The 68894-nt window shown below is 34.2% G+C and overlaps 9 protein-coding genes and 1 non-coding gene across 25 annotated transcripts; 4 read left to right on the top strand and 6 right to left on the bottom strand.

Moving 5' to 3' along the window:
- The first annotated feature begins 6389 nt into the window (after positions 1 to 6389).
- LOC146902851 (expansin-A9-like) lies at positions 6390 to 8826 on the top strand. Its single transcript, XM_085733981.1, has 3 exons — positions 6390 to 6683; positions 7117 to 7435; positions 8207 to 8826. Exons 1-3 carry the CDS (start codon positions 6455 to 6457, stop codon positions 8511 to 8513), a joined length of 855 nt encoding a protein of 284 aa, XP_085590107.1. The 5' UTR covers positions 6390 to 6454; the 3' UTR covers positions 8514 to 8826.
- Positions 8827 to 8987: 161 nt separating this feature from the next.
- Positions 8988 to 17413, bottom strand: LOC146902850 (transducin family protein / WD-40 repeat family protein). Of its 2 annotated transcripts, none has more exons than XM_085733979.1 (13): positions 17164 to 17413; positions 16862 to 17077; positions 15108 to 16226; positions 14541 to 14663; positions 13651 to 13832; positions 13308 to 13539; positions 12874 to 13083; positions 12176 to 12304; positions 10705 to 10773; positions 10233 to 10561; positions 9602 to 10076; positions 9143 to 9523; positions 8988 to 9091 (listed from the first exon to the last, which is right to left on the bottom strand). In XM_085733979.1, the coding sequence occupies exons 1-10, from the start codon at positions 17395 to 17397 to the stop codon at positions 10376 to 10378; spliced, it is 2700 nt and encodes an 899-aa protein (XP_085590105.1). In that variant the 5' UTR covers positions 17398 to 17413; the 3' UTR covers positions 8988 to 9091; positions 9143 to 9523; positions 9602 to 10076; positions 10233 to 10375. The 2 variants fall into 2 exon arrangements, with proteins under 2 accessions (XP_085590105.1, XP_085590104.1); XM_085733978.1 differs by having other exon boundaries at positions 9602 to 9652; positions 10439 to 10561.
- A 5276-nt stretch (positions 17414 to 22689) lies between these two features.
- LOC146902849 (protein FATTY ACID EXPORT 2, chloroplastic-like) lies at positions 22690 to 25562 on the bottom strand. The gene is made up of 3 exons (XM_085733977.1): positions 25094 to 25562; positions 23814 to 23948; positions 22690 to 22999 (listed from the first exon to the last, which is right to left on the bottom strand). Exons 1-3 carry the CDS (start codon positions 25506 to 25508, stop codon positions 22860 to 22862), a joined length of 690 nt encoding a protein of 229 aa, XP_085590103.1. The 5' UTR covers positions 25509 to 25562; the 3' UTR covers positions 22690 to 22859.
- Positions 25563 to 26861: 1299 nt separating this feature from the next.
- LOC146902848 (uncharacterized) lies at positions 26862 to 30162 on the top strand. The gene is made up of 8 exons (XM_085737175.1): positions 26862 to 26923; positions 26966 to 27846; positions 27968 to 28232; positions 28413 to 28612; positions 28826 to 29293; positions 29414 to 29662; positions 29785 to 29840; positions 30067 to 30162. The coding sequence occupies exons 1-8, from the start codon at positions 26862 to 26864 to the stop codon at positions 30160 to 30162; spliced, it is 2277 nt and encodes a 758-aa protein (XP_085593301.1).
- Positions 30163 to 35246: 5084 nt separating this feature from the next.
- On the bottom strand, positions 35247 to 45902 carry CHX19 (cation/H+ exchanger 19). Of its 15 annotated transcripts, none has more exons than XM_085733968.1 (10): positions 45714 to 45790; positions 44988 to 45039; positions 44248 to 44609; positions 44035 to 44108; positions 43871 to 43946; positions 42145 to 42195; positions 41458 to 41508; positions 38749 to 38976; positions 37201 to 38202; positions 35247 to 36799 (listed from the first exon to the last, which is right to left on the bottom strand). In XM_085733968.1, exons 3-10 carry the CDS (start codon positions 44590 to 44592, stop codon positions 35558 to 35560), a joined length of 3069 nt encoding a protein of 1022 aa, XP_085590094.1. In that variant the 5' UTR covers positions 44593 to 44609; positions 44988 to 45039; positions 45714 to 45790; the 3' UTR covers positions 35247 to 35557. The 15 variants fall into 15 exon arrangements, 14 of the variants coding, with proteins under 14 accessions (XP_085590094.1, XP_085590091.1, XP_085590090.1 ...); XM_085733965.1 differs by having other exon boundaries at positions 44035 to 44150; positions 45714 to 45788; XM_085733964.1 differs by lacking the exon at positions 45714 to 45790 and adding an exon at positions 45115 to 45354 and having other exon boundaries at positions 44035 to 44150.
- Positions 45903 to 47485: 1583 nt separating this feature from the next.
- Positions 47486 to 48324, top strand: LOC146902846 (self-incompatibility protein S1-like). The gene has a single exon (XM_085733961.1). It carries the CDS (start codon positions 47860 to 47862, stop codon positions 48268 to 48270), a length of 411 nt encoding a protein of 136 aa, XP_085590087.1. The 5' UTR covers positions 47486 to 47859; the 3' UTR covers positions 48271 to 48324.
- Positions 48325 to 55788: 7464 nt separating this feature from the next.
- Positions 55789 to 57219, bottom strand: RBL14 (RHOMBOID-like protein 14). The gene has a single exon (XM_085733960.1). The coding sequence runs from the start codon at positions 57011 to 57013 to the stop codon at positions 55979 to 55981; it is 1035 nt and encodes a 344-aa protein (XP_085590086.1). The 5' UTR covers positions 57014 to 57219; the 3' UTR covers positions 55789 to 55978.
- Positions 57220 to 60242: 3023 nt separating this feature from the next.
- LOC146902844 (uncharacterized) lies at positions 60243 to 60629 on the bottom strand. The gene has a single exon (XM_085737174.1). The coding sequence runs from the start codon at positions 60627 to 60629 to the stop codon at positions 60243 to 60245; it is 387 nt and encodes a 128-aa protein (XP_085593300.1).
- A 3006-nt stretch (positions 60630 to 63635) lies between these two features.
- On the bottom strand, positions 63636 to 67754 carry LOC146902842 (cyprosin-like). The gene is made up of 15 exons (XM_085733959.1): positions 67706 to 67754; positions 66579 to 66959; positions 66430 to 66490; positions 66223 to 66317; positions 65903 to 66015; positions 65556 to 65724; positions 65424 to 65463; positions 65193 to 65257; positions 64999 to 65112; positions 64843 to 64907; positions 64585 to 64741; positions 64357 to 64476; positions 64151 to 64239; positions 63877 to 64054; positions 63636 to 63829 (listed from the first exon to the last, which is right to left on the bottom strand). Exons 2-14 carry the CDS (start codon positions 66897 to 66899, stop codon positions 63970 to 63972), a joined length of 1494 nt encoding a protein of 497 aa, XP_085590085.1. The 5' UTR covers positions 66900 to 66959; positions 67706 to 67754; the 3' UTR covers positions 63636 to 63829; positions 63877 to 63969.
- TRNAG-GCC (transfer RNA glycine (anticodon GCC)) lies at positions 63732 to 63802 on the top strand. Its single transcript has one exon. It is a non-coding gene; the product is annotated as a tRNA-Gly (tRNA).
- Positions 67755 to 68894: the final 1140 nt, after the last annotated feature.

The raw sequence follows: 68894 nt of genomic DNA, 5'->3' as shown, positions 1-68894 counted from the left end.
TACCAAAAAGTTAGATTCGGGAAAAAAAAACGCAACAACATATAAAGAATTTACTAAGCACATATTTTGTTAACTCAGCATAACACTTAAGTGTTTATCTATGGTTAAATTCCACCAAAGATCAAAGGATAAGGAGTTTAATATCTTAGAGATTGATTAAAAAATATTGCATGAAAGTGAACACCACCCAAAAAAATAAATTTGATATAAAAATTAAATAATTGGCATCCCAAAACTAACGAAACCGTTTATCGTAATGTTGAGAGTTCTAAGGGTGTCTACAGTAGGTTGGACTATCACATTAGGCTAAGTGAAACCACACAATTGTGATTGACATCACATCATTATCCAAAACCTTAAGGCATTAGGTGTATTGGCCATCTTACTTATTCTCAACGTCTACTTTGGCATCCAATAATGTGGAACTTTAAGTCACAATTTACACATGAACATATATCTCTAAAGTGTGAGACTCAATGCATCTGTAATTTGTTGATAGTCAAATAAGGTTAGGCGAAGGCACAACATGGTTAAAAAAAAATGGATTAATGGTGTTTTTGCGGAGGGAAGTTTGTGTTCCCATCTTTCATGAAACAAGAGAAATAAATTTAGCAACAATAAAATTAAATTAGAATATGAAAAGAAATTTGAACATGAAAGAAATGATAAGGGAAAAAAATAGTGTGTGTTTTGTCCATGGAAGTATCGGAAATATAGCGAGTTACCGACAATTTTATGGGTCAGTTAAAAAGTGTTGGAAATTTAAGAGTAAATATTTCACCAAAAAATAGACTCGGTTAAAAAAACGCCACATCTTTATAAAATGTTTAATAATCATGTACTTTTTCAATTCAGCATAACATATTTGTATTTTTCCATTCGCATGTTCGTTCACCCAAAGACCAAATATGGAGGTATTTGATATAATATTGATTGGATAAAAAAAATTGTATGAAAGCAAATGACATCCAAAAACTTATACTTGATATAAAAAGTTAAACAAATGAAATTCAAAAACTAAAAAAAAAAAAATTAATGTTTAGAGTTCTGAGGGAGTCTACAATGGGTTGGACCATCACATTTGACTATGAGAAACTCCACAAGTGATATTGACAACACATCTTCGCGTAAAATCTTAAGACATTAGGTATATTGTTCTTCTCGCTTATACGTTACTCAATGTATATTATTGCACACAAGTTTAACTCACTATAATGTTTAGAGTTCTGAGGGAGTCTACAATGGGTTGGACCATCACATTTGACTATGAGAAACTCCACAAGTGAGATTGACATCACATCTTTGCGTAAAATCTTAAGACATTAGGTATATTGTTCTTCTTGCTTATATGTTACTCAATGTATATTATTGCACATAAGTTTAACTCACATATGAAACATAAACATCTCTCCCTTAAGTGTGAGACTATTATGTATGTGATCTGGTGAGATATCACATAAGGTCAGAGACACGACATGGTAAAAAAAAGTGGGTTGGCGGCAGTTTCATAGAGGGGTGTTTGTTTCTTTCTTTCATGAGAAGAGATAAAGTAAATTATAAAAAAAAAAAAAGAAGATTAAAAATGAATTTGAACTTGATAGAAATGAAAAGAGAAAAAAAAATAAGGAGTGTGCGTTTTATTCGTGAGAGCATAGGAAACATAATGAATTACTGGGCAATTATGCTACCAAAATATTATATTTATTGAAAATATGTACATCTATTTAAAATGTCTAACGAATATGTATTTTGTCAACTCATCATACATATACATTTTTCCATTGCAAGTTCCCATGAAATACCATAAGTGAAGGAATTTGAAATGACAAAGGTTATTTTTTTCTGTGCATGAAATCTAATCACATTCAAAAACTAAAATTTAAGATGAAAAATTAAACAAATGACACTCAAAAAATAATGAAACAAATCATCACATTAGGCTAGGATCCTACAATGGATTGTATTATCACATTAAGCTAAGATCAATCACAGAAGTGAGATTCACATCCTATCTTCTTTCAAAGTCTTAAGGCATTATGTATATGAGTCATTTCACTTATATGTTTCTCACATCTACTCTTGCATACAATACGGAATTTTAACTCACACTTGAGACATTAACATCTCTCCATTAAGTGTTAGGATCTTTGTGTCTGTAGTCCACCACCAAGAACAACTCTCGCTCCCCCACAACGCCGAACACGGATGTGATACCACCGTTGGGCTTTCTGTGGGAGCCTACGTTGATGTAGATCGACAATTTGGATAAAGAGAAACCACACAAGTGATAATGATACAACCAAAACTCCATCTAAAATTTTAAGTAACACCTGATACATCACAATATTCCCTCCATCAAATATAACGACATTCTAGCCCGTGCTTGGCACGGGTGTCCATGCTAGTAAGTCATATACGAGCTTTTTTTAGTGTAGCTGGATATTTTATTTACTTATCATAATTAAACAAGATACATTCCTCTGTTCTTGATAACTAAGTTCCTTCCTAACATTTTTCAAATAAAATTCCTTACATTTCGCATCGATCTTGGCATGTATCAATATTTCGTACTCAATCTTCAAAATTGTTAACTTTTTAAAAGGTTTAATTACACTTTTACCCCTCAAAATTTTCAATTGTGCAATTTTAACTCTCAATTTTACCCAATTTCTGATTCCTTAGCTCTCCACTACAAGTTTGCGTTGAGTTGGTAGTTTTAGTGATGTGTCATCCGATCACTTGGCCACATTGAATTTCATATTTTAAAAAATATTAAAAACTAATAAAGTCAAATCAAATTGTGACCGAACATATTAACACACCTTACTTGAGACCCTCATGAACAATGTTTGGTTCAGAAGAAGTTCGTGTATTTCTTCAAAGTTGCAACAATTTCAAGCTACTGAGCCAAATCCATGCTAGAAAAATTCGTTTTGTTCAAATTACAAATCATAAAGCTAAGTCAAATTTCTTCTTCATATGGTAAAATGCTTTATGCTACTTTGGTATTTGATCAACTCAATGTCCCAAATACAAGGGTATTTTTTGTTTGTTTAAGGATATGCTATACCGTGGATTTTAACCTGATAAATTTACATGCCATTTTGTTATAAATGATTGTATTTTTTTTTTTTAAGAAGATAAATTAACCATCTTAAATTGGCTAATCTTAATCCGAGTGGGTTTATACAAATGTTCTCGTATGTGCACAGCACATGTGCATGATCAATACTTAGATTCAAGATTGTTAAAATCGTGAGTTAACTTGTGAAATTGTATGATTCAATGGGGCAAAAATTTTAGGTTGATCCGGCTATAAATTCAAAAATGAAAACCGAGTTTATTTGATTGAACTTGCAGTGAACTCGGTAAAATCGATTAAACCCGAATGAATTTTTTTTAATAAAATATTGATTTTTATTATACTAGTTTTCATATTCGATTTATTTTCTTCTCTATTAAGTATTAACAACATTATGTTCCCGTTAGTTTTTGATTTATAATTAAGTTGAAATTTTGAATTATTGATGATATTTGTTAGGGTTAATACGTTTTTACCCCTGTAATATAAGCGAGTTCCGGTTTTCCCCCCTGTAAAAAAGATTCTTTTGATTCCAACCTTGTAATATAAAGATTCCGTCGAAACCCCCCTGGTCGAATATTGGACCCCCCAGCTGATGACGTGGCGTGACGTGGCGCGCTGAGTCACCCATTTCTGCTGACGTGGCGTGCTGACTGTATAATTAATTTTATTTTTTATTTTTTTATAGGGTACACGTGGCATTTGTCATTTGTTTATGTCTTTATCCCCCTGTAATTTAGGCGAGTTCCAGTTTTCCCCCTGTAAAAATTTTAAAAATAAAAAATAAAATATGGAAAATTTTAAAAAATAATTATTTTTAAAAAAAATGCTGGAAAATTAATAAAAATTGAAAAAAAATACTGAAAAAATTTTAACAAAATTAAAAATCTGGAAAAAAAATTTCGCATGACATGTGTGTATATACATACCACATCATTAAATCATTTTAATAATAAAAATAAAAAACTGAAAATCTTTTAAAAATAACAAAAAATCAGATTATTTTTTTAAAAAAATAAAAGATTGATTTTTTTTTTTTAAATTTTAAAAATAACAAAAAATCAGATTATTTTTTTCGAAAAATAAAATAAAAAAGCAGAAAAGACATTTAGATTTTTTTTCGAAATTTAAAAAATTGGAAAAAAGTTCGAATTTTTTTTGAAATTTAGAAGATATTTAAAAATACTGGAATTTAATTTTCAAAATAAAAAAAGTTTAGATTTTTTTGCGAAATAAAAAAACTGGAAAATATTTAAAATTTTAAAAATCTGGATCAATAACTGGAATCTATTTGATAAAACATAAACCGTTGGATTTTAGACGTCTACTGTAAGTAATAGTGCACTATAACTACCCGATATTTTTTCCCTTTCTTCATCTTATTCTCTTATCACCTTCATCATCTTCATCAATATTAATAAAAAAATACCCAGAAAAAATCATAACCCTGAAAAATTTCGTCAATATTCAGGATGTATGTTAATGGGGGGTTGCCTTAGGAAAACATGTTTTTTTGCAATAATAAATAAATTACTGAAGAATAAAATTGGTTTTGAAATATGATTAGAGAAATGATTAGGTCTTTCGTATCATCTATTCATCACTTATTAGTAATCTGCACCTAAATCATATGATTGTTAATCGGTTTACGACAATTAAAAAAACAGCTCAGATCAATCCCTTAACTCAAAGCCCTTTTCTCTAATTATAATTCCCTAAAACCAATTATATTGGGTAAGAATCATAAAAGCATTACGTACAATTTATACTGAATAAACTATAATAACTTTCATGGTCATGAGCTAGAACAAAATCATTTATGACCCAATCATAAAGGAATTAGTTAGACATCATCAAAGGAATAAACAACATAAAAGAGAAAATAAACCGGAAGACTGAACAATTTTTTTATTTTTTTTATTTTCAATTTTTATTAATTTTCCAGAATTTTTTTTAAAAAATAATTATTTTTTTAAATTTTCCAGATTTTATTTTATTTTTTTAAAATTTTTACAGGGGGAAAACTGAAACTCGCCTAAATTACAGGGGGGTAAAGACATAAACAAATGACAAATGCCACATGTACCCTATAAAAAAATAAAAAATAAAATTAATTATACAGTCAGCACGCCACGTCAGCAGAAAAGGGTGACTCAACGCGCCACGTCACGCCACGTCATCAGCTGGGGGGTCCAATATTCGACTAGGGGGGTTTTCGACGGAATCTTTATATTACAAGGTTGGAATCGAAAGAATCTTTTTTACAAGGGGGAAAACCGGAACTCGCCTATATTACAGGGGTAAAAACGTATTAACCCTATTTGTTATATACAAGTATCTACATTATTTCAATACAAGGTAAAATGCAACAGTTAAATTTATGAGTCAATTTTACACAGGCAAAATGAGTTTTCTTAAACTCTAAATTTTGCAATCTTAGATAAGTTCATAAAATGAGGGAAGGCGAAAAAATGTGCAGGTTTATTTTGGAGCCACGGCTATTGCTTGGGATTTTGGTGCCTTAAGAAATTGGCAAATTGCTTGTAAGTATGTATCAATGTGTTGGTTTTCCAACAACGATCTCCATTGTAGGACATGGTGAAATATAGTATATAAAAAGATGTGCTCAAATTGATAGTAAAATTGAATAGGCGATGAATGAATTTAATAAAAAAAAATTGTAGTTCCTTTAAAAAAATGTTTGTAGTTCGTCATACAAATTTCATTTTTTGTCTCTAAATTATTTTGTTAATTTAATTTTTATTATTTTTTATAGAAAATTTAATTTTTATTTGATAGCTAAACATATTATTACTTGTAAAAAAAAAAACTACACATATATTATTAATTTCTTCAAAATAAAAGGTGGAAAGATTGTATGTTTATGATGCTGGTGATGAATGTCTTAATGGAATGAATTCATCAACAAAAAAGTATAGTTTTGTTTTCAATTGTTTGAGCTGAGATTGGAAATATATTTCTAGCCATCAATGTGTTAGTTATATTTTAACTATGTATTCTAAAAAAAACAATGGATTAATCAATACCTATGAAAAGAAAGTTGTTTGATGACTTTGTTAAACATATTCCATTTATAGGGAAGGTTGGTGACGAACAATAGAAATCATGAACCTCTTAATTAATTATAGCCAATGTTATCAATGGATGGCTCTCTTAATTAATTACCATTTTGCTTAACTAGCTGCGAGAAAAATGCTCGATCTTCCTAATGTAATATCCTAAACTTAAAACATAACCTCTTAAACAACCAAGTAAAATCTTGCACCATAAAACTCACCAAAATCAATAAGCTAGGAGGAAATCTAGAAAAAAGAAGCACCAAAACACAAAAATATTTTGAAATCTCTTATCATGACATTCCCTTCGAGAACTTTTGTGACTTCATTATTGCTCTTTCTTGTTGCTTTTTCACTTCATAATGTCCATGCAAGCATCAACTCCTCATGGAAAAATGCAGCTCACAATAATATTGGCCCTAAAAATCTGATTAGTACCCCAAAACATAACCGCCACATGCTTTTAGCTGGTCCATGGAAGAAAGCCCATGCCACTTTCTATGAGGGAGGCTCAGGAACATTTGGTATGAACATTTACTAATGCTGATCAATGTGCATTATTAAATTAATCCATTATATAGAAAAAATAATTAGTAACAAAATTCATGACTCGAAAAAAATAATAAAATTAGATAACTCTGTTAAGGTCGAAGAACGTTAATATTTCAACTATAAGATTAACCCAATAACTAATTTCACCGAGGAAAGATCTTGGAGGATTTTACAAAATATGCTTTAGCATGTTATACAATTTTTTTCATATAAATTATCGGCATATCCCCACAATCTTGAGTTGTTCAAAACCTATAAATCGGTGTCAAAATGATCTCTTCACCAATGCATTTTCCATGGTCAAAATTGAACTCAAGATCCTTGACTAAGTTGGAAGAAACTTGTATCATTCCAAATACTTCTTATGCAAACATGCATGGTTTACTTTATAAGTTAACATTGTAGGTGGAGCATGTGGATATGAGGATGTGGTTAAAGATGGTTATGGCCTAGACACAGCAGCAGTGAGCACAGTTTTGTTCAACAAAGGTCTAGCATGTGGTGCATGTTATGAAATCAGATGTGTGGATTCTCCTCAAGGGTGTAAGCCAGGGCAAGCCTCTATTAAAGTCACGGCAACAGACCTTTGTCCTCCCAATTTTGCCCAATCAAGTGAGAATGGAGGATGGTGCAACCCACCACGTGAGCACTTTGATTTAGCCAAACCTGCTTATCTTAAAATTGCTGAATACAAAGCTGGAATTATACCAGTCCAATATCGCAGGTAACATACATAAATGTTCGTACATATCTTAATTTTTTCTCTTAAAACCGTGCTTAGTTGAGTATATAATGTAGACTGACATGAAAGGTCAGGATGACATATATAGAATAGTTATCATTACATTCTTTTGGACTTGGATGATCTATTATTAACCTTGCCATATGAAGTGGTAAATAATCGAGTGGAAGAGTTGATAATTTCTACACCAAAATAGAACTTAACAAAAATTAAGGTATTATATTGATGGAATAAATATGACCGGTATTCTATTTCATTCTATTTTAGTTTTAAGTACTAAAATTTTGATCAAAAGAAGCTTAAATACTAAAATTAGTCTAGTTTCATCACTAAACTTCTTTTTTTTTTTTTTAGAGAATCACTAAACTTAATTAATAACGAAATTAGAGATGGATTTCATATTGTCTTTAATTTTCATTGGTTTTTTTAGACTATTTTCTATGAATCGTATAGAATGTTCTAAGAGAAATTTTAGAAACTAACATTACAAAGTGGTATCACAATATAATTTAATCCATGTAGCCGACCACACTTAATGGGATAAGGCTTGGTTGTTGTTGATGTTGCTGAATGCGTTTAAAAAAATTGTAAATTGACAATGTATACAATTTAATTTTTTCTATTTCTTTATTCTAGTACTTTCATGGTATCATTATGTTCCATTATACTTTACCTACTCTCTTTTATCAATCAAAATTACAAGTAAAAGGAAATCAAAAGTACTTAATGTCTTTTTCTCGTGTGTGTATTCAGGGTACCATGCAAGAGGCAGGGAGGTATTCATTTCACGATCACAGGGAATCCTTACTTCAACCTAATTAAAGTGTCTAATGTTGGAGGAGCAGGTGATGTGGTAAAAGTGCAAGTGAAGGGTGAAGACAAGCTGACATGGACAGACTTGAAGAGAAATTGGGGTGAGAAATGGGAGACTGGTGCCATGTTAACTGGAGAGACATTGACCTTCAAGGTGACGACAAGTGATGGCAGATGCATCACCTCTGAACGTATTGCCCCCAAAGGCTGGCAGTTCGGTCAGACCTTTGTAGGCAAAAACGCATAAATTAATTACCTTAATTCAAGCTAACCACATCATCGTCTAATTATTATTACTATCATAATTGTCCATTTAAGTGTATAAATGTAATCATGGTATGATTCTTACATGGGAGATGCATGACAACTATTGGAAGAAGTTTGTCATGATAAAAAGAGATTGATTGGTTTAACAAAAACTACTTTGAGTAATGTTATTAATACATCGTTTTATTTTTCAGTGAGACATGTAGAGTAGAGATATAATGTATGAACATGTTTGTACATTTAATTAATTAGATCAATCAATGGAATAATATCAGGAAAATGGGGTTCACGTCCTTTTTTTCTTTTCTGGGCTTCTTAATGTTTATTAGTTTTTTTAAAAATTATCAGAATACATTTGTTATAGCCATATCGATTATCAGTAAATTATTTAACAACATTCATCAGACAGAGAGAGCTGTAGGGACAGAGGTGTAATTGAAACAATTAGGGAAAATTTTTACTCACCAACAGGGTATTAGCCCTGACAAGAAAACCGTATTGGATTAAATTAAAATATAAATTTTAATGTTTACACATACAACAACTCAAGTCCCTGACCTTTTCTGAGAAATTTTAATGTTTACACATACAACAACTCAAGTCCCTGACCTTTTCTGAGCCACCAGCATCAGTAATAATTTAATACTTCGAAAACCTTGCTTCTCAAAAATGAAGATATCAACTTTACGAGGATGCCTTTTTGGGGATCAAAGCTCTATTATCATTCTCTTTCACTAAAGGTGTGTGACAGCTTTGCTCTGAATCTGCAATGATTCATCATGATATATATATATTCCAGTGAGGTTAATTTTGCTCATTGATTGAAATACCCATATCACTGACAGATTACTTTGTCTTCTTTTTCTTCTTCCGCAAAAACTCTCCAGTATCTGACCTATCTTGTAAACGTTTGGATTGTTGAGAACGTATCTCCAGCAGTTTTGATCTTGCATCCCGGAAAAGAGCATCTGATCTTGAAGCCATCAGTTGCTGAAAGATCATTTCAAAACCGAATTAGCTTTTCTATCAATGGTGAGCAAGAGATATTTAGATTCTTTTTATACAAACCTGGATATGATCCATGGCTGCAAGGTTAAAACCAAAGATATCTTTCCAACCCTGATACAAGGTTCAAACAAGAATTTTGTCAAGGACACATTCCATAAGAGTACAACAACAACCAAGCTTTATCCCACTAAGTGGGGTTGGTTACATGGATCAAATTACTTCATAATGTTCTATCATAAACCATTTTTGGATCCAATTCATTAACCTCTAAATCTTTCCTAATAGTTTCTCTTATAGTTTTTCTAGATCTTCTCTACCTCTTTTGATCTGACAAACCTCCATTTGATCTACTATTCGTACTACAACATCTACATGTCTTCTCTGTATAGGCCCCAACACTCTCTCTACCTGTTTTCTACACAAGAGGTTGTTTCCATGACTTGATTCCTTTCAGTCACGTGACAACAACTTTACCGTTGCGCCAAGGCTCCCCCTTGGTTAAATATATTGTTAGTCCCTATAATAAAATTGGGACCTTCCAAGTTTAGTCCCTATTTTAGAAAAAAAGGTATTTTAGTCTTCCTCGTATCTATTTCTTATGCATTTCCTAATGTTGTAGGAAATGGATATGTAGAGAACAAAAAAAAATTAAATAGGGACTAAACATGAAAGGCCCCAATTTTGTAGGGACAAAAAATATATGTAACCCTAAAAAAAAAGGTTCAAACTGGTACTTAGCCACCTCTTTTAATGGGTGATTCCTACTTTCAATAGTTTTCACATCAAATTGTTCGAGTGACTGACTGGTTCTATTAACTGAACCAGCCGGTCCAATCAAGTTATCAAAACATTGACATTGAATACCAAAGATGACCTTGACCTCGTTTGCATATTTACCTTGACTCTCTCATAGAAAATGTCACTGAAGTCGGTTAAGACAGGTCTGGCAGCTGGTGTGGAAAGCAACTGATTGTAATGTGTCTGCAACAGCAGTGTGCCTATGCGGCAAACAAGCTCAACCTGCAGTTATCATGAATAGATTACTCAACTTGCAAAAAGTATTGCAAGACTTTAACCAAATCTTAAAAAATCGGCTATGATTATTATTATTACAAGAGAAATACACGGCAACATTTTGAAGAACAGTGAAGTTTCTAAATAACCTTATCAGAATATGAAGTCCATTCTTTCAAGTATGACAAAAGCTTCAAAGCATCTGAAAAAGGTAAAGCCTGCATAAATACATTAAACTTGATGTTAGCAGTCTAATAAATTTAAAAAAGAAAAGGAAAAACATAACTAAAATTAGGTCAGGAAATGCTTCTGCTTTCTAGTGGGTGGAACACTTCTTCAGGAAACAAGTACATCTAACATTTTCCTTATATTCTTCGATTATAAATTTAAGGCAAGAGTGTTAACAACAATGACACCTCCTAAACCTCTAACCATTGCACTAAGACCAGGTGCATTGATGCTCTTCTTGTAAACAATATAATATGAACAAACATTCTTTGGATAGATATCCAAGTTTTTTTATACAGAAAAGACACCCTAGTAACAGGGTTTAGAAAAGGGCCTGATCCATTGAGGGTGGATTTATTGTAGGTAGTCTTAGCATGCATTTACAAGCTAGGTTGTCAATCATGGATAGATGAAGGTAGCAGCCGATTCCAAAACGGGTTAGGAATAGCACATTCCCATCAATCCGGCCGCACCACTATACTGCGATGCACTTAGGAGCTTTGTGGAAGCTACCACCCACTCTGGGCTGTTCTTCCGTGAAAGCGGCGCAATCTGCCGCTATTGACATCCTAGTATTGCAAAATGCTTATTGCACACTACTCATACATGTGACCTATATCTGCCGCTATTGACATCCGAGTATTGCAAGATGCTTATTGCACACTACTCATACATGTGACCTATACCTAATCACAGATACTGCAAATTTAATCATTCTATCTAGACTCCCCTTTAACTTATGATCAATGTTGAAATAGTCTTGTGTTTAACTTGTATAAAAAATTATGAAAGCGTTAAATTAAATAAATTACCATAAATCACACATACACATACATATTCAATATTAACTGAAATGTATAACCAATTAAAAATAATAACTAATAAGAGATAAAATCAATATTAACTGAAATAATAAGAGATAAAATCAACATAGCTGAAATACACACACACATATTCAATATTAGAAAATGCTAACAATCAATATATACATTATACAACACTATGATGAAGATTAATTTGCTTTCTCGCCGACTCTATTATGTTAAATACCCTTGAGCACAATAATATTTACATCTATTAGGTTAATTTGGCTTTGAACAAGATCACAAGCAAAATAAGAGATGTAAAGATTATTGCGCTCCAGGATATTTAACATAATAGAGTTGGTGAGAAACCATATTAACCTTCATCATAGTCTTGTTTATAAGGAATAAAGGCACTAATAAATCCTAATAAAAATTAGGTAGGTTTCTGATCATCCAATGAAATTATTAAGAAAAGTTGCAAACAACATATGAAAAATAGACTGAGCCCAAAGAAATTAGTCCGACATGTGTTATATTTCTGCATAAGAATTGGGAACAATGAATAAAAATGTAAATCCAAACATACCAACAATGTTTGCTCCAAATCATTCGAGTGAACATCTTTAAATGCACTTAGAACATAATCAGAAGGTGATCGGCCATTCATAAGCGGATTTGCCTGGAAAACAGCATTTTTATTGATTTTCTCCTCCTCCTGAAATGTAAAATAAAAAAATTTACAGCAACAACATTAGACCTTACGAAACAAGATACAAGACGGTCTTCCTCAGCTCTTTTAGTTATCTAGCGCACCCAAATTGAATTGAAGAATTTTTTCTCTAATTATACATGTAATAATTTTACTGATATTTGGGATTTTGATAGATCTCAATGGGGTTCAATGTTTTGGGGTTCAGCAACAGCTAGTAGTTTGTCTGCGCTTTCAAGTTGAGATTTAATTTTAGAAATCAAAGTTGAGATTTATATCTTGATAGCAGTAGTTAATTAATAGGATTAATACAGAAAATTGTTCCAATTTCACAGGCTTCAAATTGCTTGATGGAACAATTTGTTTGGGGTTCAGAGCATATGGTTGGTGCATTCTAATTTATTTGGAGGTCAGCCAAATTGATATCCATGTTTTGCAAAGAATTACTAATGCAGTCTCTTAAGCAGATTATACAGGCATTGTGTATCTAACTATTCATGCATGTCCTGCAGATTTACTTATGAGACAATATATCAGTTTAGAAAACGGAAGTCCTGTAAGAGAGCGAGTATAACCTGATGTTCACTAATGCGCTTTTTCTCATTTTCTGCAATGTCTAATCTCTCAATAATTAAGTCTGTAGCGGTAAGGGTTTCCTCGGTTTTTTTCCCAGCTACGGCCACTGCTCCCTCCTCTGGTATTTCTTCCTTCAGTGCATAATTGCTTTCAAATGCATTGTCAAGATCAGCATCAAACATTTCCTCTAACCTTTTCTCCTTTTCTTCCTGCAATTAAAATGATTTATCGTATTCCAGTGAACTAAGTCTTTTACCAACAAACAATTCACATTAACAACTTTAAAAGCTATTTTCAATAAAAAAAACTTTCAAATTGTGATTCTTTAAGCAATGTCCTTAGGGTATTCATTCACATTTGCCATTGTAAGAGACAATGGCCCTATGTCCTGCATTGAAGAAGTGTCACTCCATAACCTAAAAGTTATGCATACCTCAATGAAAAACTGCTCTTCAGTACGATCCCAGCGGCGAATTGAGCGGTCATGAGATCCGGTGACAATAAAATCACCACGATTACTGACTGCAAGACACCAAATATCTGCATGATGTCCTTCAAGAGTTAACAGCTGCTCAAATTTATCAGCATCCCAATACTTTACTACCCGATCCTTTCCGACACTAAACACATAATGTGTCTTGGGAACAAATTGTACTGCCATAACACTGAAAAGTAAATTGCATAAGATAAGATACTTCAATTACAGCTTCATCCATACTCCTTGATGAATAAAAGAGATTAAAAAAAATAATTATCAGGGTAGAATTATGTAGCACCTGTCTTTATGCGCAAAAATGGATTTATGACAGTCACCAAAATCCAAACCCCAAATCTTTATATTTTTATCAGCAGAGCCAGTCACAATTAAATCTCCATCTGATGATATATCCATACACAGAACAGGTAGCTTGTGGCCATACAATGAAAGGAAGAATTTGAACGTGTCTACAAAGTGAATCTGAAAAATAAATAACTCATCAAAAATACTTGAAATAATGTAACAAAATAATGCAAGAGTATAAGAGGTGCCACCAAAACAAGATCAAAATTCAATTGGGAACATACAGATGGGCACCATACTTTGAAATTGGCATTTCCTATTAGATGTAGCGTAATGAGAAATAAATGAACCAATTTGGATAAACTTCTCAGGAAGCACTTACAGAGAACGGAATATTAAAAGAATTGTGTATCACTGGTTTTTTAAATAGCGATTTCTTGTATAAATCGAAATTAGCCTCCGCTTCTAACTTTTTTCAGAAAGGCCAATTTATCCATACACATACACATTTATAAAGAATTTTTATAAGAACTGTGAACTTATTTTAATTGAGCTCTATAAGCTAGAAGCTAAACCAAACTAGGCCATATTCAGTAAAGTTGTCAATTGATCGTGTACCAATTATTATAGTCCCCAAAAAACAATCTATGCAAGCTACACGAATTCAAAATCTAATTAATTTCTACCCAAGCTTCACTCAAATCTACAATATAGAAATAATGCTTGAGTTCCCACTTCCCAGATTGCCAACATATGGTAAAATATGTATGCATTGACAACATGCATTTTGAGGTTGAAAAGTGGCAATAAAAACAACAGTAAACAAAGTAAAACTCATTAAGAAAATTTTGGAAACCAAAGACAAGTAGTGTTAATAAATCTGACCTTAACAGTACTATCCAACAGAGCAACAGCGATATATTTGGCATCGGGACTAATTGCAACCACAAGAACATCATCATTCATTCTCATAGTCTTGACATTTGACACGGTGAGTTGCTTAGTAGCCTGAAACAGAACAATTAGTGTTACTAAAATAAATAAATAAATAAATAAATGTCAATTGATAGAGAATTTTCCACGTATTAAATAAGAATGACTAATAGAATATATAAATATAGTAGGAGAGAGTTGCATTAGGGGGATGGCGATAAAGTACCCCACACCCAAATCGTGAAGACTGAAGAGTTTTTATTTTTTTAATTTTTTATGTCCCAAGTGTTTAAAATTTCTATTTCATATTATTTATATACCACTTCTAGTTCTAGAGATCAAATATAAAACAGAAAAACTATGGCAAAGAAGTGTCCAGATGAAATACAATAAACAAAAGGTTTTCCATACGTTTACGTATGCTATCAATGTGCTGTATGTGAAGTGAAAAAAAGGTAAATCCTTGTATTTCCTTATAAAAAAAAACAAATATTTCTTGAAATAGGGAATATTACGCACTTGACCAGGTTTCTGCTTAATTTGGTACTCCCAAAACTTTACATCATGATCTTGACTTCCTGTGACAAAGCCATGTTTATCTGGCAAGGCAGCAATTGTCCGCACAGAGCCTCCATGAGCTTCAATTGCTTCAACACGGGTACTGCTTCCGATGTCAATAATTTCTAAGGTTCCCTCTTTGGTTCCAACAAGTCCATACTTGTTAGTGGGGAGAATTAAACTGCAGAGTCCATATCCAGAATCAATGGTCCTTAAGCAGGAACCAGTGCTTGGATTCCATATTTTTACTGCATTGTGACTGGTTGACAACAGAAAAGTGTTGTCCGAACTAAGTGTGACACTTCGAACATCAGAACGGTGTCCTTCAAGATCAATACCAAGTGTTTTTTTGGTTTCACCACTTTCAATGGAGTAGAACTCGATTAGATTATTGTTTAAGGACAATGCTAGAGTTGCTAGTGAATTCTTCGGAGTGGTTGGACAAAAAGAAATGGAGCATATCTTTTTGCTAGCTCTAATAGTATGCAACAGTTTAAAAACATCAGGTACGGTAACTGTTTTATTTGTTTCTATGGGTCCATCAGTCACAATAGAATTATCTCCTTTGTTCTCCGCATCTCCATTTTCAGTTCCCTCTGTAGCCTCTTTGCCATGCTTCTTCTCTTTTTTACGGTTAACCCTACGTTTGGCTTTACGCTTTGCTTCGGCGTCATCCAACACACGGAATATTTCTACCATCTTTCCTGCAACATGACAGGCTAGCAGATTCCCAGACTTGTTGAACTGGACCGTGGCAACTCTATCTTTGCTTTGCCGCTGAATCTCACCAAAATGCGTCAAAACATCCCATTTGTTTGAAACGGAAGAATCTCCACCATCCTTTACAGACTCCCCATCCACAGAATCTTGCTTGATTGAATAAAAACGGAGCTCCTTGTCTGCAGAACCCGTAACAAGAAACCTCTCACCAGGATCAACATCCAATGTCCAAATTTCACTATGATGCCCGCCTACAATTTGCATACAGTGCTGAGTATCAATATCCCATACTCTCAAAAATTTATCTTTGGATGAAGTAACTAGTTTTTTCCCAGAACCAACAAAAACAACATCAGTCACCTGCCACAAATGAACACAAACTCGTTTAGCAAAAACTTAATCCAAGCTCTGTTTGAATTGACTTATTTGATCTCACCTACTGGCATAAGCACTTGTGAGACTATTTGAAAGAGCTGATGGAAATAACTTATGATATAAGCTCTATAGAATAGCTTAGGAAACAACTTATACCTCATGTGGAAACTGTTCGAATTTATTTTACCTTTTGTTATTGAAATAACTTATAGCACATACGTAAACAATTATATGATAAGCCCTTACGCTATAAGCACTTATTTAAATTGTTCTATCCAAACGGGGCCTAAATTGAAAACTTAATTAAGGGCATGTTCAGATTTGGTTATTTCAGCTCATCCACTGACATAAGCACCCGCAGACTATTTGGTAGAGCTTATGAAAACAGCTTATAGTGTGTCTATAAGCTGTTTCTAGCTTGCTTCCACAGGCTCAGGACAGCTAATGAAAACAACGTATAGCTTAGGCAGTAAAAGTTTGACTTCATTTTATCTTTTTCTGTTGAAATAATTTATATATAACTAATGCACTTGTATTATAATCACTTGATTAAACTGTTAGTCCAAACGGGTCTAAATTGAAAACAATACATTTGAATTGAAGAAGAGTAAAAGAGGAACCTGATCGCGATGACCGCGAAGACGAAAGAGACCGGTCTCACCAACAACATCCCACAAAATAACATCGTTATCTTTGCTACCAGAAGCAAGTAACGAACCAAGCTTATTATAACGAAGAGCAGTTACAGCTCCTTTATGTCCATTCAAAGTAGTTTCACAAGTTCCCTTATCAGTGTCCCAAAGCCTTATACTGCCATCACCATAACCACCAGCAATCTACAACAACAACAACAAGAACTGTTAAACCGTTAAAGGAAATCGTAAATTCACTGCACAATAAAGAGAGATTCGACTGTGATTACCAATTGAGAAGGGGAAGATGCGATTGACGTGACGGCGAGAGAAGGACCACGACACGGAACGGAAGGAGTTAGGGTTTTGATGCAGATGCCCTGTCGCACGTGCCATACGCCGATTTTCTCGAGAGCTGGAGAGAGAAGGTGTTTGCCGGAGCTGTCGTATGAGATGTTGGAATCCACGGAGGCGATGACGCCGAACGAGGCCGACGGCTCGTATCGGAGGTAAGCTTTCACCATTGTTGCTGCCTCAGTTAGAGGTTTATGGCTTCAGGGCAGGGTTTATGTTTCTGAATTCGGCGCGTCTTTTTCCTTCTTTTCTTTTACTCTAACCTTCGTATCCTGATAATAGGTTGCTTTTTGCACACATTTTCTTTTATATACACCCCTCGTTTGTTTTTTCTTTTTGCAATAAATAAAAGTTTGTGGTTTGTTAAAAGAAATAAAAAAAAAAAAATATGTATTATAGTTTGTTTGGTTGAGTTTGGGTTTGCTTCATTTTATTTGAGAGAGTGTTTGCTTAATTTATCAACCCTACATTAATGTCCATTTACAAGAAAGATAGAGGAATATTAGTAAGACTAATTTTAATTAGTTGACCTTACTAAAAGGTCTTGGCAATCTTTCATTTTGTTTGGAGAGAAATTGTGAAGAGAGAGTTAGCAAAGAGAGAGATAGGAGAGAAATGCTCTATTTCTTCAGTTTGGTGGAGGAGAGAAGTCAAAGAGAGAGAAATATGAGAGATAAAATATCACCTTTTTTATTTCTCTGCTGGACAGCAAAGAAAATGGAGAGAGGGGTAAGTGTAACATATACTGATAATTACAGCTTTACCCTTGCTTTCATTTCTTACACATGCTTTAATTTATTTGACATGTCCCCAAACTTTCATTGCTCCACAGCTGAAGGGAATGTGATGATGATATTATAAAGCAATATCAAATTGCAAGTAGCTAGCTACAATGTGTTGATTATTCTATTTACTGTGTAATTCGCTAATTAATGGCGAGCAATTTCGAGGTTTCTTTGATTATTTTTTTTTATTGTTTTTTTATGAGAATTGCAAATTTTTATTACATCCACAATTTTTTTTAAGGAAATTATTATATTCACAATCGTTATTCAACAACGATAATAATAAATATACTTACTTTTTAAAAACTGACAATAAGAGGTTTAACGAAAAATAAATTAAATTTGACAATAAAACTTTAGTATAAATATATTTTTAAATAGGGGCTTATTTGTCAATTCAAAAAACAATTGTGTTTCTCTCTTCCCTATTTCTCTTCTTCTTCTCTTAAACCAAACAATACTTTAAATCTACTCTATTTCTCACTTCTTTCTCTCGTCTCAAACTCTCTCTCACTTATTTCTCTCTTCACAATTTCTCTTGTGAACCAAACACACCCTTAAGCAAACACGAATTCTAACTGCAGGTATATTGAATTTAGGTGGTTGTGGACCAAAGTAAATGAATCGATGATATATAAGAATTATATATAGTACAATAATTTTAGAAATAACATGTGATGAAATTGAAAGCCACATATGGTTTGTGTTGATTTCTGTCGTTATGTGTTCACTATCTTTGTTTTGTAGGTCTATGTTCTTTAAATGTTTATATATAGAGTATGTTGTACTCCCTCCGGTCCTATTTACAAGAAACAATTTACTTTTTAGATACATTAAATAATTTACAGTGGCGGAGCCAGGAAATTTATGGAGCCGGGGCAAAAAAAATTATCGCAAATTCACATGTGACATAATATATGAACAGTCATAAATTGAAATAAAAGAGGCGAGTTAAGAACATTAAAATATGGCTTTACACAGAAAAAATTATAAATTTTCGACAAACGACAAATTAATTATGAATTTTTAAAGTGACAAAAATTCAAAAAATAAAAATACGGAAATCTCGACCTATAAATCGAATTTTGAGTTCATTATTTGCAGAGACATCTATAAAAATACATAAAAAGGATCTGTAAGGTTTCATAGCATTTCGAAGTCGTTTAAATTTATTTTGATTTTTCAACCAAAACGTGCAAAATTGAAATTTTGTTCCGCGTAAGCATATACTCACAAGTCTGAAGGTGAGAAAAACACAAGAAGGGGGGGTTGAATTGTGGTTTTAAAAATTCTTCGTTTCTCTAAAAATTGAACACACAGATCAGAAGCTAAGTGAAACAGCTTCTGAGGTGATAAACAGAATCTGAACGCAGCGGAATAAAACAGAGAGAGAGAGAGAGAGAGAGAGAGAGAGAGAGAGAGAGAGAGAGAGAGAAGAAGAAGAAGAAGAAGAAAGACACAAAGCAATTATACTGGTTCCTTCCACAATCCGGAAGTAGTCCAGTCCCCCTTGCACTTTCAAGGAGATTTCACTAGAATGTAATATCTGATTACAATTGCTCAAGCACACAACAAGAGACTTCCTTTCCTCAAGCACACTTCACAAGAGTCTTCATATGCTCAAGAACACAATCAAGAGACTTCTATGCTCAAGCACAACTGCAAGAGACTTCTAAACAAACAAGATTACAAAGAATAATGTTTGAGAATGAACACTTGATATACAATCAGAGGTGCTCACAATACAATCAGATACAGACTCTAAGACTTAAGAATTTCTAAGACTAGAACTTTGAGAAACAGAAATTCTAAGTGAATACAGAACAATTTCAGCAGAGGTTTGACACTTGTAAAAATGTTGAGAGTCTTTCGTTCAGCATTACCAAAATTCTAAGTCTTCACTCCTTTATATAGAGGTGTGAAAGAGACATTGTTAAATTGCCAGCACATCAAAGAGTCGTTGTTGAAGCTTGATCTTTCACCAATGATCTTTTGCCTGATTTGGTTGTTGTCCTATGAAGAACCAATTTGAAATCCATTCTCATTGTGAAGGAACATCTTTGCAGGCATAACTGTTATTCTGGAGCAGTTTTCTTGTCTTGTAGCGTGGACACAAAACAGAGTAGTGGAGAAGGTGGTTGTACAGTTCGTACAAAGTACAATGTCAACGCTTTTTGAAGATAAGCTTCCAAATCCTTCAAATCTTCACCAAAGTGACCGTTGCAAGGTTCCATTAGCCTTCTGCAATGTTTTCGAATCCAATAGACAGCTTTTAAAGTGTTGATCCTTGAATCTTCAGCTTGTGGTGATAATCAGCTTCTGATGAGCTCCAGCTTCTGATGAAGTCGCTTCTGAACTATCCGCTTCTGATGACTATCAGCTTCTGATGACTAACAGCTTCTGATGACTTTCAGCTTCTGATGACGTCATCATTCTTCAGATGCACTTCGTCAGATGCTTTCAAGCTTCTTTTTCTTGATTCCTTAGCTCTCTTTTTGTTCTTTAGAACCTCTTTATATGATGTAAATTTTTAACTATGGTCTTGTACACTTGAACAAATATTAGCTAGTCCAATTTACAATTTTTAATACCTTGTTATCATCAAAACTCTTTAAGGTTCATTGTTAAACACATTTTGTTCCAACAAAGTCAAATCTAGTTACCTAATTTTGTAGGCATGACTAGAACATGATAAAAACCTTCACAATGAAATTTTGTAGTTTTTAAACGAGATACAAATTAATTATAAATTGTTTAAGAAATTCATAATTATGATGGAATAAAAATTCATAATTAATTTATCACTGGTCGAAGAAATTTAATTTTTTGTGTAAAGCTATATTTTAACGTGCTAAACATGTATGAAAAAAATTAGTGAAAAAATTCAACATGTAGGTCACATTTTTAGACTACTCGTATATTATAGGGTGGTCAAAAATAAGAAGAAATTCAAGTTACAATGTTAGAATATTTGTTTTGTATTTTACAGGGTCATTCTTCAGACATAATGTATATTACAAGGTCAATTTGAACAATTAACCCGTTAAAATAAGAGATATGAACCCGTCAATAGTGTGCTAAATAAAATTAGGAGGTAAATATCTTTTCCGAGCCTATTTGCGTGTGAGAATTTTCAGATTTTGCCCAAATTTTTCTTTTTGTAAGTGTGTCAATGGGCTTTTGGATTGGGTCTAATGCGCAAAAATTATCGATCGAGCCCGGGCGACCGCCCGGGGTCGCCGGGCGGTGAAACCGCCGCTGATAATTTATGTATTTGGTTTAGGTTCTTGACTAGATACATACATTATTCAATGTATCTAAAAAGTCAACTTTTTCTTGTAATTAGGACCGGAGAAAGTAGTAGTTATGTAGTTATATTGACTCCTTCAAAAAAAAATGTAGTTATATTGATTCTTTTATAGTAAGTTTTATTTGCACGTTATATATACGAAAAATGCTATTTTGCTTTCATTCCAATTTAAATGATGTGAATCATAAATTTATGCACTTACTAGCATATATTGTCAAATAAAATTCCTTCCTTAATTCCAATTTTTGGTACGATTTTATAAATAATATCTCGAAAACATTTACATGATAGGTTTATGTATATTGTATAACATCTTTAGTTTTTGCAAAAATGCTGAAAGCTCCCTTCTGTACATCTTCAAGGGAAAGATGAAAGTTAATAATCGGTTTATCGAAATGATCAAAATATGGAATGTTATGTTATTTAAAAATGAAAGTAAAGGTTTATGTTATTGGTATGCTTCCTTTGAATTTATATTTTTTAGTTTTTAGTTTTGTTTTTCAGTCAGGTTAAAAACCAAACTATAGACATTGATCTTCGGCAGGAAGAAAATGAAAAGTTAGTCAGTCAAACAATCAGGATAATGTCCGAGATCAGAAATGTACAAGTCAAAGTAGGTTTAGTATTTTTTGAGGAAGGTTTAGTAAACTCTATAGTTTTCACACATTTTTTCCAGTAAAACTCTATATAGGTTTTCCCACATTGTTGCGGATGAGAATGAGACACCGCATAATGGGAGTATATGTCATCAACAAATGCTAAACATTGAAAACTTCTTTAATCTTATTTCAATTTTTTCAACTCAGATGGAAGTGGTGTAACAAGTAGCCAGTACAGCATTTCAAGGGAACTTTTTAGTACCATACTTGCATTAAACATTTTGCAAGAGACTACACAGGAGTTTGAGGTGATTGCAAATTCCTATGTCAGTCCACATCCACTGAATTGACGGATACTTTAGGAAATTTCAAACACACACACACACGTGTTACATCAACAACTACGCAATGAAGTGAGAGAGACATGAATCACGAAAGGAAAAGGATAAATAAAAAAATTGAGTTCAACCAATTTTAAATCACAGTACACCCTCCGGTCACAAATATAAGCAAAAATTCATGTTTTAGATTCATTCAATAAATGTATATGTGGTTTTTATTGTAGATAACATACATTATTTATTGAATGAATCTAAAATATGAATTTTTGTTTATATTTGTGACCGGAGGGTGTATTTCCTTATGTTTACTCCTCTCAATCTGTTTCGCTGGGTTTCTGCATATATCGTTGAGAAAATAACAATTCCAAGTTCCAAAAGCATATGCATAGGTTCAAACACAACCGGGAATAAAAAAGAGCAACATGTGTGAACAGCAGCCAAACAAAAGTTCACATTTACCATCCTTATTTTGCAACAAATGACTACCTTTATGACAAACATAAACCATGGGTCTACAGCACAAACCCCAAATTTCATAACAAGAGGGGATTGTATTCAGCAAAGTTTACAGGATATCTCACATCCGTTATTTACATTCTAGTGTGAACTACGCATAATTCCATGCAAGTAACCACCGGTCATTATGAACGACACAAGTGACACAACACCTGCCGGAAAGACCTTCCCTGATTTCTTGAAACGAGAACCCATCACCACAAGAAGTGCAGCAGATATGCCTATACATCAGGAAAAATGATCAAACATTAACACATGAGAGAAGGAAATGATTTCACATGAAACTTAACTGTAAATATCAATTCTAGTTGCTCACAAGGTTATGACTTGTCAAATTTGCAGAAGAGTAAACTCAAACTCAACACCGTAAACTCATAAAGAGTTTGCGTAGTTCCAAAATAATATTCCAAAATAAATTCAGGAAGCGAGCTAGAAAAATTCCACACTGGACTTCAGTGCTAAAATTATCGTCGTTATCAAATATGGTTTAGAACAGTCCTAAACTTCAAAGCAAAGAAACTCATTTGAGAAGCTACAATTACTAACCAAAGAGCACAATTGTGTACCAATGGAATGATGCATCATTGTCTCTTCCATAACCAGTTGAACAATTTGCAACATAATTCGTTTGATGCCTTTGGTAAATGGTAGGTTCTAAAAAACCTTAAAGTATGGATAAAAAACTAGTTTTTAATTCTTAATATGAAGTGTAGAGTTCAGGGGTCACCAAAGAATGCTTTACAATTCACATTCAAACAACCTCCAGAATTTAGACATGGCTATGTTTCAGCCTTAGCGGGCAGAAACTCAAGAAATGCATACTTACAAGTTTTCTTTTACAAGTACTGATCCATCCATGTTAAATAATTTTTTTTTCCTTCTGATACATATGAAATTCCTTTGTTCTTAAGACTTTAAGAATAAAGCACAAAAACAAATGCATAATATTTCCCAACAGTAAAAGAGTTTATTCAGACAGGTTTTAACTGATAACGAAGATATCTTGACAAACTAGTTAGCTCAGCAGTGACTTACCAAGGCCCACAGATGATGCAAGAACAGGTCTTCCGGGTAGCTCGGTAAAAACATAAAACAGCAGTGCAGAAGACAAACCCCCAGCCAAAAGTGACTTCTGGCTGCCACTCTTCAGAAAGCCCATTACACCACCCGCTGTCAAAACCCAAATAAATATCATTATGTAGATGTTATTACAAACACAAAAACACAATCTTATGTTATTTAAATTTAACAGTATGATATGTTTGTTAAAAAATAAAATAAAAATTAACAATATGATACATTAAATTCATATTTTACACAGACAAAATTAAGCAAAGTTACGCTTAAGAATTCACTTATGTTGAATTTTTCAATCCAATTTAATGTTGTCAAATATCTGCCACCACAGTGGTGGAGCCAGACACAAGGTTGTGTGGGCTCCTGCCTCCACAAAGATATTTGACATCCCCCCTACCATACTTGTCTACCCACATGGAATTTCCATACAATTTATTCCAGTTTATTTTGATTTCCCCCACAACACAAACAAAACATGTTACACTCTCTCTCATATATTTAATTTTTTAAAATTAAAATAAGCAACTTTTATCACACCCTGCCTCACTATCTGTTAAAGAGTCTCACCTCGGTTGAGAGATGACATAGATAAGTGTTTATAAGTGGGGGCAATATACACCTCACATGCCGTTTTTGTGAGATTTTATTTCTAAACCCACCTACGATCATCTCTTTCTCTCTTTCTCAATGAGAAAAATGAAAACCCTTCCTCGTTTCATGGAATCGAAAAATCAACCACACCAACTCTCCCTCCAAACAAATTTCGTGCAATGGTTCCCCACTGTTCAAAATTTATGGCCCTGCACCGCCAATTAGTGAAGGATGGCAGTGCCGCAATATTATATGGAGGAATTTTCGCTTTCCACTATTGAGAAGACTGATACAACTATTGGATTAAAAATTCTTTAAAAATTCACTAGAAGTAAATTAAGTCTATAACAAAAAGTCATATAATTTACAAACATACAAATGTTTGATAAATTTAATTCACATATTAATGTTGCATTATTAGAGTGTGTGTGTGATATTAACCTTAAATAACTAACATAAGAAAATGCAGTGAATCAAACACGTTCATGAAAATTTTCATTCATATAACTACAATCCAACATGTTCTTCATTCTAACTCAGCCAATTGAAGGTAAATTCAAAACAAATAAACAAATATTAGTTATAGATCAGTTTCTAGGGTTTATCGACAATGATATTGTATTTGCATTTGAGAGAGAGATATATACCTCCAACGAGAATAGCATAACCTAGAGTTAATTTCTGCGACATTGACAAAGCCATCTTCCTCTTATCACCGTCAGATCCTTCCTCGCCTTTGTTACTATCGTCTCCTCCGCCTCCTCCTTCACCACCACCACCACCTCCTCCGCCGAAATCGTCTCCGTTTCCTTTGATATCACCGCCGCCGCCGGTAATGTCTAAATCGGGGGCACTTAGGTCAAATTGACTGGTTTTGGAATCAGAAGAAACAACAGCGAGTTGAGAATGTGAATTGGAAAGAGACAAGTAAGGGGAAGAAGCAGGAGAAGCAAGGAAGGAGCGAGAAATAGTGGTGGGAGTGTGGGATCGGGTTGTAGGGCGAAGAGAGAGGGAAGGAAGTGTTGAACTGCAAACACCGAAAATCGCTGCAGTTTCTGCCATTGACGAAAGAAGGTTCTGGTTTTGCTCACTGGAAGAAGATTCTTTTGGCGCCGTGGTTTCTGTATTGGGCCACTCTTTCGTCTTTTGTAAGGATTTGCTAAGCCCAAGCCCACACTACATATTCTCGTCTTTCTTGATCAATCACATTTTACTGCTTTGATTCTGCTCTTTACCCAAACAGTTTCGCTCATTCCTAAAGTAAAAGACATTTTTGCCCTTACGCATGTTACCTCACGTAGCGTGAGTTAACTTACACCAGTTATAACGATAACGTGACTTAAGTTGCGCAACGTGACTTAAGTTGCGCAGCGTGACTTAAGTTGCGCTACGTTACTTAAGTCAGTTATCAGCAACACATCAACACAGAACCTCCATTTTTCAACTTTTCAAAAAACGAAAATTTCACCCCCAAATCCAAATTTCACCATTCTTGGGCCATTCAAACCAAATTTCGTCCACAATATCAAGTAAGTGATTATTATACTACTTTGCATTATTTTGGTTGAAATTTTCGAATTTTTGTAGAAAATTAACATTTTTAGGTTTTTAAAAAATTGTCTTGCATGTTAAAGATTATGATTGTTAGTGATGATTTAACATGATATAAACGATGATTACTTGAGTTGTTGTTGTTGTTCTTGATGATGTTGATGTTGTCCCGACATTAATAAATGATGTTAAATGATGTTTATTTAATGTTGAATATATGTATGTTGATTACTTTTTTTGAATTATTATTTGCTATTAATGAATGTGAAATCTCACCCATTCTGCTTGAAAATGTTTCTCTTCGTATGAGTAACTTGCAGGTAACCAAGAATAGTACAGTTGTGAGTAATCTCCGCCGTGTCATCTAGGATGCTATGATACGTAACGGGATGATAATTGTCTGATGCTTTGTTTTTCCTTGTTACGTATTTCTTTTTAATAATGTCGAAGTATTTTATGAAGACTATTTAAGATGTTGAGTTGTGGCCTTTTAGTGCCAAGAATTTTATGAGATGATGTAAACTAAATTCCGCTGCATTTGATTATTGAATTTTATAAAGACAGGTTGCTTTAATAAATGGTATTTTTCTATTATGATGAATGTTAGAAATGTTGTATTGTTGAATGTGATGCTCCGTTTATGATGATAAAACTCTGATAATTTTTACGAAATTTTTAAGTTGGGAAAACGGGGTGTTACAATTGGTATCAGATCAGGTCCGTCCGGCCGGCCAAGTAGTTGAGTCGAGTTGTGTCGTTAACAGTTGGAATACCATCATTATGTTGTTCTAATTGTTGTGTGTTGTGCAGAGAAGAGGAGGAGACATGGAAGCTAATAATTTCATCTGTCATAAGAGAACTAGAATGGCTGGAAGGAATGATGTTGCGATTGCTGCTGCTTTGGAAGCTGTGGCTCAGGCTATGGGGCAATAGCCTAATCAGAATGCTGGTGCTAATGCGGAAGTGAGGATGTTAGAGACATTTTTGAGGAATCATCCCCCTACCTTCAAAGGAAGGTACGACCCTGACGGAGCTCGGACGTGGCTCAAGGAGATTGAGAGAGTTTTCCGTGTCATGCAGTGCACGGAGGATCAGAAGGTGCGTTTCGGTACGCATATGCTAGCTGAGGAAGATGATGATTGGTGGACTAGTCTCCTACCTGATCTAGAGCAAGATGGTGCCGTGGTTACTTGGGCTATTTTTAAGAGGGAGTTCCTAGACAGATACTTTCCGGAAGATGTTCGCGGGAAGAAGGAGATTGAGTTTTTAGAGCTGAAGCAAGGTGATATGTCTGTGACTGAGTATGCTGCCAAGTTCGTGGAGTTAGCTAAATTCTATCTGCACTACACTGCTGAGAATGCTGAGTTTTCTAAATGCATCAAGTTTGAGAATGGTCTGCGTCCCGAGATCAAGAAGGTTATTGGTTATCAGAGGATCCGTAATTTTTCTGTATTGGTGAGTAGTTGTAGGATCTATGAAGATGATTCAAAGGCTCACTATAAGATTATGAATGAGAGGAGGAGCAAGCAACAACAAAATCGTGGGAAACCTTATAGTGCTCTAGCTGATAAGGGCAAGCAAAGGGTGAATGATGAGAGAAGGCCTAAGAAGAAAGAGACTCCTGCTGAGATTGTTTGCTTCAAATGTGGAGAAAAAGGTCACAAGAGTAATGCTTGTGGTGAGAATGAAGTGAAGCGGTGTTTCTGTTGTGGCGTCAAAGGGCATACAATTTCAGAATGCAAGCATGATGACATTATTTGTTTTAATTGCGGTGGAAAGGGACATATTATTGCTCAGTGTATTGAACCAAAGAAGACCCAGGCTAGGGGTAAAGTGTTTGCTTTAGCAGGTACTTAGACAGCTAGTGAAGACCGTTTGATCAGAGGTACTTGTTCCATTAATGAACTGGTTGGAGTATAATTACGCTCACATAAATTGTTTCAACAAGACGGTGCGATTTTCTTCTCCAGAAGAAGAAGCAGAGACTGAATTCGTGACTACTAAGCAGTTGAAGGAGCTGATGCATTACGGAAGTCAATTGTTTTCCTTGATGGCGTCCTTGTCCATTGAGAACCAAACGAAGATTGATAAGTTGCAAGTTGTGCGTGAATTTCCAGAAGTATTTCCTGATGAAATTCCTGACGTGCCGCCGGATAGAGAAGTTGAATTTACGATTGATCTTGTTCCAGGAACGAAGCATGTGTCTATGATGCCTTATCGTATATCAGCTTCAGAGTTAGTAGAGTTAAAGAAACAGTTAGAAGATTTACTTGATAAGAAGTTTATAAGGCCAAGTGTGTCACCTTGGGGAGCGCCGGTGTTGCTAGTTAAGAAGAAAGATGAGAGCATGAGATTGTGCATTGACTATCGTCAGCTGAATAAAGTAACGATAAAGAATAGGTATCCCCTTCCAAGAATTGATGATTTGATGGATCAGCTAGTAGGTGCACGTGTATTTAGCAAGATTGATCTAAGGTCAGGTTATCACCAGATTAAAGTGAAAGACGAAGATATTCAGAAAACGGCCTTTAGAACACGATACAGACACTATGAATATTCCGTAATGCCTTTCGGAGTTTCTAACGCACCAGGAGTGTTCATGGAGTACATGAATCGTATCTTTCATGACTAATTGGATCGTTTTGTGGTTGTATTTATAGATGATATTTTGGTATATTCAAAGTCTGAAGAAGAACATGCTGAACATTTGAACATTGTCTTGCAAGTATTGAAAGAAAAGAAGTTATATGCCAAGTTGTCTAAGTGTGAATTCTGGTTGAAAGAAGTAAGTTTCCTTGGCCATATTATCTCTATTAGTGGTATTGCAGTGGATCCATCTAAAGTTGATACAGTATCACGATGGGAGACTCCAAGGTCAGTTACCGAAGTCAGAAGCTTTTTGGGTCTAGCAGGTTATTATCGAAGGTTTATTGAGGGGTTTTCTAAGTTAGCACTCCCGTTAACTCAGTTGACCTGTAAAGGTAGAGCTTTTGTATGGGATGGCCAGTGTGAAAGTAGCTTTAACGAATTGAAGCTGAAGTTGACGACGGCTCCAGTTTTGATCTTGCCAAAGTCTGACGAACATTTTGTTGTTTATTGCGATGCATCCAAGCTGGGTTTAGGTGGTGTACTTATGCAAGATGGTAAAGTAGTAGCATATGCATCAAGGCAGTTGAGGATTCGTGAACGTAATTACCCTACTCATGATCTTGAGTTGGCTGCAGCTGTTTTTGTACTTAAGATTTGGAGACATTACCTTTATGGTGCTAGATTCGAAGTGTTTAGTGATCATAAGAGTCTAAAATACTTGTTTGATCAGAAGGAGTTGAACATGAGGCAGAGAAGATGGCTTGAGTTACTAAAAGACTATGATTTTGGGTTGAATTATCATCCGAGAAAGGCTAATGTTGTTGCAGATGCTTTGAGTAGAAAGACCTTACACTTGTCGGCGATGATGGTTAAAGAGATGGAATTGCTTGAACATTTCAGAGACTTGAGTTTGGTTTGTGAAGTGTCGCCACAGAGTGTGAAGTTGGGGATGTTGAAAATCGACAGTGAATTTCTAAATAGTATTAGAGAGGCTCGGAAATTAGATGTGAAGTTGGTAGATTTAATGGTTGCAAACGATCCTGCTGAAGACAGTGACTTTAAAGTTGATGATCAAGGTGTGTTGAGGTTTCGAGGAAGAATCTGTATTCCTGATAATGATGAGATGAAGAAGATGATCCTTGAAGAAGGTCATAGAAGTAGTTTGAGTATTCATCCGGGAGCTATGAAAATGTATCAGGGTTTGAAGAAAATGTTTTGGTGGTCTGGCTTGAAGCGCGACGTGGCACAATTTGTGTATGCATGTTTGACTTGTCAGAAGTCGAAGGTTGAGCATCAGAAACCTGCTGGGTTGTTGACACCGCTGGATATTCCAGAGTGGAAGTGGGATAGCATATCCATGGATTTTGTGACGAGTTTACCGAATACTACTAAAGGGAATGATGCGATTTGGGTAATAGTAGATAAATTGACGAAGTTGGCTCACCTCATTCCGATTAATATTACTTTTCCTGTGTCCCAGTTAGCAGAGATTTATATTAGAGATGTTGTGAAGCTACATGGTGTCCCTTCGAACATTGTGTCGAACAGAGATCCGAGGTTTAGGTCTAGGTTCTAGAAGAGTTTGCATGAGGCCTTGGGTACTAATTTGAAGTTGAGTTCAGCATACCATCCGCAAACAGATGGGCAGTCGGAAAGAACAATTCAGTCATTGGAAGATTTATTGAGAGTTTGTGTACTTGAGCAAGGTGGAACTTGGGATAGTCATCTACCGCTGATAGAATTCACGTACAACAACAGTTACCATTCTAGCATTGGAATGGCACCTTTCGAAGCATTGTATGGTCGGAGATGCAGAACTCCGTTGTGTTGGTTTGAGTCTGGTGAGAGTGTGGTGTTGGGACCAGAAATTGTCCAACAGACTACTGAGAAGGTGAAACTAATTAGAGAAAAGATGAAAGAGTCGCAAGATGGACAGAAGAGTTATCATGATAAGCGTATGAAGGATCTTGAGTTCCAAGAAGGAGACCATGTGTTTTTGAGAGTCACTCCTGTGACAGATGTTGGACGTGCATTGAATTCAAAGAAGTTGACTCCGAGGTTTATTGGTCCGTATCAGATTTCAGAAAGGATTGGAACGGTTGCTTATAAAGTGGGTTTGCCACCACATCTTTCGAACTTGCATGATGTGTTTCATGTGTCGCAACTTCGGAAGTACGTGACAGATCCATCACATGTGATTCCAAGAGATGATGTGCTGGTGAGAGACAACCTTACGGTCGAGACCTTACCAGTAAGGATAGAAGGTCATGAAGTGAAGAGGCTTAGGGGCAAGGAAATACCCCTTGTAATGGTCGTTTGGGAAGGAGCAGCTGGTGAAAGTTTAACGTGGGAATTGGAGAGTAAGATGCGGGAATCTTACCCAGAGTTGTTTGCACAAGGTACATTTACGAGGACGTAAATATTCTAAGTGGGGGAGAGTTGTAACGCCCACTTTTTATTATCTATTAATTAATTGATTTATTGCATTTTAGTATAATATTATATGATTTATTGTATATGTATTTCATGGAATATATGTTATTATTTGATATTATATGAATAAATATTATTAATAAGTGGGGGAGGAATATTATTATTAGAAATAAGTATTTACTAGGGAAGAGAGTAGTTTTTAGGGAGAAGAGCAATTAGAGAAAGGGATTACAATTGGAAAGAACGCGTACAATTGGGAAAAGAGGAGAAGTCTGAGAGAACCCTAAGAACGATCTAAGGTAAGGGTGAGACTAACTCTCATTAGTATCAAGTTTTGATTCATGAAGTTTGGTCAATTGTGGTAGTTTTAGGATTTGAAAATTAGGTAAAGAATCATTAAAAACGGAAGATTTAGGTGAACTTTGGTGTAATTTGATGTAGAAAGTTGTTAATCAGTCATAGAAAACGTTTAGATGTTGATTCCTGATGATTTTGGGGCTTGGGTAGTGGAATTTTGGATGCTGGGATGAGAACAGAGGGTCTGCGACAGACCCTTCTGTCATCGCTCGCCGTTACGAGTGAATCCGCTCGCCTCGCGAGCAAACACCCTGAGCTCGCCATTGCGAGTGATTTAGCTCGCCTCGCGAGTAGACCCTTAGCTCTCCACTCGAGCGATTCTATGTGCCTCGCGAGCTTCCCTGTTGAGCTCGCCATTGCGAGTAGTCTAGCTCGCCTCGCGAGCTAGTGCAGTACAGACCTGCTGTTTTCGCGAATTCTTGTCTTTTCGCTTATTTCTATGATGGGATAGGTTCTGATGTATATATGAACGATGTTGATGATTAAATTGTTGTTCCAGTAGTGCTGTTGCAATATGCTTGTGAATAATTTGATATGAAATTAACATTAAAGATGAAGTCGTTGCATTAGAGTTGTGTCGTTGCATAGTCAGAGATGGGGGCTTAATGCCCAACAGGTCCCTTATGACCTTAGAGATGGGGGCTTAATGCCCGACAGGTCCCTTATGAACTTAGAGATGGGGGCTTAATGCCCTGGTGGTACCACATGCATGTTGAAGTTGTCTAAGTTGTTGTTGTTTAAGATGAGGAGTCGTTGTTGCATTGTAGAGTCGTCATAACATGATATAAACGATGATTACTTGAGTTGTTGTTGTTGTTCTTGATGATGTTGATGTTGTCCTGACATTAATAAATGATGTTAAATGATGTTTATTTAATGTTGAATATATGTATGTTGATTACTTTTTTTGAATTATTATTTGCTATTAATGAATGTGAAATCTCACCCATTCTGCTTGAAAATGTTTCTCTTCGTATGAGTAACTTGCAGGTAACCAAGAATAGTGCAGTTGTGAGTAATCTCTGCCGTGTCATCTAGGATGCTCTGATACGTAACGGGATGGTAATTGTCTGATGCTTTGTTTTTCCTTGTTACGTATTTCTTTTTAATAATGTTGAAGTATTTTATGAAGACTATTTAAGATGTTGAGTTGTGGCCTTTTAGTGCCAAGAATTTTATGAGATGATGTAAACTAAATTCCGCTGCATTTGATTATTGAATTTTATTAAGCCATGTTGCTTTAATAAATGGTATGTTCTATTATGATGAATGTTAGAAATGTTGTATTGTTGAATGTGATGCTCCGTTTATGATGATAAAACTCTGATAATTTTTATGAAATTTTTAAGTTCGGAAAACGGGGTGTTACATGGGTTATAGTTCACTTCAGACATGTGGTTCCGAGGTCCAGATATCTAGATTACGAACAGGAGAACTCGTATGTGGCTAGATGGAAACCTAAAAGGGGGGTTTGCTGATGCTGACCACTTCAGAGGCTTGTTGGATTCGATGGAGCATTGTCATGTCACCTGGAGGCCGTACGAGCACCAACGAAACTTGACGCCTTTTCAGGACGTGTGTTGGTACTCCGGATGGATTATGGCCGGCAGACAGAGGATGGTGTGTCACTTGCCGCAGCGGGTACTGAGGCAGTACACACATGTTCAGAGGGTTCCCCGACCTCCTACTACGGCTATGCCTCTTGCCCCAGCAGATGTGCCTGTTGCCTTCTTGGAGTTTGCTCTGCATGTCGTTCCCCAGCAGTAGAGGGGTCGCCAGGTCCCGAACGACGAGCCTTGGAAGCATTCAGATACGTACATTAGGTGGTTCTACTGTGTGTCCCATCCTCTCATCGTCAACCCTGCTCCAGAGCCTGATATTATCATGCCGAGACCTGTCTACCAAGATATTCTTGTTGACCAGGAGTGGCCAAGACATCCTCCTGATCCATTGCAGGTCATCAACAGCATTAGAGGTAGAGTGGAGCATGCGATGCAGATTCCAGAGGTGGATTCTAATCCACTCTTCTTTGGCATTTTGGAAGGCCTCCGTATCGATTATAGCGTGTTTGAGCAGCAGCCAGTTCCGAGGAGGAGGTCTAGGAGTCCACAGGAGGAGCAGTAGTGTCTTATTTTAGGACTTGTTTTTATGACTTTTTGGATATTTGTAGTATTTTCCTGACATTTTGGTTGTACTATATTTACATTTGCGCGGTTGCACTTATTTATGACATTTACATTAATTTTCGTTAAAATTGTGTTTCTATATTATGAATGAATGAATGCATGTTATCTAAATTATGAGTTTTGGTTGAATGAATGAATGGTTGTAGCTATGTATGAACGAAAGAATAAACATGGAACAAGAACATGACAGTAGCTGCTGCCTGTGCCTGTCTGTTCTGGTGCATGCACAGAACCAGCGTGAGTTAACTCACACTAGTGTTAAAACTAGCGTGACTTAACTCACGCTACTTTTTGGTTTAGTTAACACTAGCGTGACTTAAGTCACGCAGCGTGAGTTAACTCATATTCAGCGGGGATGAGAAATCGAATCTCATCCCTGTCCCCGACGGGTTCGGGTATCCCCGGATCATCCCCATCCCCACAGTGGATTATTTTTTTTTAATAAAAATAAAAGTATTTTTAGATCCGAGCATAATGTTGTAAAACATTATTCAGCAACGAGATGATGACGATCAATGACTATGGTGATTGAGAAGGGAGAGGCCAAGAGTGTGAGATATGGAAGGAGAAAAGATTGAATTATGATAAGTGAGTGTCATCTGAAAGACTAAAACTCTAATTGTATGAGTGAAATGATTTAGGGTTTGAGTTTCTATTTATATAAAAGGGTAGTAAATTGATTTTCTACATTCGGGACGGGTTTGGGTATGGGTTCAGGGTGGATACCTATATCCCCGTTACCCGTCTTGTACCCGTGTTTTGAAGTCGGAGAAAACCCATACCCATACCCAAACCCAGTCAAAGTGAGGAAAACCCGTTAAATTGAGTTTGGTTCGAGCGGATACCCGCGGGTATGGGTTTTGTTGGCATGTGATCCTACCCAACTCGTGAAATTAGTGTCTGCATTTAGTGGTAGACACAAAAATCTTCATTTCTTTCTAAGTGCACGAATTGGGAGGCCAAAAATGAGAAACATGAAAGCAGACCGCATGGAACAGTAAAATACGGCAATTTAATATGAGATGTTGGTGTGCATTAACAACATCATAATTTTCAACAGGATCCGTCCGGATTTGTAAAAAAAAAAAAAAACAAGAAGAAGATATGGCCGGAGAAGGTAACAAAACAGTAGGTGTACCGCAATCCTTACTTGAGTGAGTGTCCAAGTCATGTTTGCAAGGTAGAGCAGTCCAAATGTTTAGTAGGCCCGTCCGTCCGTGGAAGTCCGTGGTGGCAATGTGCATGTGGACGACGGTGCTAGAGTTCAGGTTTTTACTCTACTCATCATATTCATGTCTTTGCATGCACTCAATGGATATGAGTTCAATTGTCAAATACAAAGAGTCAACACATCCACCTATATGCTAGAGGTTTTCAATGGATTTAAATTTCCTCATTTTCTCCATGTGAAATGATAACAACAATCTCTTGCTCTTTTTGACATTTTCTTCAACACTCACTCTTTTATTGAATGAAACTCATGTAAATTTTACAATTTTATGTAGGATCCATTTCTAAAGTGTAGACTCTACAATAATTTCAAATAATAAAAGAGTGAGTGTTAGAGAAAACGTTCATATCATCTTTCTTTGTTTTCCATCTCTTTGCTAAACCCGTTTTTACTTTTACGAGTGAAATATGCAAGAACAAGTTTGGGCACCAAAATAAAATAGTAAAACATGAATTTTGTAAACAACGATATATAAAATTCAAACCATACATTGTCTGGGTTCAATAATGCGATATAAACAAGAAAATATCCATCAATTGAAATGAAATATGTTTTTATTTGTCAACAACTTTAAAATGTCACGGATATATAGACTAATAAAGTGTCTGATTCCGCTAGTATAGTCTTGCTCTGAAAGCTTCCAAAGTCACCTTCATCAGTCTTGCTCTGAAAGCTTCCAAAGTCACCTTCATTTCATTTATATATACATAAAGTACATATAACCCATATAAATAACCACCATCATTCCTTTGATGACATGCACATTAACGTGTTGGTGTGTCTGGCACTTCAGGACAATCCAATTCCTCCATAACAAGAGGATGAATATCAGTTGTTGAATTATATTGTTGAATCACCAAGATTGATGCAGAAGTGGAGAAACTAGAAGAAGCCATATAGCTTCCAATAGGTCCAAGTTCAGCTGAATCACTGTTACTAACCAATGGTGCAACCGGTGGCATTCTACCAACCAATATCAAATTACTCTTGCTCAATTCCATCAATGCTGTCTCAATATCATTTTTACTTTCAACCATCCTTTCCTCATACTTAATTGATTCTTCATTCATGCTCTTTGCACTATGGAATTCACTCCACAATTGTTCATCTTGGTTTTTACTGCCATCATGGCTACCTTCAATATCATCAATCACAACTGTTTTGCTCTTATCTTGTGCTACACCAACCAATTTAGCACCAAAAGACAATGTCATTCCAGGTGGAGAAATGAACTTTACAACATGGAGTAAAATTCCTGGATGTTCTGCCATTCTCATACCATAAGCAAGTGCTTCATGATCGTCGCGTCCTCCGAAGAAGATTACAACAACCTTAAAGGAAACTTCACTTGCTTGAACTTGACTTGTTCCTCCGAGACCGCGATCAACCAAAATTCCAACAGAACAAGGTGCATGACTCAACACAAGCTCATTGATTACATGAAATGAATGTCCTAATGACTCCATGGTTCCATCGATACGCTGGTGTTTATGGAATGGAAGGAGTATTATCGCGGCGCGCTTTTGATGAGCACTAGTACAAATATCTTCATGGATGTTGCTGAGAGCAGAAATTGCTGTCATGGGACGAACATTGACACTGTTCAATTTTCCATAGGTTTGGAAAGCGATAACCATTTGATCTTCATCATTTTGTTTTTTGTTCCAAAAGGGCATTCCATTGTTACGTGCTTTGTGAACCATGGTGATAGCTGAAGATCTTTCTGAGAGTTCCATCAAGTGCATTGCATAGATACAAAGTCTTCCTCGCTTTCGGGTTCCTCGGGATGATTCTACAAGGTTGATTAGTGTAGGGATGTTGCGTGTGCTGTGGAAACATGCCAAGACTCTGAGCTCTGAATCTTGATCTTTGCGTTGGACTGTTTTGTGTTTATAAGGTGCTCCTCTTCGAGCTGGTTTGTATACTGCCATCACTATTGGGGTGGTGATGAAGGTAGTGAATAATGCCATAAGAACACAAATTGCAAATGCTTGGTCATTTAGTACCTGTGTTACATGGAGAATTACATTACATGCATAAAAAATCAAACCAAAGTAATGAAAGATTTGAAATATTTAACGATAATTGGATACTTCTAAATATTACTTGGAAAACAAGTTTTATTTTGTCATTAATTATTAGAGGATCAATAAGGATTTAGATTGTCTGCAGCTAGCAATCCACGCATTAAGGCAGTCAGTACATTAGTGGCATTTGGATCGAAATCAGACGGTTCAAACTTCAGACCCGATATTTTAATTCTTTTCTGAAAAATCAACAAAATTGCACTGAAATATGGATAGTCTGATCTCGATCGAAAAGTCACTGATGTGCTGACTCCATGGAGATTTGAGATTGCTGACTATAAGCGATCGAAATCTGGATAGATAGGAAGACAGATAGGTACCTTGCGATCCTTTCCGATGTTGAGAACAATGAGCTCAACCAATCCCTTGGTGTTCATGAGAAATCCAAGTGCAAGAGCTTCTCTAAAAGGCACCTTGCATAGCATTGATACTGAGATTGTACCAACAATTTTTCCAAAGCAAGCAGTAAAGATAACTAGTAATAATAGTGCCCAAGAAACCCCTCCACTTATAGTAGCCACATTTGTCTTCAAACCACTAGAAGCAAAATAGAGTGGCAAAAAGATTCCAGACACAAGATCTTCAATCTTCTCAATCAAAACACCAGCAAAAGGACCATCTTTAGGCATAATTATACCAATAACAAAAGCACCAAATAATGCATGAATTCCAATAGTATCGGTAACAAAACTACAAGCCAAAACCAATGTCAATGTGATACAAATGTAAAGCTCTTTAACAGGTTCACCCTCAGGGGAACGCTTAGCCATGTATGAAAGCAACGGTCTTATAGCAAAAACAGCAAAGAGAATAAAAGCAGCACCACAGAGCATAACCCAGAGTGAAATCAGGGGCGACGTGTCGTCGCCAGATAATGATATGGCAAGAGCAAGAAGTACCCAAGCTGCAACATCATTAACAGCAGCTGCTGACATTGCTATACGACCAACATCAGTGGTTAGTAGTTTGAGCTCAGCTAGGATTCGAGCGAGGACGGGAAATGCTGTGATTGAGAGAGCAACACCCATGAAGACAAGGAAAGGGACAGGTTGTGCACCTTTGGAGATTGTGGCTCTAAGAACAACGGATGTTCCTATGCCAAGAACAAATGGGAATGTGATTCCACAAAGGGCAATTGCTAAGGCTTTTTTACCTGTTCTACGGATTGAACGCATGTCGAGTTCAAGACCTACTAGGAATAAGAAGAACAAAAGACCAATGTTGGCTAGTGTGTCTAGGACTGTTAAGCTTCTCTTTGGGAAAACTGTGTGTAGGAATTTCTCGCTTCGACCTATTGCTGATGGCCCAAGCAGTATTCCTCCCTGCATTGAACATTTTCACATAAGAAACTTACAAAAGTGACAGCAACATTCAACAGGCAACATACAAAAGTTTTACTTGCAACAGAAGAAATTACGTTTCAATAATTCCACTTATATCTTAATATAAAACAAAATTCTAAACATTTTAATCTTATATTAACTACCTTAATATAATAACCAACATCGCAAGACCTGTGTAGATGCACGATTATTCCACTAATTTACAAAACAAAACAAAAATTGATATGTAAGCTAGTCGGAGACTAATCCCTCAAAATCAATTCAAAAGGTAAAATTCTCATTGACAATTTTTATTTTCTTCCATATGCACGGATTTGAAATCAAACGATGATGTGGACCACTTTATAAGATTAATAATTATAATAATTTGTCAATCATGTCACACTGCCTTATTCATTGTCTCACTAACTTATTGCATGGAAACTCAAATATAAAATATAACCATCAAATTAAGGGACTTTCTTTGATAAAACAACAAATTGTGGACCAATGATACAAAATAGGGGAAAAGAGAAGACAACTTACAATGATTTCTGCAATGACTCGAGGTTGTTTGAGTGGTTTGCAAAGGTATGCAATACATCTAGTGAATGTGACAACCACACATATCTGAAGAATTAACAACGGAAGTGCATAATCGAGAGGATTTTCGTGTTGGAATGCACCGTTAGACGTGGCCTTCATCGGTGCAGGACATGTCACATTAGGCGTCGCCATGTTGTCGCGGCAGCACCACCAAGATTCTTCACGGCGCTTCAAAAATTAACGTTGCTGGTTATTATGAATGATCGATTGATACTACGAAAAAAAAGACACTGGTGTTGGTTACATAATAGCAAAAAAAGGGTATCACAAACTAACTAGCTCGTTGTTACGTTATATACGTGGCTTACAGATAAGACCAAAAAAAAGAAGTTAATGTCACAGCTTAGTAGTGAGATTGAAAAGAACAAGCGGAAGTATTTAAACGAAAACCATGCCATATACTGCTGTCTACGTGCGGTGTTTATCTTTTGACTTTGTTTTTTTACTATATTCGGCATTCTCAAATTCAATGTAACTAATTAACTATTAACTACTCCGTTAAAAAAAAAAAAAAAAAAACTATTAACTACTCCCATATTATGAGTGAAATGATGGATGGTGGTGAGGCCAGATGAAGCCAGGGTGTTATTTTATTTTTATTATTATGGGATGGGATGGGATGGGATGGGATTTTTTCTCTGTTGGTAGAACCTTGAAGGAAATGGATTTGAAATTTTTATTTTTGTTGAATACTTCAAACGTGAATTAATTGACCATAGTGGATGGACTTAAAAAAAAAAAAACAAAAGTAGTAGTTATCATATATTTTTCTTTGTGAGTAAATTTATTTATTTTTTATTTAAAAAAGACAATATTGTATTTTGATATTAAGTCAAATCAATATATTCTTTGTAGACTATTCAAATAAAATTATTATTTTTCCTTTCTAAACAATACTTAAATGATCCAGTCCAAAAATAAATAAAAATAAATATTTTTTAGGCAAAACAATAAAATAGATAGCAAAAAAAAAGAATATAGGAATATATTAATTAAAAAAATGTCTTTTTTTGTGTTAATTGTATATCTTTTGTACTCAACTACGAAAATTAATTGGTCAAATCTTGTGGGATTTAAATAGAATGTCATCAATCAATATATTAAATGTTCCTCTAAAACAATCAATATATTAAATATTAGATGGTATTAATAAAAAAAACTATTGACATAAAAAATTCGTAGGTAGAATGATAATAGCCAATGAAAATTCATGCACACAAGTGGATGAGCTGATGTTCGAACCTTAATTATGACGTGCAATCTAACAATTTCAACATTTTTATTAGTTTAGCTAGCTATGACTTGTAGACCTGTTGACATTTTTTTTTGCTAAAATTAATTTATTACTAAATAAAATAATTTTATTTATTTATATTTATATTATTATTATTTTGGAAAAAAATATATTATTGATAAATTATTTAAAAAAGTTAATTCAATTTTTAAAAGAATTTGAAGTTAATTATAATTGTTTAAACAAATAATAATAATTACTAATTGTTTTTTCTTCAAAAAAAAATACTAGTTGTTTTACTAAAAAAAATTACTGCTTATTATTAACTAGTTTAGAGACCCGGCGTTGCCCGGGTTAGATATAAAATAAGTTTTATTTGTTTGTGTGCACGAATACACGTGTCAGTATATTAGATTGAATTTATTTAAATTTATAATTATAATAATATCATAAAAATAAATATAAATGATGAGATAAATGTCCAATGCAAGAATAAAAAGTGTAACAAAATCAATAATGAATTAGTCCAAGTGGTAAGAGTTTTGGGTCTCCTTAAACATGTGGTCATGAGTTTGTTTCGTGGCCCATGCGTATGAGAGAGAAAAATCTATTGAAATATATATATATATATATATATATATATATATATATATATATATATATATATATATATATATATATATATATATATATCAAAGTATATGTATGAGAAATAATAAAATTGATGTTTCGCAAACCTGAAGAAGGAAAAATGTTTGTTGAAAAGAAGGTTTGGGGTTTCTGCTTGTGCTCAAAATATGTAAATATGTGATTAACGAAAATTTTTTGCTTATAGTTAACATTTGCATTAGAATATGCTGTTAAAAGATAACATAATAACTAATCGAATCTTTTTTTTTATAAAAAAAAAAAAAACTAATTGAACATTTTTTTCCTCAAACATAAAAACTAATTGAATGACATAGTGCTGAAAGATTAGCAATAACTAATTGAAGCTTCTTTTTCTAAAAACAAATAAACAAATTGAAGTCTTTTAATCATAAAATAAGATCGTATATGTAAACTTTGTTGAAAGTATTATGTGTAGTTTGTTGAGATATTTCTGCTATATAAAATATTGAGATAAAAAAATCAAAAAGACGAATAAAAATGATAGTATAGGTGATTAATAATATTAAAACGCTACTGGTGAAATAATAATATTTTAGGACCTGAAATATTATTATTAAAATCAAAACGCTATTGATTAATAATATTGAAATGAAAAGGACCTGAAAAATAGTATATGTGATAATAGTATAGGTGATTAATAATATTAAAACGCTACTGTTGAATTGAAAAGAGAAAAAAAATAGTATAGGTGTTAGTTCAAGGACGTGAAAGAGAAACAATAGTATAGGTATTAGTTCAAGCACCTGAAACTCGTAGGTGTTTGTAATGGATGCCAACAACAATAGTTCAAGGACCTGGAAAAAAAATCAGTAAACTCACTCGTGGGTGTTAGTTCCCTCTTATATTATATATAAAAATAAAAATCTAAGCATAAGTAAAAGAAACAATAATATAGGTGTTTGTCAAACCTGAAGAAAGAAAAAGCTTAGATCAAAATAAGGTTTGAGTTTCAGTTTCTGCTCAAAATATGTGATTACGTGATTAAAAAAATTCTCCTTTATTTATAGTTAACAAAAAAAAAACCGAAGCCTTTTTTTCCTCAATGAAAAAAACTAATTGAATAATATGGTGCTAAAAGATTAGATAGTAACTAATTGAAACTTCTTTTCCTAAAAAAAAGAAATATTTAATGGATAGTATTGAAAGTATTATATATAGTTTGTTGAGACATTTTGGCTACATAAAATATTAGGAATTAAATATAAAATTAAATAACAATATTTCAGGTCCTGAAATATTATTATTAAAATCAAAATGCTACTGATTAATATTATTAAAACGAAAAGGACCTGAAAAAATAGTATAGGTGATAATAGTATTGGTGATTTATAATATAAAAACGCTACTGTTGAAACGAAAAGAAAAAAATAGTATAGGTGTTAGTTCAAGGACTTGAAACAGAAACAATAGTATATGTGTTAGTTAAGGACCTGAAACTCGTAGGTGTTTGTAATGGATGCCAGCAACAATAGTTCAAGGACCTGAAGAAAAAAAACAATCGAAAAACTCACTCGTAGGTGTTAGTTCCCTCTCATATTATATATAAAATCAAAAATCTAAGCATGAGTAAAAGAAACAATAGTATAGGTGTTTGTCAAACCTGAAGAAATAAAAAGCTAAGATCAAAAGAAGGTTTGAGTTTCTGTTTTTGCTCAAAATATGTGTTTACGTGATTAAAAAATTCTCCTTTATTTATAGTTAAAAAAAAAACAAATCGAAGCCTTTTTTCCTCAATGAAAAAAACTAATTGAAACTTCTTTTCCTAAAAAAAAGAAAGAAAAAAAAAACAAATTGAAGCCTTTTTTTCCTCAATGAAAAAAACTAATTGAAACTTCTTTTCCTAAAAAAAAGAAAGAAAAAAAAAAAATAAAGGAAGATTTAATGGATAGTGTTGAAAGTATTATATATAGTTTGTTGAGATATTTTGGCTATACAAAATATTAGGAATTAAATATAAAATTAAATAAATTATTTAGTGGATAAGATCAAAAGTTTGCTGAGATTTTTATGTCAAATATGATGTCAAATAAAATATAGAAAAAAATATAAAAATATTGAGAATAAACGTGGAAGCGACACGTGGCATAAAAAACCTTACTTTATATATATACTATTGATTTTAAGAAGAATCCTCACGTACACTCAAGATTGTGGAGAATTTAAGAGAATGAGTGGATTATTTTTTTTTTTTATTTTTTTTGAGTAATGAGTGGATTAATTTATCACATGCTTTTGAGAAATTAATTATTTTTTTCTTTTTAACAAGAGGAGAAGAAAATAATATTGTAATTTTTTTTAAGGAAAACTAATATTGTAATTTGATAAGTCTATTGTTTGAAGATATAATAAGTCCATTTGTTTGTGCGAACGTTGAAAATCTGTTACATAGGGGCCTCTAACTCGCTTATCGGTTTCAGTGGTGATCTGGTAGTTGTTGTTACAGGTTACAGGCCTAGGGATGGCAATTGGACCCAGGCCCATTGGGCACCCGCAAAAAATACCCACGATGGGCGGGTAAATACCCGCATTATTGGGTATGGGCCTGGGCACGGGTAATTACCCACAAATTTGAAGTGCGGGTACGGGCACTCTAGTGCCCACCCCGCCCCATGCCCACACATTATATACACCATGCGAATAATTTTATTTATATTAAAGTTAGTTAATTAATCCTAAGTCTTTGATATTTTTTGTAATATGCACTTGTTTTTTATATTTTAGATGCTTTTTATTTGGCCAAATAATATGATGCGTAATATTTTATATGTTGATTTAGAAGATTTCATATCATATTTTAATTATGTTGTGATATTTTTTGGTATTTATTATCTTTTTGTTGTGAAAGTGCGGGTAATGGGTGCGGGTACGGGCACTTAGATACCCATAGGGTATGGGGACGGGCACCAAACTTGTTGCCCACGAGGGTATGGGCCCGGGTATGGGGATTTTTTTAAAACGCGGGTATGGGGATGGGCACTATGGTACCCTGCCCAATGGGTACCCATTGCCATCCCTATACAGCAGTGGCGGAGCCAGAAATTTCATAGAGCCTGGGCGAAAAATATATGCAAATGCGGAAATTGGTGCGGTACATCCCATTACTATGAAATGTACAGTAAAATTTCAAATGCGGAAATTATTTGAATATATACGTACCGTCAAGAGAACTGCTGTCTCTGCTCCCTGTGAATCCTTAAAGGTAACATAAGCAACTTGAGTGCGATCAGATTCCCTGCAGAATATATTGAAAGTGCTCTGACATTTGCATCTCAATAACAAGCAACAAAAAGAATAATCAATTCCTTGATTGATTCACCCACCCATTAACAAATAACAAGCAGCAATAATGTTGTACCTTTGGGAGTTTGCTGTTCAGCATCTTTGTTAGTGCAGACTGAGGACATGCCATGCTCACAAGAGAAGAGCATGAAGTCAGCTTTTGAGGTCATTGATGTTGCATGACATTACTTGAAAATTTCATCAATAACTACCATTGAAAAGGAAAACTCACAGCTATTGACATGGAAAATTACCTGATGCTGAATAGCTTTCATATCATGACTAATACCAACTCCTTCTGGAGTTAACTTGCAAGTTTGAATCATAGAAGCCTCAAGCTGGCAAGCTGCTCTAACCAAATCATCCTTCAAAGATCGAGCATCCTTAACCTTCCAGACCACAAAACAATTCAAATATGAGCACCATGCTTTATCAAAAGCAGCAAGCTGTGATCTGAAGGTACATCGCTTCACAGAAGCTGAGACAGATTCTTCATCAGAACTTTTTATTGGCCCCTCTTGTATAATCTTTATCAGCAGCTCAAACATTTTAACAAATTCTTGAGCAGACTTGGCCAAAGCAATTTCACGCTCGCCCATTGTACTGAAAACTGCATCTGGATGACCCAATATCATATAAGCACAAAGAACAACTCTCACTGAAATATAGAGCTTATGGAGGATAAAGTGAACAACAAATCTGAAGCAAAAATCACAGACATCTAAAACCTGTTAAGAGTAAATATAAAGCACTCACACAATGCAAATGATATTCATCAATCTCATTATCATTTGATGAAAAACATAGAAGCTATTTTCAAACTCCATCAATATCATTAATATTACAAGCAAAAAAAATAAAATAAACAATCATAACTAAGGTCAAGGAAAACAAAAGAAATAAATTGTTTTTTATTTAGACATTTTATCAAACACATCAAATGCAATGTTATCAAAACTGAATTAATAGACAAAAGATGAGTGTTTGAGCTTACCCTTGAGTACCAAACACTGCAACTATTTGGCCATTTGCTTGTGTTCTTTTTCCTGCGTGTTTAAGAATGAGATTCTGATTAACTACATAGTTAATGAAAGAAAAACTGCAATCTGAAAGCTTCACACATGAACTGCAATCAATTCTTCTCCGATTCTTCATTGCCTCAACAACCCACCACCAGTACTCCTCACGTTCAACAACCTTCGCTTGTTGTAAAGAGTATAGATTTGCCCAATTTGCCCAATTTTTTTGTTTTTGAAGTGTGTAAATGGAGGGTCTAGTGTGAGGAACTTACGGATCGAGCCCGGGCGACCGCCCGGGGTCGCCGGGCGCTGTCTCCGCCACTGCTATACAGGCCCTTCCTTGCTGGTTGTGTTTTTGGTTCTTGGGTGGTTCAAAGTTTCAATGTTTGTTCTGTGATTCTGTTTCTTATGTTTCAGCATGCATGTGTGATGAAGTATTTTTAACTGTGTGCGAGTGAATATACGTGTGTAGCACTGAATCAAAAAACAAACGTATTTGCAGTGTTCTACTGCTATATGTAGGTATGTATGTAGAGATAAGTTAAACTTCTACAACCTTGAAGTGGCAAAATTAATATTCAAATTCTACTGTTGGAAAACACGTTTACATTTAGTATCCGACATACTTGAAACGAATACAAATATTTTTCCAGGTGAAGCAATCTATAAAAAAGTAATAACATGAAAGTTTAGATGCTTACCTCCTGATTTCAAACTTTGATTTCTTCTACGGAAGAAATTTGAGGAATAATTTCACACCTTCTCAATCGCACTTAGTTTTGTATTCATCAAATAAGAAACATGTAATAAATAGTGAGTGTGAGTGTGAGTGACTGGGTGCTACTGTTGTCGTGACGTGTATGAGCCTAGGGTAGGATTCATAACAGTGCGGCTTATTCCTACTACGAACACTACAACGTTCTCACCTGTATCCGCGTGGAACCAATTTGATTGTGAGAGGTGAATATTTCTATGCTTCCTAAACCAAAATCATTCATGCATATAATATTTCACATAGAACTTCAAGTTTAAATTTTTTATTTATTTTCTATCTATAGTAATTTTTTTACTATATCTACTTTTGACCTATTGTAAATAGATAAAAGTGTAATATATTATATAGCAGATAAGTTAAACTTAATTGGAAGGAAGGGATCTTCAAGAATCTAAATAGCAACAATTGTGGTGAGCAGGAGAGAAGCTGACAACCTATTTTTATTTTTATGGTGGTGTGTTGGCACTTTCGGACTTGAAGAAATTACAAAGTTATATTGAAACTCAATTCGATGGAGCTTTGAGTAATTTAATGGATGTTGCTTGTTGACGATCATATACTTAAACTTTTCATGTTAAAATGTGAAAAATGTACACATATTATAGTTGAAAGTGATTCCAAGCTTCTAATTAATATGGTTACCAACAACTATGGACAATTGATTTAACTGTCAATCGATTCTACATCAATTGATTCCAACATCAGTTAATTGCAATATAACTAACAAGCAAATCTCTCAACTTCAACCCAATACGACTAATACAAGATTTGACCACATATATATTTTTTGTAAGACAACAATGTACGGTGTAGAAACATCTTACACATGTAATCAATTAAATTGTTCCTAGGAAAAAGGGTAAAAAAATTCTCACATGGATATACTTTAAATATTTAATATACAAGTAGCATAATAATGGTCAGAGTTGGAATTCTATAATTTCCATTCATTCACTTAAAGAGGTAAATTTCTAGCAACTACACTACTTTACAAACAAATATGATTAGATGTATAAATAAAACATTTTTCATATTTTACTGTGCATACTAAGGATGCAATTCATATGCACCATGTGCAAAAAAAAACCTTTACAATGTCGAGAAATCACTTTCATAAGATCATTAAAAATATTTAACTTTTATTTTAACTAATAAATTTACACACATGAGTAATTGTGATGTACCAACAATGTTCAAACATACTACTATAAAGAAAATGTTCAAACATTGATCAGCATCATCCCTTTTTTGACTCATTTGCATTATCTCAAATTCAAACCAAGAATCTAAATAATAATTAACACATAAAGGTAACGGTTCAAGCCAAAAATAATGACAGTAAATACTTGCAGGATATTTTTTTTTTTTTTTTTGGTAGAAACTTGCAGGATATTTTATTTCTCTAAAATATGAAACTTCTTGAGAAATTTTTTACCATTTATATTCATTTAAATTTTGAACCCGTTAGTTTATATATTTGTTTACTCTATCCCTAACGTATTAATAAGTTAATAAAAAAAAAATGTAGCAATTTTACAAAGTTATCGTTATTAAGGATTGAGTGTTAACTTGTGTCAAAAAAAAAAAAAAAAGATTGAGTGTTAACTGTTGTCATAAATAAATCATATGATTGACACGTTTTTTGAAGGTTAATTGATTTTTCTATAAAAAAAATAATCTAGTCAAAAAGAAAAAAAAAATTGAGATATTTCAAAAGGACAATTACTCTTTTGCAATACCAGCTTGAAGAGAAATGCTAGCAATAGAGTAATCTCTGACATACATTTTTCCTCACAAACTATATTATTAAATGAAATTCAAAATAGTTCTGTTTGAACTTAACAAGTGTGGTGGTGATGATAGGAAGGGAATTCTGCAATTACAAGTAATGAATTAAATTAAATTTATTCTTTCTGTTTTTTCCCCTTTAGCACAGCACAGCAAAACCAATGGCAGAACCTTGTCAGATAGCAGATCATACATATATATGGATATGCTAAGATAATATTCGTTCGCTATCACCCAAAATATAATATATGTTTTCTTCAAACAGAACCAAAAGGGTAGCCTAAATGGAAGCACAATATTTATCTAAGGTAAACCATGTCATGACCCTGTTTCTTGTAATTGGATTATGCACCCTTGTTGCAGGCACCAAACATGTGAGCATAAAAAACAGACTAGGGTCTGAGAAAAACATGAGCTTACATTGCAAATCCGGAGATGACGACCTGGGGGAGCAGAACATAGCAGATGGGAAAGAATTTGGGTGGAACTTCAATGTCAACTTTCTTAGGACTACTCTATTTTTCTGTGATTTGGCATGGGAAAAAGTTCCTCAGTATTATATTGAGGCGTATAACTATGCCAGGGACCACGTACGATGTGACACTGGATGTTCATGGCTAGTGGCTGCTGAAGGTATTTATGGTTTAAATGGACAAACAGGATTATGGGAGTTCATGTATAATTGGCCAAATTGATCAGTGACTCCAACAGATTAATTAATTCAACGCTAGATATCAATCCTATGAGGCCAAGACTAATTGTACTATATGAATTTATAATAATAAAATAAAAAGTTAGTTTCAGTCTCATCTAGTGTTTGCTTGTTCATTAATTTTATTTTGTTTTGGGCACCATCATATTCATACTTTGCCGCGTATAAAATTTAGCTGGTCTTTGGTTAAAAAATAAAAATTTAGCAGTTCTAATGGTTTCAGGTTCTCAGTTTGCTCAACTACCTTTGATTTTCCTATAAAATGTGCATAGCTAACAAGTAACACCTCCAGGATGAATTGAATTCCCTTAAAATTAGGTCTTAGGTTAAAAGGAACGTATTACTGAATGAATATCTTAAAATTTGAATTTTGAATAGCAATGATATTTATTATCTTAAGGGGGATGTATTGGATTAGGATTCTATGGGATTTTAAAAGACTTTTTAATTATGAAAAAGTCTTGTGGTATTCAATCAAGACTTTTTGCATCTTAAAAAAAAGTCTTGTGGTATTCAATCAAGACTCTTTGTCATTTTAAAAAAGTCTTGAGGTATTCAATCAAGACTTTTCATCACTTAAAAAAAGTCTCATGGTATTCAAAATCATTCAAATTTCGAAGGATTGTTTAATAAATTGGATTTTGATGGATTTTGTGGGATTTCATAGTGTAATTTTAACAAGAAAAAGTCTTTCATGAAAAGATGAGATTTCTTGGGATTGTTTTTCATTTAAAAGTTACTATCTCTTTCTTCTCCCTCCCCCCTCTCTCCCCTCCCCCCTCTCTCCTTTCTCTCTTCGTCTCTCTATCTCTCCTTTTATCTCTCTCTCTCTCTCTCTCTCTCCCTCTCCCTCTCCCTCCTCTCTTCTCTCTCTCTCTCTCTCACCTCTCTTAGAAAAACTCAAACGACTTCTCTAATTTCAAACACAAAATGAGGGCTGACACAATTTTTTTTTTTTTGAAAGATTTGTAAGGGTTGTCATAATTTTAAATATGTACAATTGAATATTGTGAGAATAACATTTTTAACAAATAAAAAATGTGTATGGAGAATAATGTGTTAAGAGTGTTTTTTAGTCCCTTAAAATCTTATAAAATCCATAAAATCCTTAAAATTTTAAAATCAATAGTAAAAGAATTTTTTATTGGTTTTATTTTTCTTTATTCAAACGCTAGAATTTATTTGTTCATTATTTTTATCATTCACGCTTGTAAGTTTGTTCTTTTTTCCCCTAAAATTCATTGAATCCTTTAAAATTTTAAAATCCCATAAAATCCTTTGAAATCCTTAAAAGTCAGTGTGATAAATCCATTAAAATCTTGAGTGTATAAAGTCTTTTACATAAAAAGTCTTTTAAAATCTTACAGAATCAATACAATCTCACACAGTCTTTTAAAATCTTAAAGACTTTTTTTATTAAAATAGTCTTTTAAAATCCTAATCCAATACAAAGATTTGAGTTCAATGATCAACTCAACCATACAAAACCAATTTTAAGGTAATGGATGTCGCACACTTATAAAAACTATTTTGAAGCCAACAATATACTCTTAATGGAATATAAAGACAAAAGGAAGCTAAATTGTTGAGAAAATTGCTGTTGACACATTCCATATGGCTGGGACACACATGTAAAATACCCTTTTACCCTCTCGGCAGTTAACTGCCGAGGAATTTCAAATCCGGCTGCAGTTAACTGCCGAGGATTTCCTCGGTAGTTAACTGCCGAGTATTATGTTTCGTCAGATGAAACAGGAAACCTGCTCCCCTACACACTATTTTCATCAACTTCCATATCAAACTCATCCATTCCCCCCAAATCCAATAATTTTTTTCTATCAAATCTTCCCCCAAATGATTCAAACATCAAGCCTAGGATCATTCAACACACTTTTGACGTAAAAAATAGGTATTGTGCATTTTATTCGGTTTATTTTTTGTATATGTTACACTGTCATGCTGGTTTACAACGTCAGTCACGTAAGACTGTCATGGGGAATCTCGGTAGCTTACTGTCGAGGAAAACCTCGGTAGCTTAATGCCGAGGGAAACCTCGATAGTTAAGTACCGAGGAACACTTAGGAAAATTTTGAAGGACGAAAAAATGGCAGCTACTGCCATTTTTTCAAAAAAAAAATTTCTTTGTTTTTTTTTTGTTTTTTTTGTTTTAGTTCATTATGGCATTGATGTTTATGCATTAGTTAGTTGTTAATTCATATTTATGTGTTGTTTAATTATAGTAATGACCGAGAACGCGGAAGATGTTTTGGAAGAGACAAAACGTAATTTTGTCCAAATTTCCGGAGATGTCAAGCCGCCTAAGGTTCAAGTCAAACCAAACATTGAACAAGCTTCTAAATATGTTAGCCCCGGTGTCGTCCCACTTCAAGCCCATGAAGTGGACACGGCTAGGTTTTTTTCTGACGACATTAAGTTTCAAGATAGAGAAGAATTGCTTGGGTGGGTACGTTGTCAAGCAAATAAGGCGGGATTTACAATTGTTACACAAAGATCAAGCTTGATCCATCCAATATTGCGCCTAGTGTGTGAAAGGAGTGGAGCTCACAAAGTGCCTAAAAAAAAACCAAAGCATGCGACAACGGGCTCAAGAAAATGCGGGTGCTTGTTCATGATTAGTGGATATCAAAGTACGCAAACAAAGGAATGGGGATTGAACATTCTTAATGGAGTTCACAACCATGCGATGGAGCCGGCTTTAGAAGGACACATTCTTGCCGGTAGATTAAAGGAGGATGACAAGAAGATTGTACATGACTTGACCAAGAGCAAGATGCTTCCAAGAAATATTTTGATACACTTGAAGAACAAAAGACCACATTGCATGACAAATGTGAAGCAAGTGTACAATGAACGTCAAAAAATATGGAAGGCAAATAGAGGTGACAAGAAACCGTTGCAATATCTAATCTCGAAGTTGGAGGAGCACAACTATACTTATTACTCAAGAACACATGGTGAAAGTAATACAATCGAAGATATCTTTTGGGCTCATCCAACATCCGTTAAGTTGTTTAACAATTTTCCAACGGTTTTGGTTATGGACTCCACCTACAAAACCAACTTGTATAAGATGCCAATGTTTGAGGTAGTTGGGGGTAACTTCGACCGATTTGACATATTCAGTTGGGTTTGGATTCTTGATGCACGAGAAAGAGGAAAACTTTGTTTGGGTTTTAAAAATGTTACGTAAACTTCTTACTTCAAAGATGAATATGCCTAAGGTGATTGTTACCGACAAAGATGGGTCTTTGATGAAAGCGGTTGGAATTGTTTTCCCGGAAAGTTATGGTATGAATTGTTACTTTCATGTGCAAGCAAATGTTAAACAAAGGTGCGTCTTAGATTGTAAATATCCTATGGGAAAAAAGGATGGGAAAGAGGTGAGTAATCGCGATGTTGTCAAGAAGATCATGAGGGCATGGAAAGATATGGTTGAATCGTCCACTCAAGAGTTATATGCAAATGCATTAGTGGAGTTCCAAGATGCTTGTAGTGATTTCCCACCTTTCCTAGCCTATGCCATGACCACCTTGAATGAAGTGAAGGAGAAAATAGTGAGGGTATGGACAGACCGTGTGTTGCATCTTGGTTGTAGATCCACCAATAGGGTAGAATCGGCTCATGCTTAGGTGAAGAAATATTTGGACAATAGTGTGGGTGATTTGGGTACTTGTTGGGAGAAAATACATAACATGTTGTTGCTTTAACACACTGCGATACAAACAGCCTTTGGTCAGAGCGTTACCGTGTTAGAACATAGATTCAAAGATGTCACTTTGTACTCCGGCTTAGGTGGTCATGTGTCTAGATATGCTTTGGACAACATTGCTATGGAAGAGTCACGTTGTAGGGAAACGTTGTGCATGAACAAGGAAATTTGTGGTTGTGTTCAAAGGACATCTTACGGCTTACCATGTGCATGCGAAATTGCAACTAAACTCCTTGAAGAAAAGCCAATTTTATTGGATGAGATACACCACCATTGGCAAAGGTTACGCATGGGAGAAGAAAGTAATGAACTTGGTTTTTCGGTGGATGATGAGTTGAAGGGTATTGTAGAACGTCTCAAGAAACTCCCTTTCCAAATGAAGCTTGAAGTCAAGGAGGCTTTGCGGCAATTGGCATTTCCTGAAATCACCATGATGTCTCCACCACCACAAAAAGCAACAACCAAGGGAGCCAAGAAAAAAGTGGACATTGCGAGGTCTAAAGGAAGAATTACATCCATTAGCCGGATCCCTTCTTCTTGGGAGGTTGTTGATTTCCAAAATCCGGATAGTCAACCGTCACCATCACCAACAACATCATCATATAAAAGGAAAAAAGGTGCTCGTCTTGGTAAAGCACCAATTTCCCCACTTCCACCACCTTCTCGGTATCCAAAGCCTAAGGCTATCCCGGTTATGAGGCCTATTGATTATATGCCACGCTTCATGCTTCCATTTATTGAAAAAGTGGTGGATGTTATTGGCGATGGACATTGTGGATTCCGGGCTATAGCCGAGTTCATGGGCTTAACCGAACAAAATCATCTCATGATTCGTACACATCTTATTCAAGAATTGAAAGATCATAGAGATGATTATGTTGAAGTATTTGCGGGTGAGGATCGTTATAACTACATTTTAAATGGCTTACATCCTCCTGCAAATACAAAAAGTTGTGCACATCTTGTTGATAAGTGGTTGACTTTTCCGGACATGGGGCACATTGTTGCTAATTATTACAAAAGGTGTGTGGTTGTGTTGACAAATCTTGAAGTTGGTAACTCGGAATCTTTTTTCCCACTAAGAGGGCCACCACCGCCGGGTAAGCAAAAAACTCCCATCATGTGCCTTGGGGTAATTCCTAATCACTTTGTGCTTATTTACTTGAGGAATGGTTGTCCACTACCTCCATCATCTACGGAGTGGCACAATCACAAGAAACAAGATGCGGTGACTTGGGAAGATGAGTATTTGGATCAACATGAGTTGTTCCGAAAGCTCATGGCTATTGAAAGTGGAAACAAACCGCCAAAACCACAAAAGGAATCAAACAAAGCGGCGCCTATTTTGTTGGACACTCCCGAAAAACCAAAGCAACAATTTGAAGTTATTGCGGAAGATGAGGAAGATTTTATGTCACTTGATCTTCTCCAATCACTTGGCCTTTAACAAGGGATTTTTTTGTCGGTGTTAGTCCTTTTTTGTGTAGAAATTACACCGACGTATATTTTGGGGTCAAAATTGTAATGCCAATTTTTTGTGGCCAATATATAAGTAACATTATGTAATTGATATTGATATATATGATAATATGACTTTTATTTACTTGAAACTAGTGCAATACTTATTTATAGCTTATTAATGTTTACGCATTTGATTTATTCGTTATTACATTCCATTTAATTTTGTTCTAATCTATGATTATTTTGTTAAAGCTTTTGTCAAGTGAAACATGTCAGAGGTTGCAAGAATTGAAGGTCGTGTTAGGTATTGCTCGTTTAAAAAGACGGTTAAGGTTATGATAACACCGACAGACTCTATTGATGATTTGAAGACACAACTTAACACTTATTTTGAGCATCTTGGTGAAAATCAATATACACGTCACTTGTCTGCTCTAATGCCAATGATAGACCTAGGAGAAGATAGAGATGAATTCGCATGGAAAACGGCAAGCTATATGCCTTGGATTATTAAAGACGATAGCGACGTCGGATTTATGTTTAGGAATATGGTGGAAAATAATGTATTATATATATATGTTCGTTCCATATGCAATTGTAATGAATGTAAGTAGGGATTTAATTTAATGATGTGTAATATGTTGTTTTACAATTGTAATGTGTTGTAATGTGTTGTTTGATTATGGACACTATGTTCCGTTTTGATGAATTTCAAACTTTTGTGTGGTTTGAACCAAATGTCGGTTTGATTTAATTATGGACAAATGTAAAAGATATTGTATTTTTCTTGTTTATGACCGAGTTTCATTGTTGTATAATTTGAATTGCCTATGGAAATGCTCTGGTGAAATTACAGGTCAAAACTGGCCTAAAAACGGCTTGGTAAGGGTTAGCATTAATGACGGACCTGCTGTCTGCATAAATGCTTTCCTCGGCAGTTAACTACCGAGGAATTCCTCGGCAGTTAACTGCAGCCGGATTTCAAATTCCTCGGCAGTTAACTGCCGAGGGGGTAAAAGCGTATTTTACATGTGTGTCCCAGCCTTCTCTAATGTGTGAACAGCAATTTTCAATTGTTGATCCCTTTCCATGGTTTTTAGTTACTACAATGTAAAGGTAAAACGGTAGAGCATATTGAAGAAAAGCCATTTTGTCTTTGACTAAAGAAAGGCCATTTAGTGAATAGGTTCCTTGTGTCTTTGTATGATAACGACACCATTCACTTGAGAACATGTAATTTTTTTGTTTTTTTTAGAAAAAGTGCATGCCTCTGGGCCATACTAAGCGCAGCAAACCATGATTGCTACGCTTGCTGCCAAGGACAAACGAAGCTGAAGAAGAGAATTTGGTCTCGTTCACCCTCAGTAAGAAGCTTCACGGAATCACCTGTTTCTTTTCCAATCTAGCCTATAAATAAATTGGTAATCACTATCCTCCAACTTCATTGCACAGCACACTACCCCTCTCAAATAGAGACCTATTGGGCTGAACAAGAAATGGAATGTGACATCAGTGGTTATCAAGGTTCATGGAGTAGTGGTTGGAAGGTTTTCTGTTAAATAAATGGTAAACTAATGTTTGATCAGTGATTATTTTGTTTTTCTTATTACTCTGTCAAGTTTAAAAAAGTAGATGTTCAAAATCAACCGTCTTGAATCAATATAATATAATGCAACACACAATATTTGCTGTATATAATTTAGTATTAGAGAACAAAACAGTTATCCTCTAACCTTCTAGATGGCTCATCGAATGGAGGAACATAAAAACATATACAGAACATCAGTATTGAAACATGGACTGCTGTTGGCATTAGAGAGAACAAACTCATGCATTCATGATCAAGTGATTACATTCTCTTTTCTTTTTAACTAATCATCATGAACAGTACCTCTGCCACCATCGGTAGAAAATTCAATCAGTCACCATAAGACACCAACAACTATATTGTTCAAATAACCGACAAATAGAAGTAAACAGTTCAAAACAAATCAATCCAGGACATCCCCCATTCCTTTACATATTTACAGTCAAGGTTACATCTGAACAAGCACTCTACATGTATGTTTGGGGATTCGAACATCACGATGAATCAGAAGCTACACATTAGAGCTACTGAAAATTATGCCGGGGGAGCTCAAGACTCACAGTAGCAATCAGTTGTCAACTGCTCAATCGCAATAAAATTTCAAATAAAATTTGACAAACGACATTATTAATATAACATTTTAACCAAAATCAATGTGGAAACAAATGCTAAACCAATCTTGCAAGAAAGGTTTCCATTGTTCTATGTACCAATAAAAAATGTAATGTAAATGTAACTCGCTAAATTGATGTAATAATTCGTTGCAGTATCATCAGCTCTAGTTACACAACAAACTTATATCCATCTAAAATAAAAACAAAGTCTAATATCCAATAGAATGAACTACATTTCTACATCCAATTGCATTATTTGTTAAAATTTCATTTCTACTATCATCATGATTACATTTCATCACCTACCAAACCTTTCAATCCTCCTGCGACGCAATTCATCCAAAGAAAGACCATCAGAATCATAATAATCACGGCGGTTAATTTCATCCGAAGAACCACCACCACCACCACCAACCCTACTAGTACCACACATCTCACACACATTCATCAAACCAGAATTATCATAAGTACAAGCTTGACATCTCCAATCAGCAGCAACCCGCGCACCATTCCTCCCCGTACGGCCAACAGTCCCCCTACCAGTAATCCTTTCCCTCCTCAACCCAAACAAATCCCTAAAAAACTTCACAGGCCAATTCAACACAGAATTCAAACCTCTAACAATAGAATTAAAACCCCTAACAATAGAATTCAACGGATTCGAACCAGAAAAATTCCGTCTAAATCTGAGATAAACAAGTCCAGCAAGTATACCACTAAGATGACCTAAAAACGACACATCAGGCACAAACATTTGAATCAAAATCAACTCGGCCCAAGCAGCGTAACGCGAAGGAACTAAAACACCGTAAACATTCGTATAATCGTCGGATTGCGAGTTAAGAACAACTTTCATCGCAAAAAGAACACCAGAAAAACCAGCAGCGTATTCATAATAATATCTATTATAATCGAAGAAAACAAGCAACGATTTAGATAAAACTAGGTTTATACTCTGCGATAAAGCGAGAAGAGAAGCTATCATAGAAGCGAATTGAAGACTTCCCATGGAAGATTCTAAGTGAATTCCTTTCCAGAGAAGAGAGATCATGTTGAAAACGAGATGTGGTTCACCGAGATGGTAGAACGCTGATAAGAAGAAGCGTTTGAGGTCTTTGTTTTTGAGGATGAGGTGAGAGTTGAAAAGGACTTCATCGATTGGAGGGATAAGGTGACGGAGGAAGGAAGGGCGGAGGTAGATGACAGTGTTGGCGGCGATGAGGGCGGCGGTGACGGGGGGTTTGGTGTTTGATCGGTAGTATTCGGTGAAGGTGTGGAGGGCGAGGAGTGGAAGCATTCCTCGTGAAATTCCTCTTCCGATTCTTACTTCCATGGTTTTGTTTTAGGTTCTTCTCTGTTTTGCAGTGCTAATTTTGCGAATACTTTTTGAGTCGATTGAGAGATGATGTGAAATAGTGATTCACGACTTGGCCGTTACGAAAGGTATATCGGTGTGGGCTGTTGCGGAAACAGAAACTTCTCGATCCTTCTTCTGTTTTCTGCTATTTTCACTCATTCATACAATATTCCCTTTTTTTTAAATTGATAAAGAGTATTGATACAATATGTTTTTTTTTTAATCTCAAATTTTAAACTTTTTTTTATTTTTTACGTTAAAAACAATTTCATTAACGAAAGTCTGACAATAAATCAAATATCAAGACTGCAGAAATACAAGGCGGAGTTTCTTCGACCCATATGCAATCTAAATAGCATATTTAGCTAAATAATGAGCAGTTTGGTTGACTTCACGCCTAATATGCAAAAAATTTAAACTACGAAAACTACCCTTAAAACTAATACAATCTTGGATAATAGAGCCAACATAGTTGGAAGATTGTTGGTGAGCATTCAACGCTGAAACCACATTTAAAGCATCTGATTCTGCTATAAGATTCAGAAAAGACATGTCTTTTGCAAATTCCAAACCTTTCCGCATAGCTAAGGCTTCCACAACCTCTGAATCTGGTAATGAAACTACTTGCCAAGAACTAGCACCAACAACAACACCTTCATAATCTCTCACAACAACACCAATACCCCACTTATCACCCTCTATCGAACCCGCTGCGTCAACATTAAGCTTATAGAAACCACTAAAAGGAGGTGTCCAATGAACATCAGATATTGGTAAAATTGGACCTCCACTTAGTGTCTCCACCAACACCGTACTAGCACTCTTAAAATTCACAATAGATCTTTGTGCCTTTTGAATAGTGGCAGCCACATCAACATCAGTTCCCTCAAAACATTTATTATTTATAGCACACCATATTTCATAACACAAGGCCAGAACATGGACTATAACATCCTCAAATTTTAAACTTGTTTTGACACACAAATATCAAATTTTCCTAAACAAAAGAAAATATGAAACTATCACGACTAAAAACAAAATCGCAAATTATTATTTTTTCTTTCATTTTTAATATTTTTAATTTATATTTATATTCATTATAAACAATTACCAGCAAATTGATAAAAAAAGAAATAATTAAAAAATTTAGAATGCTTAAGTTCTATAAAATTTCCGTATAGTATTTCTTAATTAATAAAATTTTCAATATATTTTCTTTTGTATGAAGAAATAAAAGATGCATCGACAATGTAAAATAATTTTACATTGATAGTCAATGAACGAAATTTTTTTTTTCTGCCCCTATGACAAAAAAAAAATGATATGTCTGCCCCTAGTTGAAAATTATTGTTGCAAATGCCCTTGTTCTCCTTTTCATTTGGCGAACATGTTCATTTTTCAACCATCCTCTGCAACCTTGCAGGCTTTCTCTGTACAACTCTGTCTGTTCCAGGCGAGCATGAATTTTTTAAGTTTTTTCCCTGTTCTTTGTTTCAAATGGCGAGCATGTTTATTTTTTTTTCTCATGTTCCATATATAAAATGGCGACCATGCATTATTGTTTTTTATAAGCTAATTTTTTATTGTTTTTTCCCATGGCGACCATGCATTATTGTTTTTTATAAAATGGCGAGCATTATTGTTTTTTCAACCATGCATTATTTTTTTTCCCATGTTCCATGTTGTTTTCCCATGTTTCAAATGGCGAACAATGTTTTTATAAGCTAATTTTTTTATTGTTTTTTCCCATGTCGCCATTTCAAATGAAAAGCAAGAAAAAAATAAAAAAAAAACAATAATGCATGGTCGCCATTTTATATATGGAACATGGGAAAAAAAAAATAAAGAACCGGAAAAAAACTTAAAGAATTCAAGCTCGCCTGGAACGGACAGAGTTGTACGGAGAAAGCCTGCAAGCTTACAGAGGATGGTTGAAAAATGAACATGTTCGCCAAATGAAAAGGAGAACAAGGGCATTTGCAACAATAATTTTCAATTGGGGGTAGACATATCATCATATCATTTTTTTTTGTCATAGGGGCAGAAAGAAAAAAAAAATTCGTGAACATCTTGTATTATACCAAATCACAAAGATATTATAGAATTAGTTAGATGATGATATAGGAGATCGATGATTTTTTATTGGATGACATTGTAAAACTATTTTACATGGCGAAGATGATGTTCCAATTCAAGTTAGAAAAGACTTCTAAACATAAAATATTTATTTATAAAGGTATTTATGTTTGCTTTATCTAAAGATACCAACTTACCAACAGACTCCACGATATTATATTTAACTAACCTAAAAAACAAATGAAAAATTACTCCTCAACCAGGATTTACCTATAAATGAGGAAACTTGTGGGAAAAAATATACTATCATAGTTCATAATGAGTTTTTGTTACCAAAATATATATTTTTTAATTTTTTTTCTTTTTTTTTTTAGGGAATATTTTTGTTTGTTTTGAATGCTTGCTGGATCAGTGGTAGAGACACCATTAGGCGATCCCAGACACTTGTCCGGGCTCAATCGATACTTCCTTTATACTAGGCCCAACTCAATAGCCCATTAATCCACTTAAAACAAAAAAAAATTGGGCAAACTCAGGTATTTTTCACACGCACACAGCAAAAATTGGTCAACTAGATTAACGATGTGTGGTTCAATGATTTGATGATATGTTACACCGAGTGGAAGATATTAAGTCACTTGATGATGTTGATATTATTCAAACATTCACCGCAAAGAGGTCTGAGAAAGACCATTTACCTCCTAATTTTATTTAGCACATTATTGATAGGTTATATTTCATCTCTCTTATTTCAAATTGTACTTTTGCTGACAAAATGACGAACCTCTTTTATTTCGATTTATGACTATTATATATATTATGTACCATGTGAATTTGCGATAAATTTTTTGCCCATACTCTATAAAATTTCTGGCTCTGCCAATTTGCTGGATAATTCGAATTCTAAAAGAAAAATTATATGAAGATCAACATGTATACGCACACATATGAGACATATATCAATAAACATGACAATTGATAAATGAGTAACAATATTTGTACAACTATTTTCGAATAACTACTGTGATAATCAGGGCCGTCCCTGAGAATTCGGAGGCTCGGCTCTGGGAATGAAAAGAGGCCAATGATAAAAACAAAACGTATTTTTTTTAAAAGAGCAATGTTCTATTTATATTTTTAAACTAATGTGAATGTCATTAACATTATCAACATTTTGATTATCATCTTCATTATCATTAAGATTTTCAACATCAACATCCACAGCAACATTATCATTGATAGGAATAGCATCAACATGAATGTCATCAATAGGAATAGGCATAGCATCAACATTATCAACGGGAATAACATCAACAGGAATAACATCAACATGAATAGTATCAACATGACTATCATCAATAGGAAATTGTGTTTCTTTTACAATAAATTTATCAAGAGCTCCTGTTTGGGATTCAATTAACTCAGCAATTTTTTTCTTTTTCCTACGCTTCTCAGCGCCAGACTCAAACTTTCTAGTCCTAGGCGGCAAACTAGGAGGAGCCAATTTAGGAGGCATAGAGGAAGATTAAATAAGTAAAGAACCTGGAATTCTTCTGTTCTTGAGCAATTCCGCAATGACGAAGTTGAACCACATCATTAGACATACAATGTTGAGGTTGAACCATAAAATTAAATTAAAACATAATTAGTAATTAGCAACATATATGATATATAAATTCAATTATACACTGAAATTTGAATAATTTTAACAAAAACTCCCAAAACAGTAAATATGCAGAAATCAAATATTACTACTTCTATTAATAATCAACCAAATCTCTATTAATCTCTATTTTAGCAATTTCAACATTCAACAAAAATCATCCAATTTCATGAAAGGAAGTAATATAAATCAATGAAAGAGAGGTTATTTACTTAAGCACTTACCAAACAGTGTTGTTTACTTGGTTTGGAAAAGGAGAATCAGTGATTTGGTGTGAAGGAAGAAGAAGAAGAAGAAGAAGAAGAAGGAAAGCCTTGATGATGGATTGATGGTGAACCAGTGATGATGCAGAAATCGGTGATGCCGTTGCCGTGATGGAATGGAGGAAGTGAAACGTGAAAGAAGAATGGAGAACGCGCTTTAGAATTTTTTTTTTTATTGGAGTGCAGTATAGTAGTGGGTATTAAAAAAAAATTTGAGGCCCATGCCTGGGGAGGCCCAGCAATGTTGAGCTGTTTGCACCCCCCATGGCCGGGCCTGGTGATAATCTCCTTCTTCTCTCTTCTTATTAGTCAAAAAATAGTAGAGAGAAAGAAAAAGAAGAGAGATTAAAAATATAATTAGTGTATGAGATAAAATTATATAAAAGTTGTCACAAAATAGTTATACAAACAGTGTTTATATTACTACATCCTTAAAAAAAAAAAATCAATGAGAAACTTAGTGCTACTGAGATGTGAGAAACCACGTGCATATATTTCACAACTCTTCCTAAAAAAGGCATATATTTCATAACTCATATATACGAGATGAGAAACTATATAAAGCTAATTTTCCTCAAAAAAAAAAAAGAAAGATATAAAGCTAATTCTCTTAGATTTGATATGTTCTAGTCATTTTCAAAATGTGATTATAAAGTGGTTTTGTATTTTGAGTTCTCCTTTCATGCTAAAATATAAAAATCAATGATAGTGTTTTTTTGGGAAAAAATCAACGACAGTGCTACAACTTAAAAAAAAATGCATTTCATGTTAAGAAAAATATATAAGTGCAGAAAATAGAAAAATGTTTTAAGCGCTATTGTCAAGTATCAATACATTCTCCATTACTATAAAAGTAAAGTGGAATATATTGTATTGAAAGTGATGAAAATAGTATTAATTAGGGGAATAGGTCTTCTGTAGTGTCTGCAGAGTCCAGTTAAATCTCAGCCTTTGAAAAAAAATTAATGCTTAAAAATATAAATGTTGAAAACTTGAAATTAGGAGTTGATAATACATTTAATGGTATATATTCTACACCGTAGAAAACCGGAGAAAAAGACAAAGGAGGGAATCCATTCCCATTAATTAGAGTTATGATTGAAAAAAAATAATCAATATCGTATTAAAAAGTGAATGAGTTAGTTATTGTGAGACAATATTTTTTTACAAAAACCCATTTGGGGTTGGCCTAGTGGTTGGCTTGCGATCTTAGAGTTTGCTCCTCTCAAGGTCTCAGGTTCGATTCCCTCTAGTGCAAATTTCGGTGGGCAAGTCTATATAGAGCTTGCTCTGGCTTAGAACGGGGCCCCAGCAAGTGGGCGGTGGGATTGGTCCCCTCAAATTAATCGATCCTTGGATCAGATACCGAGTTTTCAAATTTTTTTTTTTTTTTACAAAAGGACTACACTCTAATCATTATTATAAGCAAAAATTGATATTATAGATTCATTCAATAAATGATGTATGTGGTCTTTAACATAAACTACATACATTATTTATTAGATGAATTTAAAATGTTAATTTTTTCTTATAATAATGAACGAAGAGTATACTTATGGAATACCCATGTTCCACATTCTTTTTAAATGTGTACCAATCCAATAATTTTTTCATAATAGATTATAGACAGGCCCGACCCTTGGGGGTGCAAACAGCTCAATGGAGCTGGGCCTCCCCAAGGTATGGGCCTCATATAAAAATTTATTGCCCAATAAATAATAATAGATATATTTAGCGTTAGTCATGTATCATGTTAGCTGAAGCGGCCTAGTGGTACAGTTCTAAGCTGGTAATGCTTGGGTCATGGGCTCAACACTCACATTTCATGTTTTATTTTCCTTTCCTTTTTTCTTCTTTTCCTTTTCTTTTTCTTCTATAATTAATATTTTTTTTATTCTATAATTAATATTTTTTTCTTTTCCTTTTTGCTACTATAATTAATATTTTTAGTATGACAAGGCTTTGACTCAGACATTATTTTTTATGAATTTGAAGTTCATCTATAATCTCTTCAATTTAGCCAAATTCTCCTTAACATATTTGATTATATATTTACAAATGAAAACATAATATAATTTTTTTTCTTCTTCTTTTGTTAGAACACTTCTTGTAATTTTTGGCCCATGCTTATTGTATAAGATAGTTAAACTCTAACAACAAAATATTATAATTTTTTTTTATTTGAAAGAACAAATATTATAATTATTCTCTAAAAAAAAATATTATAAACCTTTTATTTTTGGCTTTGTACAAACTAAGGAAAAATATAACCTAAAAGATTGATAAAGATATTCGCTTGAATTGTATTTTTATATTATTGATTAGAATATTGATCTTTTATGTATTAGTTACAATAAACACCTTTTTTTAGTCTTTAACGATCTTATTTTCAATTTAAATGGATAATTGCTATTTTAAAAAAATATATTTTTATTTTAATAGGGGGCCTATTTTTACATGAGAGCCGAGCCTCCAATTACCTAGAGACGACCCTGATTATAGAGTAGTGATAAAATGGATGTCATAAAGGATATAAATAAGAAAAAGCACCTGTACTGAAGTATAAAAATTATAAACAATACCCAATGCTAACAAATTTACTTAACTCAATGTTTCAATCTAAATTGTTGCAAGTAGTTTCAAAACAGCGTTATCCGTCAAATAAAATACACTACAAGGACTAAACACAAAAGCACCAGTGGTCTAGTGGTAGAATAGTACCCTGCCACGGTACAGACCCGGGTTCGATTCCCGGCTGATGCAAAATAATTTTTTTCCCCATGAGACAGCCTATTTATTGCTATTGCTGGCAAAAAGTTTTTTCCCCATGAGACAGCCTATTTATTGCTATTGCTGACCTTTGAGATTTTTTTAGAGGACCTTTGAGATGAAAATCTTTATCATTCATTTTTATTTTACTCCTACTAAGTCTATGCAGCTTCAGCAAATCCCACACGGAGATTTCCATAATCAAAAACTGTATGGTATGCCCCCAGAAATATATCTCCAAGAACCCTGCATTGCAACCACACACTCCAATTAACCATCATACACCATGAAATGAAAATCATATGCATATAGTAAGTATAGTACATCAATAATCATTTTTACCAGAGAGGACCCTGTGGAGGAGGCACATCTATACCAACAAAACCTCCATAGCAGACACTAGAACACCCTTCTTCAACTCTTAGTACATACTGAAATTAAAACCACAACAAACAAAAAAAAAAGATACTGAATGTCACTACTTTGTTGTTAAACATTGTTATTGAAAATTTGAGAGAAATAAACAAAACTTCAAGGTAAAATTGTACCTGTTCTGGAGATAGAGGAAATGATCTATTTCCAATCTTGAATATAATTTGTGGCATAGTTGGAATATTATCACAGTTTATAAATGATTGTCCCACTGGATTGGGTAGCTTCTCACATAACTTTTGCACAAGGATATTGAAAAGAAATACAAAATTTGTCAAGTCCTTACTTGGATATAAAGGATAAGTTTGAGATGTAATCTAATATGCAATAATTAAATTAACTACCTCATCAACATATTTTATTATTCTTTCTCTTGTATTTCTCTGCTTAAGCTGAACTTGGATCCAAAACACAATCATGTCGCATAAAGTACACAAGGGGCTCTCCCTACTTTGTGTCTCATCCCAACTTTCATCGTCTACCACTGTTTCAATATCATCACTGCAAATTTAAATTAGAGTTTTGTTTAGAGAAATGAAACAATGGAATGCGTCTCCAAATAATAAAGAGGAAGGGATGGAATTAATAAAAAAATATTGTACTTTATTCTATGCGATCCATTACGTGAGCAGAGTCCAATGTCGACGCATATAATTTCAGGTCTTAGCTGAAAACATAAGCTATATGTAAAGAATGGTTCCATTAAATTCCAATGACAATCATTTTGAGTGTGAGGATAAAAGGGCTAGAGAACAAACCCCATTAGTTATGAATTCCCATATCGAATCACCATAGGTATGGATGATATTTTTACATTCAAAACTAACATATCCTTCAGCTCCAATGGCATGGTTAATTTGAGTCACCACACTCTGCAAACAAGAACTAAGTAAGAAAAATACACCTAACGAAGTCTAACAAAAAAAAGAAGTCTAATGTTAAGATGTCATACTGTTGGACCAGCAATTAAAGATGTTCCTGAGTCAATAATCGCGGCACAACCACCTTGACATAGCCCTATTGATTTAATTTTTATATCGTAAGAGAAAAACCAATAGTATAAAATGATGTAATTTGTATGCACTAATAATGTAAACTGAACCACTAATTTTTTTTTACAGTGGAGTACAGTACAAGGCATTTATATATGAAACATGGAGTGAAATGTAAAAAGCAAGAGAACCTGTTGAATTGTTTTCAAGTAGAATGTCTCCAACATCAATCTAAAGATGAAAACACCAAAAATCAATGATGACATGGTTGATGATAAGAGACACACATAAAATATGAATATAGTTATAAATATAATATATACCTGCCAATAGCCCTGTTGAGAAACTGGAACATAAGTATGGTCACCCCTAAAATGTCTCCAGTCAATACCACCAAACACAATCTCACCTCCAATGTTTGAATCTGGGTTTTGGTTTAGCCAAAGTGAGAAAATCTTTTGAGCCATGTGCCCTTGTTCTATCATATTATACCTGTATTTATTAAGATAACTTATCAATAAATGTAAGGCATCATAAAAAACTAGAAATAAAGGTAAAATCAGATCAAATTTTATAATTTTTTTTGTAAAGGTAAAATGTGAAAATGACAATTTTTATTATTTTATAAATAGAAATGAACTCATAAGGTTTCTGTTATATGCTAAGTTACCACACTGGTGTGACTTGTCCAACTGAAATATCTTGGAATCCAAGTCCAAGTATCCCGTCAAAATGCATTGCTAAAAATTCCAAAGATCCTTCCTTTGTAATCTCAGTAAATTCCTGCAGGATTTCAGCACTATGAGACATTGACACTCACAGACGCGTTGGCACCATTAACAATTTTTGAAAATGAAATAATTGAATGTAATCACATGTGTCAAATGCACGCCTTCAATGTGAAGTGTGTGTTAAATAGTAGAAGTATATGAAACTCAATCAATCATAATAGTGATTTAAAAAGGAAAATAGTCAAAAACATTGATTGACCTGATCTTTGATGATGATATTCCCAACTTTTAAATTATCTTGACTGAAGAAGCCAGGAATGTGTCCACGGCTAAAAGGGATTTTGCAAGATGTTCCTAAACATTTTCCAAACAAAAACTTCTGAATACGAACATTATAATAAACACACAATTACACAAGCTTACCAACAAAAAAAATAGTTTGAATTTCATGGCAATTCAAAGTTACCTATTTTTGTGTAAGTGCTAGATAGCTTGGACCTATACTTGGAATGAATGTAGCAAGCAATCTGCAGTTAGTTATACTCAAATTAATCATTTATTGATTTTGAAATAAGCTAGGTAAAATTAAAGCATATCTGAAGGTGTGAAACTTACAGATAATTTGCATTTGGAAGATGGGACCCAAAGATTGGAGCTCCCAGTATCAAACACCACTTTGAAGATTTGTGGAGGTGTCCCAATACCAATCTCACCAAAATATTGTGCATCGAGATAATTCTTTAGATACACTATATCTGTTGTTAAATGATTATTATGATAAATAGCTTCGTTGATCCTTGCAGAATTTAGAGCGTTAATGTTTAAAGTCCTTCTTTTTAGACTAATCCTCATTAACCCTTCATTAGAAGTTGCAGAAGCCAAGGATTGGAACCAAGCCCACAAGCAGATCACAGTTACCAAATACTTTAACCCCATATTTTCAAGTCATCTAGTCCAATGTTAATCACAGTTTCAGCAGAAGCAACGAAGGACAATCTGCTTAATAAAAAACATCAATCAAGTAAGTGTATATGGCTCTGCATGGATAAAAGTTGATTTGAATAAATTGATTTTGTAAAGTTGATTATGACTAAAAGTGAATTGAACATAAAGTGATCTATAATGTTTAGATATTTTCTTGTAAAAGTGAACAATAAATTCGAGCTAAAAATTGATTGTAAATACAAAAACTATTAAAATCGATTCTAAAGCCACACAATCAACTCTCCTCGAGAACAACTAAAGATGACAAAATCAATTTTGCCAACTCCAAAAATGAACCAAGCATACGCTAAAGCATATTTTAAGATTTATTATTGAATGCTAACTTGATGAAAGATATATACATCTCTATATGCATTTCATAAAATCATTGCATAGGTCAAAGGAAAGTTCTCACTACTCAACACAAGCAGAAAAAAAGCATGAAAATATTTCAAGGTTAGACTTCAAGGCTGAATCTGAAATCCAATAGTAGAAATAATTTTTTTTTTTTGAGACGGCAAAATATTATTAACCAACAAGCCCGTGCAAGATGCACTAACAAGTTTGGGTGGGAAAAAAAAAATAAATACAAGGGGAAATCGGTTGCCGCAAAGACGACGGCTCGAACAAAAACCCCTTAAAAAACCACCCCAGTCCGAAGACAAGCCTAAAGAGTAATGATGCAAGTCTATACCAATGACAAACCACCGCATAGACAAGCCTAAAGAGTAGAAATAAATTTGAAAAGCTAATGATACCTGATAAAGATTAGTGTTAGAGTAGGCACAGAAAATGCACACAAAACATAAGAGTTATTCATGTTTCATCTTATATATAAATAAATATATAGCCATGAGACGGTTCCTTCCAATATAATTCACCATCTATTTCTCCTAAAAACAACACAAAACTTGATCCGTTCAATATTCTTTTTTTTTTTTCACTTTGGATATTGCAAAGCAACAATTTACACTTGCATAGAAACAAGTGGGGTAGTTTCGTGTGGTATAATGAATGCAATTTCCAGTACGGTAAACGAAGTAGCTTTGGCATACGTACTGAGACATTTTTTTCTTTTTCTTTTTCACTTACGGAATTCTCTTCCACTTGCGCATGACAAATGTTACTTCCATTTGTTTCTTCTACGCTTATCATCGTATCTGTATTGAAAACAAAGTACTCTAGTCTAATCTTTTTACTTACAGAATTTCAACTGTAATATTTATTGGATAAATAGTTAATTTTTTGGAAGTTATTTTTGTAAATAATCATTCAATTCAATATATTGAAATTTGAAATATCAAAATATTAGTTTATTGCATTTTATCATAACCTCTTCAGTCTCGAAGTGATCATTTTCAACCTTATGAACCATTACCTTTGACTTTTGAGGTAATCCCACAAGTTATTTACACCTTCTTCAATCCCCAGAACATTTTCCGTACTCTTGAAGATTTCATTGCTCTGCACTAGAGCATGACAAACAAAGTCTTCATAGTTATATCGCTTTAGTGCAACAATATCCTTCCTTTACCTACCGTTGGTTGTCTTATTCTAGTCTCGCCTGCCAATCTTGGCCTATATTTAGATGTTTAATTACATTTAGTGGGATAACATTCCTTCAACGGGTTTGAATGATTTCATTAGAAGTAGACTGAATTTACCTGAATATAGTTTTTTTTTAGATTATTAGTATTTAATCAGAATATAATTTTTTCCTTCACCTTGATTTTATCCCACATGATTTTTCATCGAAGGTTTTTAATGAGAAAGTTGAATGGGTACTACATTCTAACTTGGTTTTTGATCTAGTCCTTCGTAATATCCCACATTATTAGTATTTTCTTTTTTAATGATATTTATAGAGTGTTGCAAATGATAGTGGAATGGAGGGGATGCCATAGTTAGTATCAGTATGTCTTTCTTTTCACATGATGCTTTTGTATT

This window comes from Medicago sativa, chromosome 8, assembly GCF_051527215.1.
Source record: "Medicago sativa cultivar Bolivia chromosome 8, Bolivia_mono, whole genome shotgun sequence".
In the NCBI taxonomy this organism is placed as follows: Eukaryota; Viridiplantae; Streptophyta; class Magnoliopsida; order Fabales; family Fabaceae; genus Medicago; species Medicago sativa.
The sequence above is the reverse complement of the archived record's forward strand: the minus strand, read 5'-3'. Positions and strand labels throughout refer to the sequence as shown.

Coding starts and splice junctions, on each gene's coding strand:
- LOC146902851 (XM_085733981.1), top strand. CDS start 6,455: ATGACATTCCCTTCGAGAACTTTTGTGACTTCATTATTGCTCTTTCTT. Junction 6,684..7,116: donor GGGAGGCTCAGGAACATTTG/GTATGAACATTT, acceptor TTAACATTGTAG/GTGGAGCATGTGGATATGAG. Junction 7,436..8,206: donor ATACCAGTCCAATATCGCAG/GTAACATACATA, acceptor GTGTGTATTCAG/GGTACCATGCAAGAGGCAGG.
- LOC146902850 (XM_085733978.1), bottom strand. CDS start 17,397: ATGGTGAAAGCTTACCTCCGATACGAGCCGTCGGCCTCGTTCGGCGTC. Junction 14,664..15,107: donor TTAAGCAGAAACCTGGTCAA/GTGCGTAATATT, acceptor GTTCTGTTTCAG/GCTACTAAGCAACTCACCGT. Junction 9,524..9,601: donor CAGCCATGGATCATATCCAG/GTTTGTATAAAA, acceptor ATGATCTTTCAG/CAACTGATGGCTTCAAGATC.
- LOC146902849 (XM_085733977.1), bottom strand. CDS start 25,508: ATGGCAGAAACTGCAGCGATTTTCGGTGTTTGCAGTTCAACACTTCCT. Junction 23,949..25,093: donor TTATGCTATTCTCGTTGGAG/GTATATATCTCT, acceptor GGGTTTTGACAG/CGGGTGGTGTAATGGGCTTT. Junction 23,000..23,813: donor TGCATCATCTGTGGGCCTTG/GTAAGTCACTGC, acceptor CCTGATGTATAG/GCATATCTGCTGCACTTCTT.
- LOC146902848 (XM_085737175.1), top strand. CDS start 26,862: ATGGCTGGAAGGAATGATGTTGCGATTGCTGCTGCTTTGGAAGCTGTG. Junction 26,924..26,965: donor GCTGTGGCTCAGGCTATGGG/GCAATAGCCTAA, acceptor TGCGGAAGTGAG/GATGTTAGAGACATTTTTGA. Junction 29,294..29,413: donor AGTGTTTAGTGATCATAAGA/GTCTAAAATACT, acceptor ATGTTGTTGCAG/ATGCTTTGAGTAGAAAGACC.
- CHX19 (XM_085733962.1), bottom strand. CDS start 44,628: ATGATATTGGGTCATCCAGATGCAGTTTTCAGTACAATGGGCGAGCGT. Junction 43,947..44,034: donor TGCTTGTTATTTGTTAATGG/GTGGGTGAATCA, acceptor TATATTCTGCAG/GGAATCTGATCGCACTCAAG. Junction 41,509..42,144: donor CAAACACCTACGAGTTTCAG/GTCCTTAACTAA, acceptor TTTTTTTTCCAG/GTCCTTGAACTATTGTTGTT.
- LOC146902846 (XM_085733961.1), top strand. CDS start 47,860: ATGGAAGCACAATATTTATCTAAGGTAAACCATGTCATGACCCTGTTT.
- RBL14 (XM_085733960.1), bottom strand. CDS start 57,013: ATGGAAGTAAGAATCGGAAGAGGAATTTCACGAGGAATGCTTCCACTC.
- LOC146902844 (XM_085737174.1), bottom strand. CDS start 60,629: ATGCCTCCTAAATTGGCTCCTCCTAGTTTGCCGCCTAGGACTAGAAAG.
- LOC146902842 (XM_085733959.1), bottom strand. CDS start 66,899: ATGGGGTTAAAGTATTTGGTAACTGTGATCTGCTTGTGGGCTTGGTTC. Junction 66,016..66,222: donor ATATCATCATCAAAGATCAG/GTCAATCAATGT, acceptor GAAATCCTGCAG/GAATTTACTGAGATTACAAA. Junction 64,055..64,150: donor CCTCCACAGGGTCCTCTCTG/GTAAAAATGATT, acceptor GTTGCAATGCAG/GGTTCTTGGAGATATATTTC.